Source organism: Drosophila santomea, chromosome 3R, assembly GCF_016746245.2.
Source record: "Drosophila santomea strain STO CAGO 1482 chromosome 3R, Prin_Dsan_1.1, whole genome shotgun sequence".
Classification (NCBI taxonomy): domain Eukaryota; kingdom Metazoa; phylum Arthropoda; class Insecta; order Diptera; family Drosophilidae; genus Drosophila; species Drosophila santomea.
The window spans coordinates 1459577-1513066 of record NC_053019.2 but is presented as its reverse complement, the minus strand read 5'-3'; the positions used below and the strand labels follow the sequence as shown (position 1 = coordinate 1513066).

Genomic DNA, 53490 nt, shown 5'->3' with positions numbered 1-53490 from the left:
ACACGTCAAGCGAGCCGCTTCCTTTTATTCCAAAAACCTTGGGATAAATCGAATTCGAGTCTTCTTAAAACCGTAACGAGGCGAGCTGGGCAAGTAGTGATCGTTACTTGTTTTCGTAAAAATGTCTCCGCCTCTAATTATAAATGTGTGTGGCGCGTTAATTGTCCATTCGAGTGAGATAATAGCTGTGTGCTTATACGGTGAGAACAGAAATCAGATAGCCCAGACTTTTGAAATACCCTGTTCCGTGTAATACCCCAATCTTTAATCTATATTAGGGGAATAGTTTGAGAATTCATGTCGCGTAAAAATAATGTAAGACTTAATAATAATGGGCTTATTTCAGCCAGAGTTAGCCGATGGTTGCCAATTTAACTCACAAGCAAAGTGATTGGTCGTTTACGTTTACCTGTCAGCCAACAACCCACTGACTCACAGAAGAACTGATTACCTGGATCTTAAACATGTTTGGAATTAAATGCATAGTTCAAATGGAGAACTACAAATAATTTTACCTGTTATTCATCGGAATACTTTCCTCGCGTTGAATGTGAATTATTAATGAACTATTCAACTAAACGGGTTCCAGCAACAACTGAGTTCTACTGAGTTCTTGATGTACCACTCTGGGTGGGGTTCTGTAACTGCCAATCAAAATTTAACCAGGAAGAGCTACCAACTTGGATCAATTAACAAGCTTACTCATCAGTACAACTTTGGTGTAGGGTGTGTGATTTCCAAACACAAACTCACAAATCCACATTTTTTTCTCTGTGTGCCAGTTACTTAGTTTTGCGGAGAACTATGGCACCATACTTTGCACTGTGATCGGAACATACTGAACTCTTAAACTGTTTACAATAGCCCTGAACACAAACAAAGAGAGTAATGGAGAAGCGGAAGTATGAGCGAACTCGATGGGAAGTCTTATTTGTCATACAAAGGCTTCTGCGCCGATTCTAAAGCCCGTTGTCACGTCTATGTAGCCCTGAATGCGGGTGGATGTGGTTATAAATACAACTCAATGTGTAAATGTGTCTTCACAAAAGACGGCGGAGAGTAATGACAATGCTTAGTGAAATGCGAAAAGGAGGAAGTCTCATTTTTCTTTTTTGTATTTTGGTATTGTTTCTCTCCACGATTCCCACGTCACTAATTATTTCGCTTGCTTATACGTTTGCCGTAATTATCCAAGTGACTTAACCTACCTATGTACATATATGGCAAAGTGCAAGAGTGAGCACAGAAGGTGTCACCAAAATCTATGGCAAAATATACAATCAAGATCATCTTTAAAAAAATCTATACTCTTTTCGGGAATTTAAGTCGACGCAATCCATTAGCAAACCAGTTATCCCAGACACTTTCAGACTCGACTCAAAACCGCTTTCAATTCGCACTTGATTAAATGCGCCTGGGCTTCATCTTCCTTGTGGCCCAGAAACGTGTCATTCAACCGACCAGAGCAGAAGGACGACTCTTGCGACGGTATTCACAGTCCAGTGATTTCAGCTTGACGTTGACCCAGTCACCACTCCACCTTGACCTTGAGGGCGAGTCTCCACACGCAAACCAGTGGAGCTGGGCAAAGTGGTGGGGTCCGCTGTTCTGGATCTACTCTGCTTTCTTGAGCACTTTTGGCCATTTTTATAAACTGATTAGCTATTATATTTTTATGTTTTACTAAAACTGCAGCAGAAATGCGCAATGTTGTTGACAATTTTAGTAACAAGATTCGTATGACACATTCTATCACTTTGCGCTAATATAAATGCTATTTTACCTTTTAAATAAATAAGGAACGAGACCAGTTTTGTTTTAACGGTGAGGCGTCTATATTGGACAGTAATCTAGGATATTATTGTCTTGGTATTCAGTTAAAATTACAAAAACTTTAAAATATAAAATTTAAGCGGCCTAACTTGTCAATATACAAACCACCTAGTGTAAAATGTTAAGTGAAAGACCAATTCATATTCTTTCTTTCAAACAACTCATTTCGCACAGCATACTTTCAGGCGCCATACTCACAGTGAAGGCAAACGAAGTTGGTATATTACCACCACTGCACACTTTCACGAACATTTCTGTGTTTGACTCACATGCCTGATTATAATATCTACATTCGTAGTATTTGCTTACCGATGGCTTACCTATGTATTTACATTTAGCTATACAAATTATAACTATATTATGTTTTAGTTAATAAGAAAGTTAAAGTGCATTTAAGTCTTAACACGTCCTATTAAGACAACGTTTTATAAGTATTTTTTCTGCGTTTCATTTTCTTTGATCAAAAATAAATGTATTTAAAATTTTTTTAATATTTTACGAAAATCGTATGTTTGCCTTTGAAGGTTAAAGAAATAAAATACATTTTAAAATTAGTGTGCCAACGTAATGAATGTCAATGTTACGGCGCTGATGTTTGGCAATAAACGTTTAAATTATAATATTATTATAATAAATTATGTATATTATATATTATTATTATTATACATTACAAAAACAATACAACTGTATCGTGTCAACTACTCTTCGAGTAAAAAATTACCAACATGTAAGTTAGTAGAACGCACATTTTAGAAAGAGATTTTTTATAAAACGTTCAGCACATAAAATTAAAATCGTAATACATTTTTGAACTTAAAAATATAATTGATACTAAAAATATATAAATCGATATGAAAAAACCAAGATTATTTCGTACTATTAAACTTATTATTTTTTCTCCGCAACTTGGATCACGCGCCCTCACGCATCACGAGAAACTTCCACCTCCAGTTTACAATTTAAATGCGAAACAGACAATGGTCAGTAATCGGAATTGTCCCCAACAGTCCATTAAGATCCCCGAAAGGTTTTGAAAGACAATTGCATTTTGTTTTGACGCATGTCTCTTTTCCATCAATACCTCGACGCGCTGAGCAAAGACACGTTTCTGCATTTTTAGGGTTAACACACTCTCTGACTGGCTCAGTGCAAGTTTTGTTATCTGCAGGCTGAATGGATGGATGATGAGTGCCCATTACCGCCTTTCCACTCGACTCTTGGAAAGCTCGTGGTTCTAATCGCACGGCTTGGCCTTTTCGCCACAAGTGGAACTGCGGCCCACAAAGGGATGGAAGTCAGCAATACTGGGCTAATCCCGGCTTGGAGAATCGCTAATGATGGCAAGTCGCTCCTTTGATTCATGACAGCCTCATTACCAGGCTGCAATCGCGTCTGTGGGAGGTTGGGCTCCGAGTCAGAGACCCCTTACACTTAACCTTCGGGCCTCCGGCAAAATTCCTACCCGCAAATGTACACAGAGAAAAATGTTGTTGATCCGGAGGTAGTTTAAGTAATGGAGTATGGTATGAGCAGTGTTACCCCATTTCATTACATATTCTTCCCATTTGAAAAAATGCCAACACATCATTCTGCAACTTTGCAAGTGGTCAGTTTCAGTGATCCAGAATATTGAAGTAGACCTTATCTTTAGATACCTTACATTTGGGATATTATCTTGCAGTCTTAAGTCCAGACTCCGATGGCTTATAATTATTTTATATGAGACTTAATGTCCAAGTTCCTAAGATTTTGTAGCGTACATCGAAGATAACGCCGGCTGACTGGCGGCACCCGTCAATTTTTGGGATGTGGCAAGAAGGCCTTTTGTTCGGTTCCCCTTCGCCAGCTCTTTCGCTGCATTTTCGCCTTTCGGCGCTTTCGAGCTTCTTGCTGGTTAAAATGGCTTGGACCAACTCAGGCCGAGCTCATTCCTCAGCCGAGTCGCGTGAAAGTTGGACGCAAAGTAAGCGTTAAGGCGAAGAAAGCTGAAAACAGCAGTCGGATTCTTCTTCTTTATTCAAGAACAAACAGTGAACTGGTTGGGGACTGGCTGTTTGACCCACTTCAAGCACGAAGCCAAAGAAGAGAATTTCGGCTCCAAAGTGAAACCAATCGGAGCTTGCACTGCGACGCTTTAAATTCTATCCCGACTTTTTCACTTTCGCTCGTAAAGAGTGCGGACTACGTCATCTAGGCGAAATTAACATATGCATATCCATATTCAGCTGCAGAGAGCAGTTTGAACGTGCTAATCAATCGAAAACCTAGAAAAGTGAAACAGCGCCCATCTAGTTCCGTTTACTTGTACTTTCACGCAGGCAAACCGAAAAATGTGCGGAAAGATTGGCTTCATTGTGCTCGTCGCCGTGTTGGGCTCCACATTTGCCCAGGAGCAGCGTAAGTAGTGATCAAATAGACCGATAGATACCTAGTTGACCGCGCTTTCAAAGTTATACTCGTATGAGTCGCATCGCCGACTTTGACTTTCCAGCCGGTCCTTAGACACGTCCGCCGACCAGCTTGGCCCCAATGGCCCATGCTTTTGGCACTGGCTAATTGCCCACCCCCAAAGACGTGCTGCGGCAACAAAGAAAGTCGAATTGATGGCCACGATAACCTCGGTTAATAGTTCTGGCTTGGCAGTCACTTGCCCGGTTCCATAAAGATTCCACTTGATTGGACTCACCTTACCTAAGTACTTTGTCGGCTAGCCTCTTAAAAATGTAGGTCCGAGTCCTCCGGTTTTACCACAATTTCTAAAAAAACGTTGTGTACCAATCACAAAAGTTTTCGACCCCACTTTCAGGGTACAATTACATCAAAGTTTGGAAAACCTTCTCCGAAACCCGTAATTGTTATTAGTTTTCACACATCCCCTCCCCGACACAACTACGATAATCAACTCGGCAATAAACATATCGCCAGTTTTGTCCCACCTATCCAAGCAATTCATAGTTCAGCCCGAACATGTTCGCAACAATCGTTATGAGATCGGCGAGGTAATTGTGCACTTGAACCCACGTCAACTGATGCATTCGCCTGGGAATCGCAGTTACAAAAGAAGAGGGAATCTTCATTTTCATAGTGAGCCCTGGTGATTAATTTAGTGGCGATGGAGAGACAATGACATCCACGAACAGGCAAAACATGACATCTACAGACTGCATCTACACTGCATTCGTATTGCACTCATTGCCCTATACTCATTACCTCTCGACCTTTGACCTTTCCAGCCTACTACCTGCAACAATGCCCGCGGGACGAGGCCCAGATCAACGAATGCCTTCGGGATAGTGGCAACAAGTTGGTGAGCTACTTGCAGAAGGGAGTTCCTGAGTTGGACATCTATGAGGTGAGCTGAACACTCCACTTTGAACACTCCAATATAATATTAGGAAGAGCAAATAGAAGTAACTGCTAGAGATAGTTTGATCTTTTCCCCAAAAATCCGATAGTTCAGATCTACAAAAACACAAAAGCACATACTCGAGTTATTCGGGTATTCATGTTTATTCAAATCGCCCAGTAAATTATTTGCCCCAACAGATCGAGCCCGTGATGATTGATGAAATCGGCATTGTTTTGGGCAGTGGTCCGGATGGCTACCGCGCACTTTTCCGGAACATTCAAGCCTACGGTGTGAGCAATATTACGGTGACAAACATCCGGTAAGTTATGCACATCCTTAGAGCTAAGAGTAATGAAAGGTTTTCAAAATTGCGAAATCAATACCAGATGGTCTTTGATTGGGTGCAATATAGCGTTTTGAATAATAAGTGTGCAATGCTACTATGAAATACACTGTTTGCTTTGCTATACACATCAAATCATTTTATTTAATTTCATTAATAGTCTGCTTAATTTGTAAGCCAACCGTAACTTCGATTCCCTGTAATTATAATTTAATTTGCTGCTCATTTGCCTAACTGCCCAGTCCATCGGTCAGTGAGTCAATCAGTCAGTTGGCCAATCAAACAGCGTCCCCAGCACGCGATCCGCACTTAGCATTTTGTCAACATTGTGGGAGCTCATTTGAATGAGCGCAGTTTCCAATGATTTGACGGGGTTTGCCAAAGCCTCGTGAATACCTCGTAGCTCATGGTCTTGATTTATGGACAAAACGTTTGGCACACGATGGGAAATCGATTGAGCAATAATCGATTTGCATTTCAGTGGTTCCTTAACTTGCTGGAACGTTTTATGTTTGCCAGACAAATTTGCATTTGTGCGGGTTTTTTTTATTAAAGTATATTTTCAACGCGTAATTACTCGCGACAAGGTGTTTGCCCATTCTGGTGGCTGGTTCCACTTATTCCGGGCTTAAATGGGAAATCAGGGAACTAAGGCTCGTGGTTTATCTGGAAAAAGTGAGATGTGTTATTCGATTGAAATGGTTCGCTGGAAATTCGTTTTCAATGGTAATTGACTACTTATACAGTTTAATGGGAGTTTTATGGAGTCGGGAAATTAATACAGAACACATTATCTTCGCTACCGACAAGATAAGGTAAATCGCGTATTATACGTTTTGTGTCAGAAAATTTGATTCGTGCCGACTAATACAAGTGCATCTCTGATATTTTAAGCATATTACCTATGCAAATACTCTTTGATCCACCATAAGTTTCTCGGTTTCAAAGAACCACAATTAAATAAATGCCAACAGCAATTAAAAACTAAAATGTTTATTAATGATATCTTACAAACTGGTTATGTCTCTATTTAAACCTTTCAAGCGTTTTCCCATAAGAGGAGCTACTCTCTAACAAGTTGACCCACTCTCCTCAGTGGCCTCTGATTTTTAAGTGCCCCGCATTATGCAACACCCAAAGCCAAGAACACTGTTGGCTATGCTTTCCGGTATTTGGAACGCCAGCTCCGCCAACAATAGCAACTACAGCTTCAGTAGTTAAGCCGGCGACCATCAATCTGGCTATAGACACTCAATTGGCGAAAATATAAGAATCCGAGTGGCAGAGACATAAACACAGCACAGCACAGCACAGACGACTGGCCCACAGATCGTTGACCAAGAAACGAGACAGAAAAGTGTGCCAACGCTAGATTCTCTAAGTGGAGAGCATTGCTTGGCCAGTCCAGTATCAGTTTCGTTTTCTATGCTCACTTACCCTGACTTAGGGTACTCAAATAGACTCCTGAAGTCTGCTTGAGACTCCATTTAAAGTCTTCAAATATTTTGCAATTGTGTTTCGTACTGTAAGACATTTCATTATTGTGTTTTTAGGATATTTAAGTTTCTAAGCCTGGACAAATTATAGCCGAAGAGTAAAAGAAGGGTTGGTTCTCGTTTTGAATTCGATTATCGAGAAGTACCACGTAGCTCTACTGATCTAGCTAATTCACTTAGATCTCTTTGGTATCAATAGCTGCAAAGACTTAAGAGAACTTCAAGGCTGAGAGGTACGACAAAATAGTCGGCTCATCTTCGCATGAAACCAATGAAAAGGCAGTTTTTCGCTAAGCTCATTACTTCGCAGATTGTCACTGTCATTGCCATTAGAGGCGTCCATTAATATCTTATCTTGTCTTTTTGCAGCTCCGACTTGGACTCGCTGCAGTTCCAGCTGACGTGCGAGATACCCCGCATTCGCGTCAAGGCGCAGTACCGGTCCACAGGTGTTCTGATCTTGGTGAAGGCCTCTGGAGCCGGGGACTACTGGGGGGAGTACGGTGGGTACCGGGCTTCTGGGTTGGGATGACGCACTGCTAATGACTCTCGATCACGCAGAGGGAGTGAAGGCCAAGATCTACTTCAAGGCGGTGGCCAATGAGGGTCCCGACGGTCGCACCTACCTGACGACCGACTCCGTCAAGATGGACTTCAACGTGAAGGAGATCCAAATGGGAGTGGACAACATCGCCAATGGGAATTCAGTGATCCGTACGTAGTAGAAGTCGAAATATGAATTAACATTATTATCAACATAAAATACTTGCTTCCACAGAGGCTGCTCTCAACCTCTTTATCAACTCCAACTCCCAGGAGCTGCTGAAGGAAATGAAGCCGGCGCTCAGGACTAAACTCACACTGGTCATCCGCAACTTCATGGATCGCATTTTCGCCAAGATTCCCCTGGACGAGTGGATCAACCTCAATTAGAGTATAGTTTCTCTAGTATAAGTTCTAATTTATTGCACTAGATTCCGCGAAATATACAAAGTAAATCGATTATAGCTCTTACTTTGAATGGCTCATGCGCAACACAAGTCACACTTAATTGGCCTCTCTTGCTAAGTTTTGTCACGCTAATTCAAGGTCTTTAAATGAATGAATAAAAAATCTGGGTAAAGGGTTTGCAGGAAAATGTGGTAAAAGCGTGAATTTGATATGGTTTTGCTAAATCATATTTCATAAATTTCATATTTTCTTACAGTTTAAAAGGAATAATGTAACTAATTAAAGAAACTTGCCACAATCCCTTTGGCAAGAAAACCGAGCAACTGGTGGTCAAGGTAATCAAGTCAATGCAATTAGAACTGTAATCTTAATAAATACCTTTAGCCGATGGCTAATACATTTGTGCCCTCAGACTAACCACGAATGTAGTCTTAGTTCTTCCCATTAGATATAAGTGTTATGCAAACTGGTTATCCATCAATACGCCTACACGTGCTTGCTGAATACCCAAATGCGTGGCAGTACAAATCTCCATGTCCAACGCGAGGCTTTCCTCATCCGATTGAATAATAAACTATGAATGAGCAACAAACATCTCAGCACTCCCCACTTATCTAACGCATCTATCACTGGGATGAGGGATGAGGCTGGGAGATGATCTTTGAGTTGCGTGCTCCTCCACAATTTTCCACCGCAATCAGCATCCTCATCGAACCGTGTCATAGGCAACCAGCCGATGCTTTCCTTACAGAACTGAAGACAGGGAAAGCTTTTCGCCAGGGGATCGCCGTTATTCAATCCGCCAGCACAATTTTCAGAGTTAACAGGTTCTCAACACACGACTCCCCACTCCCCATCTAAGCATCTAAAATGCTCGCGTGGCGTAATTACGCCGGGCACGTTAGCGACTAGTACGATCTTCCTGGCCCCTGCCCTTGGTTTTGGTAGGGAGCTTAACAACCACACATTCTACATTCTGACCCCCGCTAACTGCCGACCCCACACTAGGAAGAAACCCCTCTAAATTATTTAGTTGGGCTCATATGCTGCGTTTAACACAAGTGTATGCTCCGCTCTGTAAGGACAATCTAGTGCAAGCCACATGTGCATTTAAGACAAACCAGGAGAAATGTGGGAATTTGGCTATTACGATATGACGATATGTCTACCCACAGTCGGTGTACTGGTATCTAATTCCGGCTTGAACTGCGGTCTGCATTTTCCCGGCCAACTGGCAATTTTCCCGATCGGCTGTCTCCGTCAGCGTTTGTGCTTGCGTTTGCGCTGGTCCGCCGAAAAGCATTAATGGATCCCACAACCTTTATTATAATTATTAAGCAGCAGCTGCTTAGCGCTTAGCGTCTTGCTCGCCCTCTCGTTCCTCTCTGTTGCTCTTTCCCGCTGCAAACATTTGGTCATCTCTTTCTAGTTGCTTGAGCTTAGCTGGCGATTTACGGGGGGGGGTCGTCGAGGGGAGTGGCAGGGGCCTGCGAGTTCTACGTCGTGTGTTTTCGAGTCCACAGCTTGCCCAAGCTCTCATGTAAATCGTAGCGTAATTATACCCGTTACTCGTAGAGTAAAAGGGTATACTAGATTCGTTGAAAAGTATGTAACAGGCAGAAGGAAGCGTTTCCGACCATATAAAGTATATATATTTTTGATCAGGATCAATAGCCGAGTCGATCTGGCCATGTCCGTCTGTCCGTCCGTCTGTCCGTCCGTCTGTCCGTCTGTCCGTCTGTCCGTCCGTATGAACGTCGAGATCTCAGGAACTACAAAAGCTAGAAAGTTGATATTAAGCATACATACTCCAGAGACATAGAAGCAGCGCAAGTTTGTCGATTCATGTTGCTACGCCCACTCTAACGCCCACAAACCGCCCAAAACTGCCACGCCCACACTTTTGAAAAATGTTTTGATATTTTTTCATTTTTATATTGGTCTTGTAATTTTCTATCGATTTACCAAAAAACTTTTTGCCACGCCCACTCTAACGCCCTCAAACCGGCCAAAGCTGCTACGCCCACACTTTTGAAAAATGTTTTGATATTTTTTCATTTTTATATTGGTCTTGTAAATTTCTATCGATTTGCCAAAAAACTTTCTGCCACGCCCACTATAACGCCTACAAACCGCCAAAAATTGTGTTTAAGACTCTCCTCCCTTCCACTAGCTGAGTAACGGGTATCAGATAGTCGGGGAACTCGACTATAGCGTTCTCTCTTGTTTTTTCTATAAAACACGCCGGTCTCAACAATTTAGCATTCAGTACGATCCGTTGACGGTTACTAAAACAACACCTGACTTCGACAGCTCGAGAACGTTAAAAAGCCTTCGACTGCTTTAAAAAAATAGCAAATCAGTGCCAAAACAAATAATTGCGAATCCAATTGAAATCTCTTTTGAATTGTGTAAGTTTAACGTTGCCTGGTTAGTTTTGATCAATCCTCTATATCTCGGAAACGCGAAATCATCCTTAAATCCAAATTGGGTAAACCAATTAGAAAATCCATTTAGGATTTAGAGAACAGTTTACAAGTATAGTGCCAGTATCCATAAATAAAAGCAATAAAATATAAGCAGTCTAATACGAATCAAATTAATTTGAATACATTTTTTTTAAGTTCTTAAGTAAACGTTTGACTTTAATTCAGAGTATTTCATGGACGAGAAAAATAATGCTAGTCTCTACGATGCACATTTTTTTTCCTTATATCCTTATATCGGTTATTATATCGTCCCCGTCTTTATTATGAATAATACTATTCATATAGGATACAATTTCTTCAAGCAAACCAGACCCAGCAATCAAAAATGTTTTTATTAGAGCAAATGGACCCACTGTATTGTATTAATGGCCTTTACCAAATGCATTCCAGTTCAATACCTAAAGTACTTCCTTGCATTATTTATAACCCTACGCTCAATCACAAAGACCATTAAGCCCCAATCAAAATCAATTACAGTCTTGACGACAAAACAGGTAGCAAATGACAGTAATTGAGCAGTCTGGAGATCCTCCCATTCATTAGACTAAGTCGCAGCTGCGTAGTGCCTACAATCAACCACTTCAGATGATAATAGATATGGGTGGTGGATCATTTTTGGGGGTGGACCTGGTGGTTAATGAACCCCTGCTGACGAACTTTGACGTCAATAAAATGTATATATCAGCTTAATAGTAAACATTTCTTACAGAAATCAATTGAAACTTAAAGAGCAAAATGCAGGTTCAACTCTTCGTAGCCCCCCTCTTGATCTGTTTTGTAGCATGCATCTCAGCTGGCAATATGCGTAAGTAACGACGGCAAATTGCTTGTACTTCCAGTAATAGTAATACTTATCAAACTTGTTCCCTAGCCGACTACATACAGGTGTGCCATCGCAACGAACCCGAACTGTCCAAGTGCCTGAAGAGCAGTGTTCACAACTTGCGACCCTATCTGGCCAAGGGCATTAAGGAATTGAACGTGCCACCGCTAGAACCCCTCTACATTGGAGATCTTAGCATTCTAGATGGCTCCGCTGGACTCACGGTGAAGGCCAAAAAGCTGAACATCCTGGGCGCCTCCAACTTTGAAATAACCAAGCTGCGGGCTTCCACCCAAAACCGCCGCTTTGATTTTGAGTTGATTCTCCCACATCTCCATGGAGATGGTCTCTACGAGATCAACGGCAACATTCTGGCACTGCCGATTAAGGGCAATGGACCATTCACTGGAAACTTCACCAACTTTGTGGCTTATGTGCGTGTCCAATACGACATTAAGAACGTTAATGATCTGGAATACCTGCATGTCAAGGAATTTGCCTTAAAAATCCGCACTGGCAAGGGAAACATAAAGCTGGAGAACCTCTTCAACGGAGATAAAGTTCTGGGCGATGTCATTAATGACACGATTAACCAAAACTTCGAGCTCTTCACCAACGACTTGATTGCACCGATTGCCCGCGCTCTGGAGGCCAAATTTCTGGTCATCACGACCAAAATCCTGGAGAACTTCACCTACAGCGAGCTTTTCCCCGTTTAATACTGTAGCCAAGAGCCAACTGTAATTATCTTAAATTTAAGCTTGTGATACACTCGTTTTGTTATAATTAGTCCTTAAATAATCAATAAACTTTAGAAATTGATGCAGACAGATTTGAAATTGAATGGATCAAAGAAAACCATCCACTAGCGAAGATACATGAGAGAGTGTCTCGAGTATCAGATACCCGTTTCTCGACAAAAAGGAACGCAGCAAAACGGTTGTGGCGGTTTTCTTTTCTCCACAGCGATTTTTAAAAGTCCCGTGCACAAGCCGCCCAAATTATGACGATTTTGAAGAACTTTTTAATTATTTATTTGTATCCGTAAGCCGCGCACTCAATCGCCCAAAACTCACAGAGCCCGAGAAATTTTATCTAGGTAGTATGTATTTGTTCGGCCAACATCTCCATTGCTTTAAAATAGTTTAGATAATTAAGATTTTGGGCCTTTACATGATTGGTCAAGGCGTTCATTTGAATTGTTGGGAAATAATATTTAATTGGTTTTACTTATGTTAAAACTAATCTCATGAAATGCACCTAATTTTATTTTTGCCAAGTCACTCAATTTTATTTGCAAAGTAACCACGCTTGTCTTCAGTTTGAATTCAAATTGGTTTACTTCGATCCGTTTTTGCTATTTACCGTCGCAATGGTCTGGCAACCCCTGACTCTTATTTTCGCTCGAGTGCTCGCTAGATGGCAGCTCTAGGCGATGTTATCGAGCAGGCATCGATTTCTGGTCCACCTCTACACGATAGTATCGGAAAACATCGATTTTTGTTCCAGCTCTATACCACTGCTGCCCGAGTTTGTCCTCAATTAAAAATAAATTACAAAATTTCATCGTTTCCGTTTGCTAAACGCAGCGCATCTCCAAGGCTTCCGAGTTCCCATCCAACACAACACGAGTGGTAGTATCGTTGTGAAACATGTCAACACCCGCACGCAGACGTCTTATGAGAGATTTTAAAAGGTGAGAAGAAACTAAGGAGTGGAAGTGATTCGAAAATAAGCAAAGCGGAGCTGGGCAAAAGCAAAGGAAATCAGGAAAACGAGAAGCGAAGCGCAAAGTACACACAATAGTCGCATTTTGCAGATTTGTGTTTTGATGTGCTAAAAAATGTTGGAGAAAAGAAACCTAGGGGCTGCCCAATACATATAAGCAAACACTCGGGCATACATTTGAGCTCCACGTCTGTATGTAGTGGAAAAGTTTGCGCAGCCAAAATATGTACGTGTGCACGTTCCCGTGCTCTTGTGTGTGTGTGTGTGAGTGGTTGATTATTTTTGCTGCTTTGCTCTTGCGAAAAAAACAATTCGCTTGTCTTTGACACTTGACTTTGATCTGTGTGTGTGCGGTACGAAGAAAAGAAACGAAAGAAAGGGGAAAATGGGAAAACCAAACAAAATTCTTCTTCCGCCGCTTGCCGAAATTGCGTCGCAACGAAGCATTAAAACAACAATGGTCGTTTTTGTATCCGCCTGAATAGGCAGCTGCATCCAACGCGCTAGCCCCCTTTCGCCCGCACTTAACCTTGTTGACTCACGCGAAAGAGACGAAGCACTCCTATTGGAATTTCATTCGACTTCGAAATTTTCATCATCTCCGAAATGTTGGCACGACAGTGCAGATTGCAGTTGGGGAACACGAAACCAAATGTCAAGGCTGTTTGCGTGGGCGCGGGGTCCTGCCCTACGCTGGACGGGGAAGTACGACCCCGAAAAGGCAAAAGCAACTGCACAGAAGTATATCTAACATACACAGGGAAAAACAAGAAAGAACGCTCTAGCCGTTAATCAGCTGGTGGAAGTGCGAAGTAGAAATTTCACAATTTTTTGACACATATATAACTTAGATATAACTTGGCAATCAAAATAAAAAAAGTAACATTAAAAAATGGGGTAGAGACAGCTCCTGATCAAGAAAATAGACATATATAGGGTTGGAACCAGAGAACTGCAAGAGTGGCATTTTTTGCCACCCTGATCACACTCAACAATTTTGAGTGCGGGTGCCACTCACACCGGTCACCGCGGGTACATACAAACACCCGCTCAAAATATTCGGGTGTCTGCAAGCACCCTGGTGCCTGCGCACCCTACGTCGCGGGTACCGATCACACTCGCCACTCATAACGAAGGGTAGAGAGTGCCTGTGGTAGGTACCATACGAAAAAGAAAAGTACAGTAAGTACTGAAAAACGAAATATATTATGCCCAAAATCTGTAGATCTATGCATTCTTTTTACAGAAATTTAACCAACACGAAATAGACATTTCTTTATTATATCTTATATTATTTGCTTTGTTAAAATTTTTAATATGTAATTACCATATTTAACTTTGTAAATGTATAAGTTTTCTTTTTACAATTATAAAAATAAAAACAAGCAAAAAAACAATAGAAATAGAATTGTGGTAAATAAGTAAAAATACTATTTATATAATATATTATTTAATAATACATAATTTAATAAGACATAGATGCATCAAAACGCAAAAACATGTGCACGACCTTTTTCTTCGGTGTTTCCATTCACCCTACATTTTTTGGACCGTGTCTCGCTTCCACCCATACAATTTTTATGCATACAGAAAAGTACCTGCGGTCGATCGTTGCTTGCGCGTCACTCACCCTAAACTTCTTTGCACAGCAGACACCCGGGTGTTTTGGTGCAAGTACAAAAAAACACCCTGGTGGCAAAACACCCGGGTGTTTGTCATTGCTAAAAATAGGGTGTCTCCAAACACCCGGGTGCGGAGACTCCCGGTGTTTAACGGGTTGACTTTGGGTGCCGGTGGCTTGCTGCAGTTCTCTGGTTGGAACCTTTCCTTTTACCCTTTTATACACTTTTCAACTTAATGCAAATCGAAACTGACACAATTTTAAGTTTAGTTTTTGAAAGAAGTTAGGCACAGTTAGTTTTTGAAGAGATTTAATTCTTTAATTTAATTTCTTCTTTAATTTAATTTCTAAAGAAATTTATCATTTGTAATTTATTTTTATTATTTTATCATGTTATTGCTTAAAATTTACCTTTTAATTTCATGCATATCTCATTTCCATGTGCACTTTCGCCTTTCTTTGCTTGTTTAATCGATGATTTTCTTTTCCCCGAGTATCGATTTAAGCCGATTTAAAGGGAGCGGTTAGACGGGTTACTCCGCCCGCTTGTTGACCTAAATCGCAGACAATTCCGTTAAGTCAAGTCTTAGATTTGTTTTTTTTTAAGCAAATATCTTGTCGTTGTCTCTGTTGCGCAATATGTAAACAAATAGGTGTTCACTGGACCTTTTTATTATCAAACTAGAACGACTTACGAGCTGCGATAAAAGTGACGATAGTCTTAACTATTGTGCCGACTAAAGATTTACGTTTTAAATTACATTCACGAGATCCCTCACTAAAGACCATTACCATACAATCAGAAAAAAATGAATATTATAATTACATTGCTGCAAAGAATATTATTATTTCATTTGAGGTAGAAATTTTTATTTTCGCCTCAAGTGGAATTTATATTATAATTAGTGTATCTGGCAAAACAAATTTAGCTTTTCTTACAATTGCAAACTCTTATTTATTTACAAAAGCATACCAAAAATATTCCCCTTTTAAATGTATTACTTATCTGCAGACTTCAGGAAGATCCACCCACGGGTGTCTCGGGCGCGCCAACAGATAATAATATTATGATATGGAATGCTGTGATTTTTGGTCCACACGATACACCATTCGAGGACGGAACCTTTAAGTTAACCATAGAATTTACGGAAGAGTATCCAAACAAACCGCCAACGGTTCGATTTGTATCGAAAGTATTTCATCCCAATGTGTACGCAGATGGTGGAATATGCTTGGACATATTGCAGAACCGCTGGAGTCCCACATACGATGTGTCAGCCATACTGACATCCATACAGGTTAGTTGCACTTCACTTCTGGAGCCAGTAGTCAAATCTTAATCTTGGTTTGTTTGTCATTCCTAGTCACTGCTGAGCGATCCCAATCCCAACTCACCGGCTAACTCCACCGCCGCCCAGCTTTATAAAGAAAATCGGCGCGAGTACGAAAAGCGTGTGAAAGCCTGCGTGGAGCAGAGTTTTATCGATTAGCCATGCGCCCACTCTTGGAACAGCAGCAGCATCAGAAGCAGGAACCACAACACGAGCAGCAGCAAATTTAAAAGCGGCCGCAGCTTAAAGCATCAGCAAACTACAGTAACAGAAATATGCAATACCATAAAGAAGTTTAAATTAAATAATAACAGAAATATTTATGATAATTGTAATGCTATGAAATTGTAACACCGCCAACGGCACGGCACTGCAGCATATATACGCCCTGCGCACATCATTCGCAAGCCAGAAATACTGGGAAGTTTTGAGTTAAATTTGTTTGGCCAATAGTTCTACCTTGTCCCTAGCTTGATAACCCGATTCCGAGATTCGACGCAGTTCACTTAAGAAATCAGCAAGTCCTTTATGGCTGCATCCGATAGTACTGCCTGCAGCCAGAAATAAGACTCTCATAAGCTAACAACTCAAATGTTATAATTTAAATAGCAGCGGCAATAATGATTAATAATAAAAAGATTATAAAAACCATTTCAAGCAATTTCAAAGTCAAATAGTTTCATTTTAGATACGCTCAAGTCCTGTCCTATAAGCCTAAACAGAAATTAAAATATGTAGTAGTTCGTGTCTCAGCAAACAACAACAGGAAATTTAAATTTAGACTTTGCTTGATACCTAGTAGACAATGTCCAGTGGCTACAAATTGTGAAATCACTATAAATTGAGAATTAAATGTTAGTTGTAAGCAATGTAAAGCAAACCTCACCGGGTTGGGAACGGAAATATCTATGTATGTATGCCTATCTAGCATCCAGAGACCTATGCGCTATGTGTTTTGCACTATTGTTTCGGTGGCGTACCCACGCATTACATTTACCCTGATTTGGCCTGTTATGATGGCCCAAGAAGAGATGAGCGGAATCTTTTTTCAGTGTATAGTTGGATGAAAACACCTCACAACTGCCATTTGCCACGCTATGTACTCTTTAGGTTCCACTGTGTCTTGGCTGCGGCAATTGATTTAGTTAGTTCTTAAGCGTTTACAATCCACTCTTAATCTTGTTTTCTGTTGAATGCGAATTGCTGTTCCGTTTGCTGTGAACCCTCCACTTTTTGGCACTTTGTGTTGGATGGATTGCGGAGATGATGATGCTCTGAGCATCATGTTAATCTTATTGATGATAAACGTACCATATATACATATATATACCGTATCATATGGTTTTATTAACTATGAACCAACTAAAGCAGAGGAAGTCAGTAAACCCAATATAACTCACAGTAATAGTAAATCAAAGGATGAGGACTAGCATCCATTCAGACAATGTGGAATTTCAAATTACCTTACTGTAATTAACATTATTTATAAAGATTAAGATTTCAAATATCAATAAATGAAAGTAACACGAATACACCTTGTTTAACTAAATTGTAAGGCTATTCTATTATACTCCTTACCACATCTGGAGTTAGAGCGGGCATGGTTGCTCCAAATGTTAATTCAATTGTAATCGAGTTCGTCGAATATCCGGGAACCGTCACTCAGCTAGTATAATTGCAAGACGATTGATTAAATCAAAAACAATCAAAACATTTCTTAAAAGTAAAGGCGTAAAAGTTGGGTGCGTATTGTGCGTATTAGTTGTGTAACTAAAAATTTCAAAATTGGCATGGAAGTTTTGTGAGCGTCGATAAGTTCTACAACAAACTTGCGCTGCGTAGGTGTCACTAAAATCTGTGTGGTGAGATTGTTATTAACACCTTACATTTTTTTATTTTCCTCCGACTTCTGCATAAGGAATTGGAACCATGACTAAACATCTTCTCAAAGTATAAACTTTTTATAATAAAAAAAAACGTATTCCAACGAATACTCTGTAAAAATTAATGTTTATAACCACATTAAACATAATAAAAAAAGTGATAACCTATTATTATTTTTGGTAAAAAAAAACATACATAGTTTAAAAATCAAAAAACAGGTTCAAATTAAAAGAAGTGAGAACGCTATAGTCGATATAGCTCTACTACCTTTTACTCTACGAGTAACGGGTATAAATACAGTTAAGAAAAGTACAGGAATCGCTTTTCCGACTCCAGTGTAATTCAGTCCAGGGGTGAGTTTTTGCTTATATACAGCAAAATAATTCCCAACTAGTTTCAGGTTCGTCCTCATGGAAAGTCCCTTGCCCAGTTGAGAAAGGCATACTTACCTGGCGTAGAGGTTAACCGTGATCACGAAGGCGGTTCCTCCGGAGTGAGGCTTGGCCATTGCACCTCGGCTGAGTTGACCTCTGCCAGAGAGCGGAGAGCTCTAGAGCCACCAGCTCTCTTGTACGCATACAGCGACAGCTGACCACTGTATTGGTGCACACGTATGCACATGCATTGTAAAAATGACAAAATATGCCCTTCATTTTAAAAGTTCTTAGACTTTAAATCTATATTATTTTTTATAAATTGCCACCACTTAAAAACTCTAGTTTTGCATTGCATTGTCTTTGATTAAACCATCTAAAGGTTTTGAAATTGTGGTATGGATTATTTATGATAATTTGTATTTATACCCGTTACAAGTAGAAGCAACTATAAAAGCTAGAAAGTTGAGATTAAGAGCATGCAGTTTTAAAATACATAGACGCAGACCATGTTACCACGCCCACTCTAACGCCTACAAACCACCCAAAACTGCCACGCCCACATTTTTGAAAAATGTGTTAATTTTTTGTCATTTTCTTATTTGGTTTTTATATTTCTATATTTTATAGAAATATTTATATTTTTATATTTCACGCCCGCTATAAAGCCCAAAACTGCTACGCCACAGTTTTATAATTTTTTCATTTTATTATTTGTCTTTCCAATTTCTATCGATATTATTTTTTCTTTTAACGCGCGAGTCTTACTAAGTATCGTACGCTCGATTCGCGAGAGTATAGTACTAAAAGAGTACTGAAACGAGGAAAAGTTTAAATATTAGTAAGAATTGATTGCTTTAAGTGCGGCAGAGAGTCGAGTTTAGAAAATGAATAAAGTCTATTTTAGTAAGAACAAAATACTTTGTAGGGGTCATGCAACTCAAAGTTAGATCTACAATAAATTAAATAAGTTAGTTTCTAAGTACAGTAGATTCCGGTTATAACGACTCCGCTTATAGCGTCAGTCCGATTATTGCGAAGGAAACTCGATGGCTTGGTCGGTTCCCATACAAAATTTTATGAAAGAAACTCCGGTTTGTACGTCTCCGCTTAAGCGAACCGGATATTGCGACGTTCCATATAAAAACAAGAGAAAACGCTTTAGTCGAGTTCCCCGACTAATACAAAAATGGAAAAATATCAAAACATTTCTTAAAAGTGTGGGCGTGGCAGCTCTGGGCGGTTTGTGGACGTTAGAGTGGGCGTGGAAAAAACTTTTTGGGAAATCGATAGAAATTTATAAGACGAAAAAAAATGTGAAATGTTTTTGCCACGCCCCCTCTAACGCCCACAAACCTCCCAAAGCTGCCACGAACACGCCTTTGAAAAAGGTTTCATATTTTCTCATATCTTTATTAGTTTTGTAAATTTGTATAGATTTGTCAAGAAGCGCCAAAAACTATCAGTGTGGAAATTCCTCTTTTGCACTTCCACTAGCTGAGTAACGGGTATCAGATAGCCGGGGAACTCAACTATAGCGTTCTCTCTTGTTATACCCGTTACTCGTAGAGTAAAAGGGTATACTAGATTCGTTGAAAAGTATGTAACAGGCAGAAGGAAGCGTTTCCGACCATATAAAGTATATATGTATATTCTTGATCAGAATCAATAGCCGAGTCGATCTGGCCATGTCCGACTGTCCGTATGAACGTCGAGATCTCAGGAACTACAAAAGCTAGAAAGTTGAGCAGCGCAAGTTTGTCGATTCATGTTGCCACGCCCACAAACCGCCCAAAACTGCCACGCCCACACTTTTAAAAAATGTTTTGATATTTTTTCATTTTTGTATTAGACTTCTAAATTTCTATCGATTTGCCAAAAAACTTTCTGCCACGCCCACTATAACGCCCACAAACCGCCCAAAGCTGCTACGCCCACACTTTTGAAAAATGTTTTGATATTTTTTCATTCTTGTATTAGTCTTGTTAATTTCTACCGATTTGCCAAAAAACTTTCTGCCACGCCCACTATAACGCCTACAAACCGCCAAAAACTGTGTTTAAGACTCTCCTTCTCCCTTCCACTAGCTGAGTAACGGGTATCAGATAGTCGGGGAACTCGACTATAGCGTTCTCTCTTGTTTTTTATATTAATAGCTGTGCAGCCTTTAATGTTGACTATAAATATGTTTAAAACAAAAGTTACTCTACCGGCACGTTAAAATAAATGATCGCGTAAACAAACAAATGTTTAAAAATTAGTGCCCAGTAACAATTATTTATAAAGTCAACTTATAAAGAACATTTAAATGTTAACTATGTAATCGTATACATATGTAATTTGATGTTTATCTCTTCAAGAGGCTTTTATTTATTTATTTATTTGTTTAATGCTAACAAGTAATTAAAAATTGCAGGTTATTTTTTTTTTTTATATATGATACATTCAATTCTTATTTGAAGCAGTGTTCAAGTACGTTATAAAAATAATATATACTTTATATGGCCGGAAACGGTTCCTTCTGCCTGTTACATACTTTTCAACGAATCTTGTATACCCTTTTACTCTACAAGTAACGGCTATAAATACAGCAAAATAATGCCAACAAATTTAAGCATCAAACGACTCTGTTAGAAATTAATGTAAATATGTTTGACCGACGTCACAAAAATGTTTACAGCGTGCGTGTGCAGACCTCATGCTATATTCAATGAGATGTCCCGTTATATTTCTAGTTTTTTTCTCCTTTTTTTTTTATGAAAAACCATGTTATTTAAATAAATTTATTAAATTTTTTTTTGATTAAAAAACATATGTTAAAACATATTCCGAACATGGCAACATGTTCACAAAACAATTTTTGTTTTCCACCGTAAAATCGTCGGTCCCTTGAAAGTCGATTTAACCGGATTCTACTGTAGTTTCTAGTGAAGTGTTTGGAACAAAGAAATTTACCAAGCGAGTCAGGACTATCTACTTCACCACAAATAAGCTTACAAATAAAGACTGTTCCAAGCATCGTTTTACGGTTAGGTAGGGAACGTAATTTAATTAACATTAGTCAACTGGAATAAGGAAAGGTAGACAATAAAACAAAATGTTTGAACCCAGTGAACTACGTATGGTGGACTCCAAGCAGGTGATCCATACTCAAGATCTCCATTGTCCACCTTTTTATAAAACTAAGCACACCCCTGGCCGTATAGACCATATACGAAATATGGTCTACAAATTTTTGTTTAGGATCTAGAACGCCAAGATCATTAACACGTACTATTCTGTCCAAAGAGCACCCATTTAGAGCGCAAGTCGCGGGTCTTACTAGCGAAGTTAGCTCCAAAAGGTTAGTGGTTGTTGGTCTGCGTTTCAAGAAACCATGCTGGCATGCTGATATAATTGACCTATAAAGGTGCTGCAAATGAGGAGTGATAACATTTTCAAAAAGCTTAGGGATAGACGACAATTTAGAGATTTCTCTGTAATTGCATGCATCCAATTTCCCTTTTTAATGGAGAGGGATCACAAAGGACTCCTTCCATATATTGGGAAACTGCGAAGATTTCGGAGATAAGGTAAAACTATTTCAGTAGAGGCTTGCACAGGGCTTCCACATAGAATCTAGGCACACAGCCAGAAATTCCGTCGGGGCCTGGGACAAAACAGTGAAATCGACTTTAATACAGTGAAGGAGTAAGGGTGTCCGAAATGAGGTAACTTAAAATAAGTGTTAATGAAATTATAAAACTGTTTCGGATCCTGCGCGGACTGAAACTTACAACGGTCTAAATAGTTCGTAGGTAAATGAGAAATGTTAAAAAAATTATTTCCAAAGAATAGCAATATCATGTAAAGAAAATCCACACCATACTATCAATACATTGATATTTTAAAATATTTTGCAAATGGTTTAGTTACTGCGTTCTAAAACAAATATGTACTGCGTAGGCGTCAATAGGATCTTATTTCCACATCACTATAAATTAGCAGTTGTAATAGTCCCCAACAGCTCAACGTTCTTACAAACAGACGGAAACATTTTTTTTTGCATTTATATTTAAACCAATCTAATTATTGAATATAAATCGTTGCTTGATAATGTATATTTCTCGGAAAATTACGATTTAGTGAACATTTGCCATTTATTACCAATGTCGGGACGGCGCGAACGCCATTCCCGGCTACCAAAAATTACACGCACGAGTTATTCACATTAGGAATAATCGCAGAGGTCAACTCAGCCGAGGTGCAATGGCCAAGCCTCACTCCGGAGGAACCGCCTTCGTGATCACGGTTAACCTCTACGCCAGGTAAGTATGCCTTGCTCAACTAGGCAAGGGAGTATCCATGAGGATGCGCCTAGAACTAATTGGGAATTATAATGTGACTACGCCTGTGAGAAATCAGGATGCGCTGTAGGATCACAAGAAGTGTGATAGCGGGCAGCAATGCTTTATTTCGCGCTGTGCAAAGTAATTACCTTTTTAAATATATTATTTTTATAACGTACTTGAACACGGCTTCAAATTAGAATTGGATGAATTTGTAATTACTTCCCCTTAATTACTCCCCTTAAACAAATAAATAAATAAATAAAAACCTCTTGAAGAGATAAACATCAAATTACATATGTATACGATTAGATAGTTAACATTTAAATGTTTTTTATAAGTTGACTTTATATTTTAGATTCGTTGAAAAGTATGTAACAGGCAGAAGGAAGCGTTTCCAACCATACAAAGCATATATATTCTTGATCAGGATCAACAGCCGAGTCGATATGGCCATGTCCGTCCGTATGAACGCTGAGATCTCAGGAACTACAAAAGCTAGAAAGTTGAGATTAAGCATGCAGACTCCAGAGACATAGACGCATATTGTTGACCCATGTTGCCACGCACACTCTAACGCCCAAAAACCGCCTAATACTGCCAAGGCAGTATTTTGATATTTTTTCATATCTTTATTCGTATTTTAAATTTCTATCGTTCTGCAGAAAAACTTTTTGCCACGCCCACAAGCCGCAAAAACTTTCAGTGTTAAAATTTCTCCTTCGCACTTCCCCAAGCTGAGTAGCGGGTATTAGATAGTCGGGGAACTCCAATGTAGCAATTTCTACCGATATTTCAGAAAATGTTAAAATGTACCGATTGCGCTTCCACTACCTGAGTAACGGGAATCTGATAGTCGGGAAACTCGACTACAGCTCGACTATCTTGGTTTGTTACATTTATATTAAATTAACTGATCATACAACCCATTACGAATAAAAAAGACATTATTATATTGTTGATTATAATGCACAAAAAGTCTGTTGTTTCGTGTGTATTAATTTTGATTTTTATTATAAGTAATGACTTAAGCTTATGATTATAAATTGTATAAGTTACTTTAGAAAATACTATTTTTTTTAAGGCCTTTTTAATTTTTTTTTTGATTTTGGAATAAATTTTCTATTATACATTTCTTTCACAAAATAACTTACTTGAAAAATGTATACGACTGGTAACATAGTTTGGAAATCTAAAACACTTAAATCCAGCTATGAGCACAAATTGGTACAATTGCAGGAAAATATAAAATATTTGCTCAAAGAAACAAAAAACAAAACACACCGACAAAGACATTATATACACATTTACTATAAACCGGTCATAATAAAGTAGACATACAGAAAATGGAAATATGGGCTGTGGTGTATACGGTGTTTAAAATAGAATACTTGAAGGCGTGTCTATGCGTCTGATTTTTTGAGTGTCTCCTTTATGGAATTGCACAATTATGTGCGCGCCTATCCTGGAACACTGAGTTCGGTTAGTTGCCTAACACAGCATGGCTGTGTACGTTCTTGAAGTCCTGGGTTTGAGTCGTGCTGCGCAGTACCTCCAGCCACCTATGAAAACAAAATTATTAAGTAATTAATAAAAAGTTATTATTACATGCATTTAATAGCGAAAATGCGGAATAAGTACGTTTCATGAAGTTTCAAAAGTTTTAATTCCTTAAACATTTTGCGTACCTTCATGTAATTGTTTAAATTTGCGTTTGTTTTGATTTGAACGAAAAATATTTTTTAGGAACTATAAATATGAATTAAAACAATTTTAAAAACAAAATGTGGGGGAATGAACAACGCGAATGCTTCGTCGGAAAGCCTTCATTAAAACAACTCGTCGGACTATCATTAATTATTAACTATTAATACTATATGTATGTATAAAAAAAAGGTATTCGTATTTCGTATATTTAAAATGGTTTCGGAATTTTAATATCTGCCCTTTCCTAGCATCTCAGCCGTCCTAGCCTTACCTGTTGTACGTGTGAGCACTCTCCGCGCGGAAGAAGTACACGTGGTTCTTAAAAGAAAGCTTGAAGACGAACTCCCTCTGAACGGCATCTTGGTGGCCAGGAGGACCCACCGTGTAACCCAATAATGGCAGACTAGCCAGGGCGAACTCGTCCTGGTAGCTCTTGTAAAAGTACAGACAAAAGGACGTAAACACCACCCAGAGCTTCTGCCAGCCGGAGCTATTCTTGAACTTGCGCAGCAGATAGCCGGACAACTGGTGCTCGGCGGCTATCAGGTGATCGCCCAGTCCTACGGTGGCGCCACGATGCCAACATACGTGCAGAGCGGTATTGCTTCGAGATGGTTGCGTCCGGTTTTGCTGCTGTTGCTGCAGCTGCAACTTTTGCTGCTGCGGAGTCAGCGGGCCGCCGCCGTTCACACTGCTGTTGAGGCTGCTGTTGTTGCCGTTGCTTAGACCGAACAGGTCCAGACCCTCCTCCGAGGAGCCTAAAAATAAATTGGAAAATACATTACTGGGTGCTTTGTAGGCGAAGGACTTTGGGGTTGGGGTGTATCTTCTTGCTTACGAAGCCATGCAGCGTGCTTTTCTTGCCAGACAAAAAAACAGGAGGAAAAAAAGGGAAAAGATTAAAAAAGCGTAATGTTAAAGATAGCTTTGGAAACACTACCTCTGAAACCACTTTTAAATTACCGTAATTAAGAAAAAATTATTTTGTAGGCTTTACTACAATCTACATGCTTCAGCTTCACTTTCATGCTTTCAAAATCCCCGAGATCTCGATATTCATGCGGACAGACAGAAGTAAGTACAGGGATACATAGCGAGATCGAGATCGGTAACGCGTCCTTTTACCTGTTACCTTTTACTTATCAATGAATCTCGTCTACCCTTTTATATTGCAAGTAAAGCGGTATTAAGGAACGCAAATATCATTTTAAAACAAGAGAGAACGCTATCTGATACCCGTTACTCAGTTAGTGGAAGTGCGGAGAGTCTTCAACACTGACAGTTTTTGGCGGTTTGCGGGCGTTAGAGTGGGCGTGGCAAAAAGTTTTTTGGCAAATCGATAGAAATTTACAAGACTATTACAAAAATGAAAAAACATCAAAACATTTTTTAAAAGTGTGGGCGTGGCAGCTTTGGGCGGTTTTTGGGCGTGGCAACATGAATCGACAAACTTGCGCTGCTCAACTTTCTAGCTTTTGTAGTTCCTGAGATCTCGACGTTCATACGGACAGTCGGACATGGCCAGATCGACTCGGCTATTGATTCTGATCAAGAATATATATACTTTATATGGTCGGAAACGCTTCCTCCTGCCTGTTACATACTTTTCAACGAATCTAGTATACCCTTTTACTCTACGAGTAACGGGTATAATAATAAAGTGACACCAATTATCCAAATTGAAAACTATGCAATAATTGGGAATTTATGTAGAAAACTATTTTTATATAAACATACGTATATGCAAATCTCCATTATAAACCAAACCCGCCCAATTACATTTCTACATATGTATATGTATACTTACTGCAGTTCTTAAGCGTCGTTAGCTGGAGTTGCATGTTGGGCGGTCTGTTTTTAATATCCGCTGCCGCTTTGGAGAGCTCGGCCAGCCAGAGGGTCTTTTCTGCGGTGGTGCCCGCACTTACTGTGATGGCACACTGTCCGCCGAAGATGGAGAAGGTGTTGTGCTCGGCGTTCTCGGTGAGTAGTGATCGCACAGGAACGTGGCCTAAAATGCGAAAGCTTTGGTCCAGCGGGGACTTAGAACCGTAGAGCAGCAGGTCCGAGAACAGGAAGAACATTCTCTGCTGCAGACCGCGTTTTGAGTGCTTTAGAAGGCATCCCTGGCGGATGAGCCGGCGATGTGGCTGAACCAGCTGCTCGAAGTTGATGTCGCGTTGTAGCTCACACAGCTCCACAAAGTTCGCAGAGTCGGGAAGCTGGGACCTAATCCCCTTGGTGCTGCGAACAAGCAAGTGGTGCACCGCCATAGTATCGGCATAGTCGATATGCTCTTCCCCATAGTAATCGCATAGACGCTCTAAGATCAGTTGGTAGTGCAACAGGCGATTGAGAGGCTTCAGTAGAAGCTCACCGATAGGTAAATAGCACACCTTTTGCTGCTCAAGCTCCTTGTACACGTGACGGAAGCGTTCATCGCCTTCGTACATGTCGTTCATACAGTGCAGGATGTCTAGGTGCGTCTGCACGTACTCATCGTAGATGGGCAGAGCCGCCATGTGCTTCATCATTACGTCTCCGATACGGTGGGCTTCGTGACCTCCTCGTCCCTCCCACTGCACCATGCGATGTTCAATGTCGCGCAGGAAGAGATTGTGGTGCTGCGCCAGGGAGTCGAGCAGCTCGAACAGCGGCTGCAGTTGCTCCACATCCCCGAGACTGAGGACCTGTCGGAAGGTTGTGTTCAGCACATCCAGATCCTTTTTGTACGTACGTTCTGTCATCAACAGCTCCTTGGCCAAAAAGTAGCTGGGCTCGGTGGGCCATTTCCGCTTTTTCACTTCTGCCTCAATATCGTGTTGTGTGCTCAGGGGATGCACATTTCCGTTTCCGTTCCCATTCTGGTGCGAAGCGGTGGCAACGCCAGTGGCTAACTCCTGTCGCTTGGCGTGCTGGATTTCTGCCTGGATTACGTCATATGTTCCAGCCTCGGATCGGGATAGTGACGAGGACTTATCCGATCCTAAGGTGAGGTCGTACCGCGTTGGTGGAGTGGTAATTTCACCACGCCTGTCCAACGACATATTTCCATTTATGCCATAGTACCCATCTAATAATGAAACAAAAAAGAAATATCAAAATAATTTAATCATAAAAATTCAATGATTTTAGGCTTAAATTTTTTTTCCTATAGCACGAAGATATTCCAAATTTTTACAGTTTACAGACTGTTTTATCTTTAACTCATTACTTAATAAGGTAAGTATTTAAGAAATTAAGTGGCTAAGTATATAAGAAATTATCATTACATAAATAATAAAAAAAATGAAATAAAAAATATGTATTTATTAATGTTACGATTAAAAAAAAACTTGTTAGGAATTATTTAAATTAATATATATATAATCGTATTGAAAGTCTTTGATAATTTTTATTGATTAATGAAATTTTATTTATTACGTTTGTTTCTATATAATTTTAATTTAATGCTTGGTAAATAGATTGCTCGTGTACGTTTCATTGGCTTTCATTACTATAATACTTTTAACATTTTTTCTGTTTGTTTTTGTGATCTTCTTTTATGTGAGAAAACGATTTAAATTTAACTTCATTTAAATCGCAATCAGTTTTTACTTTGGGTTAAGTTTTTTTTCTCATTTCTTAAAATTAAGCAATGATTTTTTGTAGGTTTCATTTTCCTAGACATTTACCATTAAAGTTTTGATTGAAAACTAGAAAGGAAGCTAGCTGGCATGCCGAAGTTTATATACCCTTGCAGTAAGACTATTATAAAAAAAACAAGAGAGAACACTATAGTCGAGTTCCCCGACTATCTGATACCCGTTAAGGAGCTAGTGGAAGTACGGCGAGACTTAAATACTGACAGTTTTACAAGATATACTGATAGAAATTTACAAGATAAGCATAAATAATATACTCGTCTAAATTTTGCTAAAATTAAAGTCGAAATTATTATTTTTATTTTTATTTGTCAAATAATTGTTGAATACCGACGTTACGATCAAAAACAAAGAAAGAAATGTATTTTTATGTTTTTAAATGATATAGAGGTCCTGTCCGGCCCGTTGCATACCTGCATAGGATGAATATTTCATGCAGGTAAGTTTAAGCCGAGAGACTGGTTTTCGTAACAACGGTCGGACGGACATATGCACGTGGCTATATCGACTGGGCATTTGGTATTGATCTAGAATACATATATACTATATATGGTCGCAAATGTTTTTTTTACAGCGTTGCTATTCCCTGGATGAAATTAATATACCCTTTGCAAGGGCATAAAAATAAAAATGAACGCTGGATAAAACTAAATTGTTTCCTAACTAAAGATCATTTGATTGTATGTTATATAAGACTTATTCATCTAACGAAGATGCTAACTTTTTCGAAATAACCAATTTTAGAGCACGTTCCATTTTACGTTAATTCTAAACGCAAATAGATATTTTGATTTAAATACTTTTGATCTGGGTTAAATTAGTAAAATTATTGTATGTCCCTTACATTATCTAGTACCAATCAAGGTACAATCATTTTAACAACTATAAAATATCTTTTTCCATATTTTGTAAACATAAAGAGAAAACATACATTAGTTACTTATACTTATGGGTATATGAGTTTCAAATGGGTATTAAACTTAACAGGGTCTCAACGTATTCTGCGGTCTTTTATACGGATCTCTACTCTTGGGTTTTCTGGTTTGGCACATTTATGTACTAAGCAGAACTAATTTCTAAAACAACGTTATTTCACTTATGACAGTTTTAGGTAATAGTCTAAAAACGTTAGCAGTAAAATTAAAATCGTATATATAATAATAGCTATATAAAATATATGTGACTACAAAACCGCATAATAGCGCGAAGTAAATGCTCTTATTATACCGTGTGTTCAGACAAAAGAAACGTTTGATCATTAATTATATTAACTCTGTTGAGAATTGTTAAAATCTTTCTCAATAATTTCCCTAGGATAAGTAATTCAAAGCAGTTGGTTGATTTGTCACTTCATCATGTGAGATTACTAAATTAGATTATAGTGTACGTAACTAGCATAAAAGTTTGATTCCGGATATTCCGATTTATGTATGCCGGGCTTTGGCACTTGGATTGGAAGTCACGCTACCATTACTGACAAAATACCGTAACTGCACATAGTTTGTGGCAACTTTTTTAATCGTTTAATTCAATATGCATTATAACTTTAACCTTAAGTATGTGTCTTTTTTTTGGATTTTTCTAAGTAACAATAAAACATTTGTATTTTTGTATTCCATTATACGATGATTAAACAGTGCTTTAAAATTTTTTCAACTGGTTTAACGTTTTCGCTCAATATACCCATATCTATTGTAATGTTAAATTGATCTATAATATTATTATATTTAGATACCGCTCAAAGGCAACTCATTCTACACCGACCTACGGGCATTTGCCATCATCTCTTTTTGTTTGATTTTTTACGTTTGGTAATGTTTGATAAAAATGGTTTTTACTTGAAATTGATTTGTATTTCTAATGCTTCAAGAAGAGTTATAATTGTTTTAAGTCGTTAAGCAGCTTGGGTTTTCTTTGGTTTTCATTTCTTCTTTTGTTTGTTAGTCGTAAATCAGTCTCAGTTACAAATAAGTTGGTTATATGTAAGTATTTGGATCGTGTGTGTCAAAAAGCGTTCTAAAAGTTTAAAGGCAACGAAACAAATGAAAAGGCTGCATTCGTTAAGCACACGCAATAGATTCGTGTTTCTTTGCTTCTCGTTCCTTGATTTCTTTGGTGAACTTAATTCACTGGTCACTTAGATCATCAGAATCATGAAATTTGGGTGGGGGATCCACACGTATGTCCAGACCGCATGCATATCGCTCATATTCAATGGGTTCGGACTCGTAGTCAGACAAAAAATCGGGATACGGCACATGTCGAACCTGGGCTCCAGTACCTTGCTGCTGAGCCTGTCCAGCTCCTTTGGTCGGACCCCTCCTTATAGTACCCGATCCTGATGCTCCCGCGTCACCCCCGAATCCACTACAGCTATCTTCGCTAGAGTTAGCCAATTCATCGGACAATCCGCCACCTCTGGTTTCGTACTCGCTTTCCTCTGGGTTGCAGTAACTGCGCCCATGATAGGATCGAGCCTGAGGTGCTACTGTCGAATGTCCTGATGTTCCTGCCGCAGTGGAATCCTCCCGCTTATACTGCCTTTTCTTGGTTCGTGCTGGTTTCACCGGCTGTCCCGAGGTCGGTGGCATTGGATGGTTAGCGGGGGCTGGAAGCTGCACCGGATTAGGGCGTTCCAATACAAGGGCCTGGTGATACATGGGCTTGGTGATGTGGCCCAAGCGATCATAGCGGGGAAAACCCATCTCGTCCACATTGTCGCTCATATCCAGACTTTCAAATTTGCCACTATATTGGGGAAAGTCCTCATAGTCGTCTGTTTGCTCTTGATCCCGCTCCAGTTCCTCGTCGAACTCAAGGTATTGGTCATCCCGCTGGCAGGACGAATACTCAGAGCTCCCTGAATCAACTTCCGGTACGTAACCCTCGGAGCACTCTGAACTCTCCGCCTGCTCTAACAGAGCTGCAGCTGCTAAATTGGCTCTTATTCTTTTTGCGGGTAACTGACGTTTCTTGCGGTATCCTCTGCTTCTCATTTTTGCCTCCTGACCTCGTACGTCCAGTGAGCTGTCCGTATCGTTGCCACTGGGGGGACTTTTCAAGGAAGCCGCTACGACTCCAGCGCTCAGCTGGTTGGTCACTTTCCTAGGGGGCTTCTGCAGCAACTGATTTGGCGGTGATTCCGAGCTTAAGCTGCTGGAATAGTACGGTGAACAGCGGACCAACTTGTCTGCTCGCTGAGGCATTTGTGGAGAATTCGGTTCTGTACTCTCGCTGTTCAGAGTGTTGGTGGTGGTGGTTGTATTGGTGGCTGAAGACGTGGAGTGCGGATCCCTCTCTTCGTCGATTCTTATGGGCAGCTCTTGGGACGACTGCTGTGATTTGCTGAGCATGTGCTCATGGAAGGAGCTTGACTGACGCAACTGCTTGCTAGTGGTCTTGAACTCACGGATTTGGGTCTTAGACAGGGTTCTGTCATCATAGCTGTGGTGCTTCGCCAGCGGTTTGGGTGGGGGAGCCACAGCGTCGCCAGGTAAATCGCTGGGCGTCACAATGGGTGGCACAGTGGGTACTGGCGGTGGTGGGGGCTTCGCCGCTACACCAGAAACAGAAATCATTGCTTTATTTTCCTCTACCCTAGCAGCTTCGGCTGCTTGCTCCGCCAGCCCAGGTTGCTTCATTTTGTTAAGCAAAGCCTGCATAATAGGGCGAGTGACTGCAGGTTTTGGTTTCGTAGGTGGTTGAGGAGCCCTTGGTTTTTGGCGGACCTGTTGGGGTTGCTGGGTTTGAATCTGACTAGTGGTCGATGAAGGGACGTGGGATGCTGGAGATCCACCATGGAGCGGCACAAATTCCTGGCTCTGATAGCGCTCTGTTAACTTCTCGCTGTGCGCATACAAACGCTCGACAAACGGTGACTCTGACTCAGAGCATATTTCCTGGCTCTGATACAATTTGGACATCATTTCCAGCGACCGGCGTTTCCGGGCAGCTGCACTTGTCTCCGGACCAGTTGGAGTATCAGCATGCTCCTGGGGAACTCTCACCTGATTGCCATTGCTACCACTTCTTCGATGAACTTGCGGGAGCGCGCAGCGCTTTTCTTCACTGGGAGAGCTTAAACTAGTTTTATTTCCCGACAGTACCTGTTTGAGAGGAAGATACTCTCCAGATGCCACGCCAACAAGTGTGCGGCTACTAGAAGTTGACCACTCACTGATAGTGTGAGCCATTTCGGTAAGAGTCAATGTAGTGTCATCACTCCGAGTGGCTGAGGTGGCCTCACTTAGCTTATCAGTCTCGGAATTGGAGAGCATATCATATCGCAGGCCTTCGGATGAACCATTATCCCCGCTAAACTTGTGCGAGAAGCTACTTCCACCACTCTGCTCATTTAGGCTTTCCGCTGATTTATTAATCGAACTTATACTCGATTTAGTCTGATTAGATTTCTCGCTCTTAGCACAAGAGTGTGTGGACACGGCGGAAAGGCTGTCCGATCCGGATAGATTGGCATACTGGCGTACTGTGTTGGTTCCCGTGGACCATTCCGAGATGCTTAGTCCAATTGAGGTGTCCTCCGAGTGAGAGCTGTGTGTGCACTTCTTCTGCTGCCATCCACCCATTCTGACCGTCCCATCAAGATCTGTACCAAGGGAACTTGTTTCCTCCTCAGAGTGGCTGGAATGACTGCATTTATTGCAGCTTGTTCCCCCTCCACCGCTGCTCAAGCGAGGCTCGTAGTTTTTCCGCACTGTGGTCTGATCCTCTAGATATGTGGTACTGCCAGATAGAATGTCGTCAATAGAAGTGTCTGAGTTGTTTGAGCCTTTGGAAAGCTTCCTTAATTGGGCATCTGGTGAAAGCTGCACTTTAATAGTGCCCGGCATGAACACATCATCACTGGAAAACAGCTCTTCCTCTGAGAGAGGGCTTCGAGGAGCTGGTGATCTTGTCGGTTGAGCGACAATTACCTCAGGGCTGGAGTTTTTCAGCTGAACTCTTGCTGTAGCTTGGGTGGAGGAAGTAGTACAGCTCACATTTAGCGAGGACGAAAGGCAAGAGGCTGCACTTAGCGTAGAGCTAAGACAGCTTACCGTATCTGGTTGTAATTGCTCATTGCCAAAATCATTATCATCAAAGGCTGCCGACATAAGATAGGCGGTGTCCTCGTATGGTAGTACTTTAGCTACATCGGGAGGTCCGACTGCCATTTCCTCGTCCAAAATCACTTCATCAGCACATTGGGCTTCGCTTGCATAGTATGTTTCAATGTTTTCGACAATTATGGGAGCCCCGATGGCACTTGATGGAGGCGACGGCCAGTCAAGCGAATCCTGAGAATGCTGGAACGACAAGCTTGCCTTCCAGCAGAAAGACTTAGGCACCGGTTTGTCCAAATCCGGCATGGCATACAGCGAGTCAGCCGGCTTTACCGGCACATGATCAAAGGGAATCTCCGGAAGAGGCCAGTCCTCCGAGTCCTGACTGCCCGCATTGGAAAGGCACATAAGTGTGTGCCGCTCTACGTCGTCTCCTTGTAGTTCGTCTACATGGGTCACAGAAAAACGTCCCGTGACCAGGGTTGGCGATTTGGGTTCATTAAGACTACCCAAACTGGACAGGCGATCCCCAGTAGCAGAGTCGCAGGGAATTTCTGGCATCTCTGCCGAAGTTCGTCGGTCAGCATCTGAGATATAAGCAAGATTTGTATTGCTCCTCGAATCGGAGCTTAGACTGGGCTGGTGATCTGTTGACCCCACTGATTCATCCCGCATGCTAACGGAATGCGTCGAGGCTTTGCTAACATCATCCTCCATACTTGACTTTTCCGAAGCAGTGCTACGTTCCGAGATTCTTGAGAGAGTCCTTCCCAAGGTGAACCCAGTACTGTATCCAATGATATCAGTGGGGTTGACACCGATTCCACCTAAATTACTGGTCATGGCTGGATAGCCGAACGTAGCCGGAAAGTCGTTCAGCTCGTCTTGATAGCTAACATCGCTTGCGTCCTTCTGATCATCTGGCGATACCTCCTTTACGTCGCTGTCAGAGGAGTCGCGCAATGGATTGTGTGCATCATACCGTTCATAACCACCGTCGGTTTCTACATGATGCCAAGGATCATCTGTACTAGAGCTATTTGAGCTCTCGATGGGAAATGGGCGCCAGGTGCTTTGCTGCTCTTTTAGGGCCAGTTCCCCTCGCCTTTGCGCGGCCCCCAGCGAACCAGAACTGCTTTCAGTTTCAAAGGAACCGCGCGACTCTACGCTTAGAGAACCTTTGGAGTCGAAGCTTGATTTTGACTCCTGGGAACTGCGATCGCTACCCGATTTTCCCGCATCCGCACGAGTTACCGATAATTTCTTTCCCGCGTTAGCCCTCGCCGGCTTCTCAATCCGTGGCGGTTTGCGAGATCCACCTGAACTGGATTCACTGTCCTCAGTGCGCGCACCTCCCCTATCTAATATCTTAGCAATGCGCTCCTCAATGGGTTCCAGATAGGACTCTGTGCTAGTGCCCAAGTCTATCGGGCTCTGCTTTTCTAGGGTCGGTGTGCTCGGTTTTTTGCTCACCAAGACTTTCGGCTCGTTGGTAGGCGTCTGTTCGTTGGATCGTGTAGGTGTGATCTCATCCTTACGGACTTCCAGTTGGAGCATGCGCTGCTTAAGTTCTTGGCACTTGCGCGTTTCTTCCTTTCCAAAATCCTGTGATATTCCAAGAGGGCGGGCAATGGAGCAGCTGACACTGGACTCCTCTTCAACTGAACCTTTTTCCTTATCCACTGACAGACTCCCATCTTGTTGTCTCTGCGGACTTGTGTCCTTTTCTCCGCTTGTCCACGAGTCTGAGCTCTTGGAACGTTCGCTTTGCTTCTCCAGGATGTTTTTTTTCTTGCTGGTTTCCGAAGAGCAGGTGTACTTCTCAAAGGTCTCTAGTACTGACTTCTCGATTTGGGGACTTGCGTTGGGTGGCGTTAAAAGAATATTTAAATCTGATGTAGGAGTGGCGCAGTTCGAGTATTCAAGCGGATTAGCATCTTCTAATGTTGCTTGCGTTTCAAGAACATTACGATCTGGTTCCAAGGTGCGTGGTTCATTATCAGAAGTATCCGATCCTATGAACTCATCACATTCAACTGTCATCCAGGAACCAGTTTCGTCGCTTCGACTGCGATCCAGACTCAGCCTATTTGTATCTTGCCTACCAACTTTTAGATGTCTTTCAGAAGAATTGTCATCCTCTTCGATGGACGGTTCTTCGCATTCTATTGTGGGCACTCGGTGTGGGTACATCTCGGTTCCGCCCTTTGCCCCTGGAATTGGAGACTTGCTTGCGGGTGAGTGGCTGTCGTCAGCGGAGACAAATGAGTCAAGGCTTTCAGCTGTGGATGGCTTACGACTAATGACGCCCTCACTGTCGCGGGCATCTTCCGAAGGTAAAGAACGTTTGAGGATCTCCAAAGACCTACGCTCTGATATCACCGCTTGCATGTCGATATCTTCCTGATGGGGCTGAAACAATAATATTTTATTATTAAACTAATTCTGTCACTTAGCGGATACCCATATTCAATTTTTGATGTTAAATCGTTGCCCTAGTAATAATTCAAATTCAATTTTAGTTTTACTTTAATTTTCCCTTATTGAGTCAAGGCAACGCTAATCAAAAATCAAATAAAAAAAAATGTTGCTTACTTCTTGAACTTGATATTGGTGGGCAAACATTCGACGATCCCCGATTGCACTCCTAACCACTGGCGCCGGCTTCTCCTCATTCTTTTTTGCTGCCTCGGTGGCCTGTCTTTTGTCATCGAGACTACGGGCCTTGACATCGAGACCTAGGTGATGATGTTCAGCTGGTCTCTCCAGGCTACTCGACTTTCCATCTATCTTTTTGTGTACGACACTGCCCTCTATCTTCTGCTTCAGTTCCTGTGCCTTGGCAATTTTCTTTGGCGATTTTATGAGCATGTCTTCCGGAGCGTCTGACTTCTCGGAGTCCTCAAAAGACTTATTGCGATCCTCAAAGCTGCGATTTGCTTTATCCAACTTGTCGGGGCTGCGTCCTTCGTCAAAGCTGCGGCTAAATTTCACGAGCGAATTGTCAAGTTTTCTGGGACTCTTGGCTATCAGAACGTGATCCTCCGCTTTAGATTTAAACTCTGTTTCAATGATTATCTTATCCCCATCAGTCTTTACGAGAATTTTATCTCCGGGAGCGGGGAAAGCCGGCAACGTGTCCTTCACTGGACTCAGCATAGTTATGGTTTGTTTCATGGCTGATTCGTAAAGCTTTTGTTGGCGCTCCTTGCGCTTGGCAATATCTGCCTCTGTTTCTTCTTGGGATTTGCTCTTGTCCTTACTCAGGCGACGCATCTCGATGGCGCGTGGGCGCTCTTTCGGACTGGATTTTTTACTACCCCTCCCATCTCGTGCTTTTATATCATCGGCACTGGTCCGCCGAGATTCAGGTCGGCTTCTGGACACTGGCTTACCCTTATATGGTTCAGTAGTTTTTAGTTTACCTTTTCCAGTACTTTCAATGCTACTGGCTCTGGAGACCCCAGGTGAGGTCTTTCGGGAACTATTAGCTGAACTGTAGGGTGACCAGTCAGTGAATCGGTATTTTGGTATATTTAGGATGAGATGATCACCGCTTCTAAGCTTCATCTTTGACTTCTTCTTATCCTTGATTTTGACTCCCTGTAAGGCAATTTTTTCTATGTACCGCAGTTGGTTAAGCAGTTCGGCCTCCTCGCTGTCGATTGATACTGCACTTAGCAGGGAGTCTTTACCATTTGTTTGATAACTACTTTGCGTAGGTATGGAACCTGCACAAGAGTGAACGCTGTCGGCGGTATCTTCATCCTGCGCGGCCGTTTGATTCTCTCGTTCCAATGACTTCTCTTCGAGAATCTCCGCCTCTTCCTCAAAGCCCACGGTATCGTCTTTTGAAGAAAACGCGTTCATGGGAGGGAGGCGATGAAGCGAAATAACTGGAGTGTCTAGACTCTTGGTTCGTCTCTCTGTTGTTGGAGATTGCTGCTGTGTGGCCTTCTGGCGCTGCAGGGACACTGATCCCTCAGAGAGATTCAGACGTGCATGAGCGAACAAAATGGGAGCATGGCCTTTGGAACGCATTACAATCGAAGAATCTATAATCTCCTCGATTAACTTAACTTTGGACTTGGCCCCGCTGGCTGTCTGTTTTTTTAATGTATAATCAATGTCGGAGGCAGTAATTCGTTCTTCGTGGCAAGTTTCATATATATCGTCGTTACTGCGGAAAAACTCGGCATGTTCCAATATAGGCGAAGGAATGTTTTCGTTCCTCTGATAGTCATTCGTGCACTCGTCAATACGTCCACGCATTGGCATATGAGGTTCATCCTCTGACGAAGGTATAGAAATAGATCGCTCTGAGATTCGCCGTAATTCAGAAGCATTGGCATACTGAGGGTCAAGTTTTTGGGTTTGGTACCGACTCTCCAGGTCAGCAAGGCGCCTACACTGAGGAGGAGACCCCTCAATCTCTGTGGAGCTCATTGTTTGTCCACGACCCCACGCCGCCGATATAAGCCTGCTTTGTTCGATGCGGAGAATAGACTCGATTTCCTTGCGGGACTGCGGCGGCGAGAACTCCAAGCGATCGGGAATGGCCTCCGCTGAACCAAATACGTCATCCGAGTCCAAGCTTTCGTCATCAGAGGAAAAGGAGGTAATACGAGTCTTACCTTTCTTTGATTTCCCAGCTGACTTGGTCTTCGGAATAACCCTTGGCTTATTAGCTTTTCGAGCGTTGGCCTGCAGCTCTTTTCGAAGACTCTGAATGAGCTCCATCTGCTTTTGCTCCAACTTCTGCTGTTGCATGCTCTCCGTTCGCGAACTGGTGGCTGAATCGCTTTCAATCTGACTGAGTTTTTTATTCAGTTTCTCCAGCGTTGAGGCGTCCATCTGTTTTGTGATGTCCCGTTTCGGTGAGGACAAATGAATTGTTGGCATGGTCTTATCGATCTCCAAAGTGATTGGGTCCACCTTCGAAAGGTCAATGTTTTGGGTGAAAAGAAATTCTTTGGTTTCTGGAGGCAAGAGACTGTCGAGAATATCAGGCAGAAAATCTGTAGATTTTCCAGGAACTCCGGAACTAGCCTTTGGTGATTTGGGCGATTTGGGAGACTTAGGCGACTTCGGGGACTTTGGGGATTTTGGCGACTTGGGCTTAATGTGTTTCTTTTCGCTGGGCGAGGGAGCTGTTCCATTCATGATGTGGCGCTTGTGGAGCACATAAGGAATATCCTCTTTGAGAACTTTTGTAAAACGCCTCTCGTAATCTCTGAAAAAACTCTTTGGAAGTTCAAAGCCTGTATTTGGCAGTTCTTGAGGCATTTGCGCTGCAGCACTTCCATCATAGCACTTGGGAATTTCGAAATTGCCGTGTGTTTTACAAAGGGGTGGAGCGCTCGGTATCTGCTTGTAGATGTAATCTTCATCGCTGGAGTTCGAGTCCGCTGGGGTAAGATCAATAGACTTTTGATGCATAAGCACATGTCGGCGCGAATTACTTCCTAAACGAGCACGATTGGCCAGCGAGTTAGGATCGCTTTTGGTGCGCTCCACAGTAGCATGAGAGGAGTAATTTAGTGGCACCATAATGGGGTTATACTCCTCAAAGTGTGTTTTGGCAATAAGCTCCTCCTTACGAGTTATCTTTTGGTGAGCCATTATGCGAGCCTGCTGCTTCTCAAACTCCGACACAAGTTCGGGAGTGAGTGGATACTCCGGACTCTGCTTGCTCTTTTGGTCCTTGGGCTGCTGACCCTCCCATTGCTTGGTGTACTTCTGAAGGCACTCTATGCGATCCTGGTCGAAACTGAAGATATTTTCACTATCAGATCGTCTACGGAAAGCAGAAATCTTACACGATTGTGAGTTACCCCTTTTGATAGGAGCCATTTGGTCAAGAGAGTCTCCTGTCTGTATATCTTTTTCTCGACATCGTTTTCCCGAGGCCGGAGTCGATACGGATTCCGGTGACTTGCTACCAAAGGACTTGGCGTTACGTTCGATCTCCACATTTTGCAGACTTATAGAGTGCACCTTAGAGGTCTTGTGTGTTTTATTGCTGGGAAACGTAGAATAAGTGTCACGACTGTCATAGAACGAACTGTTTGCAGTGGAGCTATGCGTGTCAGAAAGCAAGCAATCGTGACTTTTAACTTTTGGCCTGGAGTATAGCCCCTCGGGTGCTTGCTCTAAGCTGGCTTCAACGGCATCATAATAATCACTTTTAGACTCCTGGCTGGATTGGGCAAATTTGTCGTAGATCTCTTTCTTGGTAAACTGCTTCACTTTCTTCCCGGTGGTGGTTGGCATCTCGTAGTTCCGACCAAAGCAGTCACCAACCAAGGATTCTTTTGAGTCCTGACTAGAAGCCACAGACGTTTTGCTTTTGGTTGTCTCCCGCGACTTTTTACTGTCCGTATGGTAGAGACTATCTCTCGACTTTTTGCTGGAGTCTGAACTGCGTGAAATCTTCGTTTCGAACATTTCGCTCTGGCTCTCCAGGCTTGATGTCCGGATCAGAGCCTCCTGAATCATCTTGTAGAAGTTCCCATCTGACTTAACAGATAGCTTCTCGCGCGGCAGATAGCGCGGATCCTCAGCATCCCAAATTTCATTCATAATATCCGCTGCGGACTTTGATTTGACGTCTATTTCCGAGCGGTATTTGTGCTGCTGATGCCCCTCGGATAACGACTCGTCGTCGCTTGGTATGTAGTTGCCCGAATCAAGCGAACAGGAGCGCATGTGGTCCTCGGAGCGGCCACGCCCTCCAAAGAAGTCAATATCGTACTTCTCCAGAAGTTCGTAGCTGTCCTGCGAGATATCGTCTTGTGAACCTGAATAGTCCATATGCTGTCCATGCTGGCGCTTGTGCTCCTGGGTATTGTAAGTACTGCCTGGATAACTGGAGGAGTACACCTTGCTCTGCGGCAATGGAGAGAAATCTTGATGTGCATCGATCGAGTGGTTCTTGGTCACATACAAGGAGTGACGGGAGTCGTCGTATCGTGTCACTGGTGAGTCAATACGATTGGAGGAAAGAAACTCCTTGTCAAATGCAGTCATTGGCTTAGAAATCTCCCGATCATAGTAGGTGCTATTGTAGCGCTCGAAGAGATCTTTGCAGGAGCTACTCTTCAGCCACGAATCGCGCTCCACCTGGTCGTAAATATTTCCGCCCTCGTCTTCCCCTTCTTCCTCTTCATCTTCTATGTAGTGGGCGGAAGCATCTTCGGGTTTCACAAACTGAACCGTTGAGTAAAGATTGCCAGAAGGCAACTTGTAATCAAGTTTCTCTGACGAAGAGGAAAGGCGACCAGAGGGAAGAATTCCTACTGAATGATGGGTGATGTAGTGGCTGTCGTACGAATCTACTGAATCCACTCCAGACAGCTCCGAGTTCCGGGGAAGTGAATGGGTGTGCCGGGAACTTTGCGAGTCCAGAGAAGGCGTCAGGTAATTTTCAGATTGAGCAAGCTTAGTTCGCCCGCTCTGAGCATACCGCTTAGTACCGAATCCAGTCCCAAAGTAGGAGGAGGATGAGGACTCTGAGGGGTGGTTAAGATCGTTATGATACTGGTAACTTTCGCTGTTGTAATTTCTTTCTTGTAGGGCAAGCGCATATGCAGAGGTGCTTGGCTGTTGCAGGAGAACAGGAACTTGACTTACTCCCATTTGCTTGGCCCTCGTGTACTGAAGTATAGACTGATCGATAAACTCATCACTAAAATGCTTTTCTCGAATCTTTGACTTGGCTTTGCGATTTACAGTGGCATATATGTCGTTGCGTTCATTAAGATTAAGGTGCTCGCTATTCGAGATCTTGTGCTCCTGGTGTGCAGAGCTGTGAAAGTCCGGATACTTGAAGTGGCCCATGTCGTTGATATCAGTGTAGATTATGTTGTCCGTTTCAGTTTCGGTCGAGTTGGCATTGGCGTTGTTGAGCATGCACTGCTTAGACATCGAATAATTCGTACTGCTATAATGGACTGGCGTGGCAGTTAGCGACTGGGACTCCTGTGACTGAAGCTGCGGATGATGGGCATCTCGGGCCGATCCCGAGGCCGATGCTGCCGCCGCTGAGGCTGCCCCCATAGTCTCCCGATTGATGGTAGATGCCGTCAAGTCCGAGTCCGCTTCCTCCTCGACTGATTCCTCCTCCCCCATAGGCTCCCCCTCCTCCTCCGTGTCCGCAGTTCCCGGATCCTCCGCCTCCTCCTCCAACTCCATAGAGCTGTTGAGATCCACCGAACGAACTACCGTGCGGTTGTTGTGCATAGTGTTGTGCTTGGTGCTGCTGCTGTGCGTGTTGATGCGGATGAGCTGCGGCGACGCAGGGACAAACGCTTGGGATCCCACTGAGACTCGACGAGGGGTGCTGCTGCTGTACAAGTGGGACAAGTGGCTCAGACCTTAACGCGCCGGATGAAACAACAATTCCAATAATTAGGAAATGAACGCGAATCAGGTATGGAAACAAAACTATACCAAAACAAAATCCAGCTCAATTGATCAAACTGCAAAACAAACTCTGAACACTGGAAAAGAAATCATTAAGGTTACAAAACCCCACGAGTAGTGGGAGAAAACAATACGCTATTGCTAAAGGGTAAGAGTAACTAAAATATTGAGAGGGAGATAATCATAGGCACCCTTGATTCGAAATATTTAAAATATAAAAATATATTAAATATATATCATTTAAAATATAAGTCACTTAAATTAACATATTTTATTAAATTATATTTGATATAAAACTTAAATCAAGGGGAACACTACCTTCAATTACAGATTTTTATAAACGAATTGAACTTAAATAATATGTTAAAAACTAACGCAATATTCATAGGATTCTTAAACTGGACGGGCACTCACCTGTATTGTGATCGCCTAGATGCACACGAGCCTGATCGGGACCGCGATGTTGGAGGTGGCTGCTGTGACTGGGCGAAGTCCACGACTGCGGTCCCTGGGGCGAAAGTGAGCGGTTCGAATTCAGTTGGTCCATATCCACTGCCGAGTGGTGTTGCCGTTCCGCCACCGCCGCCGAGCATTCCGCTTCCTCCAGGGAGGTTGGCGAGTCCGCTGCAAAGTTCGTCGTCTGATAGATCTCCACCTGGGCTGCTGTGACCTGTGACGGTAGCTTGGACGGTTATTGGCTGAGATGCAGAATGGCCAGCCTAAGGAACTTACTTGAGAACGCATGTGGTCGATAGGATTGTCGCGTCGGCGATCCAAGGTATCCGCTGCCTTCTTCGTCAGAGAAGGGGTCATCGAGTCGCTGCATTGATTGCGATAGTCCCATGCCGCTGCAGCGTGCAATTAAAAGGCAATGAAGAATTAAAACCAAAAACATTAAAATCATAGAGCATACACTATCAAAACACAATAACTCGACTCGACTATACATTATTTATTCATCATCAGCTAGCAACTTAAGCCCGAACTCAAAAGTGAAATCAAGGCGAATAAAATGAAATCAAATCGAATACAGATATTCATCAGAACTAGTAACGAAATAAATACAAACCAGTGTCAATTGGGAGAAGGGGATTGGCTGAAATGCTGGTATTCACATACGTATGCGATTGACTTCGGCTACTAGCATTCAGTGGCCCTTGCCGGAATGACTGAGACCTGCAGCAAAAGAAAAGACAAGAGGATACCACGTTTTATATTTTCACATGCTCAGGAAATTCGGTTTCGTAATTAGTTATTCGTTTTAGGTTTAACATTTTCTCTAATGTTTTAGTTGAGCGTTTTCGCAAGGAAATATGTAATTTAGATTTTTTTTTGTTTTTACGACCAATTGATTAGAAGTCTTTAGATTTGTTTAGAATTAAGCTTTGCTTAAATAAACCAAGTCATTTCAGTAAAAATTATAAATAATGAAAATGGTAACGGAGAAGTTAAAATAGCTAGTTAGTATGCAACTATAAAGAAGAGAATGTAACGCAATACATATTCAATATCCTTCTTTTCTAAATATGTACAAACAAATTAGTTAAATCGGCATTACGTGTTTACCACGAAAGTGTTTATTTCATTTATTGTTTTAGGTTTTGGGGATATTTATAGTAGAAGCAACCGACTAACTTACTGCACACTTAGGGGGAGCAATGGAAATGGGTAATTAACGTGTTTAACTGGCTTACCATCAACGTTATGCTTGTGGTACAGTCTAAACAACACACAGAAACGTACGACAATAGGAGATTTTGGGGAGTTCATAATAATGATAATTTTAGTTGAAAGGCAAGCTATGAGGCAAGTATGAGGTTTTTCTACAATCGGTAATTTGCAGTGGATTAAATATTATTTAGGCTTTAAACGGGAAAGAAGCTGGATAGGGTGGATGAAAAAAAAACTGAATGCTTTGCAGTATCATTAATGAGTTCCAATTTGGTTGCACGTTTGGTTCACAAAATCTACATCTACATTGGAAAGTGAAGTAAATCAAAAATGAATACTTAAATGTTTATAAGGAAAATAAATGTCAAATCAATAACGATAGTAATTTAAATGCTTGTCGTTGTTTCTTGTACATTTAACTGGATTTGGAGTTTTGTTTTGGGGGTTTTCTTAAATTATTAATTGAACTATTTTAAGTTTAAGTGCTATTTTTATTAGTTTCAGTTACTGTTTTTGTACCAATTGGTTCTTAAAATCCTCTTTTCTTTTCTAAGGCGCAATTATGACCTTGATAGTTTTCTTTTTTTCATGTTGTTTTTATTGGAATTTTTTGTATTAGTTGAATGGGTGGGAGGAAATTTGCTTGAAAATAATAAACAAAAACCACATATAAGGAGTGTAATAAAGAGTGTAAGAAATAACGAACATACGAGTCGAGTTAAATGAGAACAAAGTCAAGATGATTAGGCTATAGTATGTAGGCTGATGGCTATACTATTTGGATATGCTTAAAAATATAATTGTATATGAATATGGAGATTATTTATATTAAATGTTCGTTCAAAACTGGTTAAGAATTTTGCTGCCAAGTTGGTTTTGCTCTGAAAATATAAGCTGCATAGGCAAAGCCTAATATATTTATTATTTAACAATAAATGTAAGAATAAATAAATATCTTTCGCAACCCAATTTGTCAGCATTATTTTAAGTCGGTTACACTTAAAATCATTATGAGTTTTGCTTAAAGCCTTTAAAGGTCTAATCTGAAATTAGAAAGTAATGCTTAGCGTAAATTTTTTTTGTATACCTTTGGAAGTTTTGGCGCTTCACATAATTTTCTCGAACAAATTCGATAATCTGTTTCTGGGTTTTTCCGCTATAGCTGCAATGCAATGTTAATAAAACAGTCACATTCAATACCTTTATTTCAATGCTAAGAAAGACATACCGGAATGAGCTACCCCGTGAGAGAACGCGAGTTTTCCGCCTGGGCGTATTTTGAACGGCAGTGCATCGGAAGAATCCGTGATTCTCGACGCATTTTTTCCAGAAGTTTTTGCACTCGTTGCGACCCTCGAAGAAGAACTCCACGGTGTCCTTGTAATATCCCTAAAGTAGTACACCAATTAATATTTTGGACTAAAAACTCATTAAAGCAACTGCTTACATATCCCTCGGGGTGAAGTTTGACCAGAAATCGCTTGCGCTTGAAAGAAATCTTGCGTATTTTAGCCCACGAAAAGGTGTTGATTCTCGTGATGTTCTGGAAGACTGTGATGCCCATGTGGGCCACAGCTAAATTAAGTGGCACTCCTTCCACATCCTTAGCCGGATGCATTTTCATGCCATACAGTTCACACCTTCGAGCCGTCTCCAAGAGGTTAAGATCCGCCTCCGCCGGGGATTGACCGCTGATTAAAAAACCAAACAATTAAACTCTGAACTGTTTGGCATAATAATAATTGACATACACATGCTTTTTGTGGTTCTCCATAATCTTTCGCTGCATGGTGGCATCCTGGTGGGGCACAAAGCGGTAGGAGGACAGATAGGTATGGTCGGGATAGTCCTCAGGAACGAAGTCGCCGCATGACGCCTGAACAATGTAGCTGGCCATCAAGGACGCCGTGTTGTCGTTGCACTGCAGACTGCCTGTGGCCAAGTCGCGTTTGATTTGCAAGCAGAACAAGTACCTGAAGAATTACAAGAGACCCTTTAGGTATTCACTTTTGAAGTATTTGGGTAGTATTTTTAAGAAAAAAGAAAAAGTTAGCTATTAAAACCAAGTCTCTGCATACGTTTTGCATTGAGACTACCACAATATAGGGTTGGTTCTCGAGCCTTGGTTAGACCTTTCTTCTTATCTTACCTGGTATACTCTTCTTCCAATTGCGCTGGATCAGGTGTATAGAACTTTATGCAGAAGCGCAGCACTGGATCGATAAGTGAGAGGCCCACCTGGCGATTCATTGCCTTCTCCAGATCCAGCCAGTATTTGGTATGTGTGGAAACTTCCTGGTATTCCAAGCCAAAGTAGTCGGCCTCAAGTAAGTTCAGCTGACGGCATACTTGTTCAAATAGAACGCGCCCCAGAGCTTTAGCCTTTAAAAAGTAGAGAAATGGCACTGCGTTAAATCAAACTTCGATTATACCTAAAAACATAAGTTGATTCGATGAAGGTCGCATGAAGAAATCTTTAAAGGGAGATATGTGGTTGACAACAAAGCTGGTAGGTTCTATAAGAAAGCTTCGGGCGTGGACCAAATGTCCGAATTCGTTGAGCTCGTGAATATCTACACGCCAAATGCTTTGTGGGCGTTGCGCCTGTTTGCATTGAAATAAATATCAATTGGGTCGACGGCAGCAATTAAGTTAAATACAGCATCAGTGGCGACGGCAATATGAGCAGACCTCGTTGCGGTAACTTAGAGCGAAATTAGGCCTAGCCTTTATATACATATGAGTGCTTTCAACTAAAATTGTATTTTGCAAAAAAGAAGCAATCCTTTAGTATTCTTCGAATGGGAAGTCCACCTCTATAATGAAATCATTTGCATTCAAAAGCACTCCCAATTCGCACTGGAATGTTTTAATGTCCTATGAGCTTATAACTAATTGCCTTCAACAATAAACAAATTAGCTTCGAATAATAACGGGCTACAGTCGAAACACCAATTCGCTTCCGCACACATATTCTTTGCATAGCACCTAACAGAAACCCCGATCCAATTTACAGCTTCGACAGAAGGAATACATTTATTCGGCATCAGGAAACAAAACTTGGCAACTGTAGCGGCCTTTGGCCCCTTTGCAACCAATCAGGCAGAGTGCTGTGTTAGTGCCTAAAAGAGGGCAACAATTTATCAGAGTGTAAAATGTTTAGAAAGTCGTGCCAATATGGTATTAAGACTGCCCCTGTCCAAAATATATGTAAGCCCTGATATGGGGCTCGTAAAATTCGTTGGCTGACATCAAAATAGCTGTTGTTTTTCAACGCATAGGTTGAAAGAAGTTGGTAGCAACTGGTCATCGTATTATATAAAAAGAAGAAAAAACGTTATAGCCGAATTATACAACTAACCGCACCCTAAAAGCAAGGCTACGAACCATAAATGCCACACAATACGCCATAAAATTGTTGTATATCTTAATTTTAGAATCAAGGACGAATTGCCATGTATTTGATCCTAACACTTTTCTAAATCGACGGATACGACTGTTTTGTGTTTGTGCATTAATTGTTGTGACGACATGGATAACATATTTTTTGGTAAGTACATGTACGCTTTAAATTTGGTGTATATCAATACGTAAATAATTAAACAATAATAAGGTAATTTATGTGAGAATAATAGTATGTTACACACAATAACTTATACCCGTTACAAAATTCGTAGAAAGGCATGTAAGAGGCAGATGGACCGACCATTTAAAGAATATATATACTCCTGATCAGTATCAATAGCAGAGTCGAACTGGCCATTTCCGTCTGTCCGTATGAACGTCTCGATCTCAGGAACTATAAAAGCTAGAATGTTGACATGTAGCTTCCAGAAACATAGACGCAGCGAAAGTTTGTTTTCAAATGTTGCCATGCCCACTTTAACGCCCACAGACCGCCCAATACGGTCACGCTCACATTTTAGAAAAATGTTTTGTTTTTTTTTTTAATTTTTTTGGTAGTTTTGTAAGTTTGTATCGATTTTCAAAAAACTATCTGCCACGTCCACCATAACGCCCAGAAACATCCTAAGACCGCCACGCCCACACTTTTGAAAATGTTTTAATATTTTGTCATTTTATAATGTAAATTTCTGCATGTCTGATCTCAACTCAAAAGCTTTTATGGTTCCTGAGATCTTATCGTTCATACGGACGGACTGACATACGGACATGGCCACATTGACTCGGCTTATGATCCCGATCAAGAGTACCGACCTTCTACTTGTTACTTAATTTTCAACGAGTCTAGTATATCAATTTACTAGACGAGTGACGGAACTGAACATTAATCAGTATTTTAATTTAATTTGAGCCCTTGTGCCAGGTATATTATAATTTACAAATGATTATAAGAGCTTCCCTCTATGGTGAAATTAGGGAGGCCGATAAGTAGTTTTCAAAAACGAGTCTAGTTATTAACTTAAATTTTATTGGCATAATTTTAAAAGCCGCTACCTTTCCAGTATCGGGAAGTTTAAATTAAGTTGGCACACAACAGTGGGGTGAGTGTGTGCCAAAAGTCCTCCAAAGGTCACCACCAAACTCCTGCCACGCCCAAGCTCTGACATTTTTCTGGACCAGGTATACGGGCATATATCTGGGCGCCATTCATTGGGAACGGCTCGGTGCCGCAAAGCCTTTTCTGTTTTTATGATATTTTCCAAATACGCAACAAACCAATTAATTTTGGAGACTTCTGAAGGCACTGCAAACGGAAATGGCAAAACGACAGGAAGCTTTTCAATGCAACCAACCTTTTCACCGGCTCCAATACATCCCCCTGCGTATATACTCCATGCAGATGCGATAAGTTGGTTCTCTTTAATAGGTTGTTCCATTTGTAGGCATCGAAAAACAGATACATATATTTTGTCAGTGCACGTGAGACTATGGGAATCAAAAAAAGAGAGGCCGGGAAGGACGTAACCTCTCATCTCGTTCCACTTGTATTGTCCGTGCCTATCGAATGTCCTCCGCTTGCCCCATTGAGCTGGGAATGTCAACTAACTAATGGCAAGCTTCTCACAGAAAAGTTGACAATTCCCGTAAGGAAAATTTGATAGCTAAATTTCTAAAAACACCTTTTCGAGACAAAGCTTAATAGAAGGAGAATGCATCTAAAGAAGAATTTGTTGAGAGCACAGGATAAAATAAGTAAAAGTAAATGCTCAACCTAAATGCTCAACCTTCGGAAACAATAGTTTGCGAAGATAGCTCAAGATTGATAGTTTGCGAAGATAGCTATAGATAGCTGTATAAATTTTGAAATGGATTTACATTACAAACGCTCGTTGGGATAAGTTTTTTAAAAATGTTTGCAGGCAAAACACACAATTTGGCAGCAGAAACACTTTTGGTAGCAAAATAAACAGAAATCGTAGGAAGACCAAGTCGAAAAAAAATAATACAAATGCATTTAATTAAATCATGGTAAAATAAAACATCCACAAACTGCATTTCTTTACAATTCGAATAAGAATAAGTGGAACTGCGAGAATTGAGTTGGTCTGCAGGAATTTTGATACTTTGACTTGAAAATGTATTCAGTGGGTCAAGGGTAGCCACTATTTGACCAAATCCTCATCGCCGGCGGACTGTATCACTACTTCATTCGTATTCAAAAACATATAACCATTTACAAGCCACAAAATCCATTAGAAGCCTTTATTAATAATGCAACCGACTGACCAGGTAACAATATGCATTTCTAGTTAAGGGACGAAACACAAGCTTAAACTGACAAAAAGCAGTTTGTATAACAAACACCAAGCACTAAAAGGGCTTGGTGACACCGGCCCACTAGAGCCTTGGGTTTTAAAAAATTGGAACCATGTCAATAATACGGTATGTTACATTTACGAGATGTTTACAAGGATTTTTGTGGACTGTAAAATTGCAACATGATTGAATTCTTAATGGGACAAGAAATAGGATTTCAGCTGATGTAGTCATTTAATCTAGCGTGGAAAAAGTTAAAAGGATTTGTAAATTGAAATTTGATAGTGTTTTAGTTTGCCTTCTTATATATTATGTTGAAGGAACAATAATATATACAAAATCGATTAATACCTAAAGTATTGTGAGTGTTAAAGTAATGTTATACGCGTTACTCGTAAAATAAGAGAAACATTAGACAAGTTTTAGATGTTTTGATTTGTTAATTTTAATCTTTTTCTTGTCAATTAAAAAAAAAGTGAAATGAAAGATCTATAATCCTTGACCTTAAACGGCAAGAAAACCGTCGACTCTACAATTTTCTCTTTTGTATAAATTGTATGCACAGGCAAATAGAAAAATGTCAGCAGAAGAATGCAGATAGAGCTTGTGTGATACTCGCGCAGCGTTTACAGAGCTGGGGCATCGCCTCGAGTGCCACTGTTTCAAGAAAAGGTTAGGCCAGAAGCCCAACGAGGACGACGGGGTAGTCAATCCCCAGTCAAAAAGCACAGCCCCTGCCACTTCACTGGCCTCAGCGAAAACTACCCAAGCATTGGCAACCAGTGAGATGTTGGCATGAAACATGAAAACCACTTCTCGCTGGCGGTCCGACTCGTCTGTTGAACCTTTAGGAATTGCTGAGACAGCAATTTTATGAATTTTAAAAAAGTAAAAATTAATATAATCGTTCTTTTTTATAATTTGCACAACTATTAGATAACTGTTTTTTACAATGAGTAAAAACTACGTTTTCATTTGAGTGTACACACACATTTGGGCGAGGCCTCTTGAACTGCGAAACAAAAAGTTCTAAGCCTTTTACTAAGCCGGGCTTATAAGGACAGGAAGTGGCGGAAAAAACACCGACAGAATGAGCAAGCACCGCCAAGTACGGCAGAATCCATTAACCAGCCAGAAGTGCCTGACAACAGGCCAAAGACGCATGTGAGTTCTTATGCTCTTGCTTGGCCTAGGAGAGGAAAAAATAGGCACCATGAAAGTATTTCTGGGGAGATTGAGTTGCATAAAGCCGATTTGTGGCCGACACTTAAACAGTGCACCACCAGCTTTCCGCAATATGTGGCAAGAAAAGGAGCCCTAACAGATAATATTTGATACCTATACTATTACCGGGATTTTATTCTAGCCTAGAGCACTGTTTTGGTGAAACAATTATCATCTGATCGTTACAGATTCTGCATCTACAGCAGCCCCACCTACTTTTCCGGTTGACCTCAGCCTGTTCGCCAATAAAACACAGCGAAAAGAATTTTCCATTATCTGGCTCTGTGCCAACTGAACTGGGTGCCACGCCCACAGAAACCTGAGGGTCTTTGTCGCAAAGATACCAGCCTCTCCCTTCCTTACTTTTTCGAGTTCACATTTAATTACAAGTAGCTTCTCTGATATTGTACCCACTTCCACGTCTAGTCTTTTGTTTTGGGGAGTGATTTACATTCCAGAAAAGTTGTGCACAACTAGAGATGCACTTATACAATTTTCACTTGATGGATTACTTTCGTTCCAACAGGTGCATCCTGAGTAGGAGGTATTTGGCAACTATGTAAGTGAAGATTGCTTAATGACCAAATTGGAATTTCGAAAGTGTAGCCTAAACTTACCTGTACTTGGAACATAGTGATCGAGTCGTCCAGCATCTGGATGCGAACAGTCAACTTTTTTCCGCCACGATGTCGGGGAGTGGAGGGCGTGCCATCCACTCCAGAAGGAGTGCTGAGGGAGTGCGTCATGCGGCCTCCGGGTAGCCCACCGCTCACCGGATGAGCTCCACCTCCGCCAGTGGCTAGATCATAGTGTCGACCGCCTCCTCCGCCACCGGCGGATCGAGAGGTTGTGCCCATGTCGGCCAGGGACATTTTGTAGACGAGAATCTTGCTTACCGCTGGCGAGACTACTACTGAAGATTTGGCATAGAACGAGCAGGATTAGTTTCCAGTTCCCGTCTTGTGGGTCCTTTGTCTTCGAGGAGGCTTGGACTAAATGCTTGAACGTGGAATGGTACAGGATTCGTTTCGTTTGTCTTCTAAATTGTATGGCTCAGCTGGCATAGATTGTTCCTCGTATTGCCTCTGCGAGTTGGTAATTCAATTTTAGTTCGAGGCCAGAAGAGAACAGTAACCAAAAATGTAATGCTGCAACTTCACTCACGCACGCTCGCACATATGTTTCACTTTTGCATCAATTTCTTGGGTCCGATCAAAAACGCTTCTGGCATATTCTATCATGGGTAAGTGGGACTGGGTCGTATTTCTTAAGTTTTGTTAGGCGAATTAACATTTACAACACGCATGTGTGGCACTGGATTTCCTCATTGTAGTTCCTCAGACTTGGCATCGGGTTCCTACAAAGTTCGAAAATATAACATTGTGTTAGACATTATCTTAAGAAATTGCTATTATATTGAGCAAAAACAAAAGGGCGTTTAAATATACAAGCAACAAACCTATCTACCATGCAGGTTATTTACATGAATAAAAAAGAAACGAAATAAACATTACAACGTTTTATAGGTTTTAAAACAAGCATTGCTTATATCTGAATATAAATATTTTATTGGCAATCTGTGTAATCGACTACGAAATTCACATACAGGATTGTGGAACCCATTTTGAAATTTGACGACAAACTCATTGAAAAATTAAAAGCAGAAGAGCCTACCATAAACCACATAAATGACTAATCACAATCTACGACCAAAAGGAGTCTAAATTTTGAAATGGTAGTAGGAAATTATTGGGCCACCTGTGAATATAAATAAGCTTATCACCCACTGGCAAAATAAAATGGAACTTCGTTTTCTCCACCTGCTTTTTACTTTTTCCGCCTGTCTAGACCAGCCGAGTTTGACGGGCCCCGAAAAGCCTACCCACGTGGACAACCAACGTTCCAAAAAGAAAAAGCACAAGGGGAGTACAAAGCTCGAAGCCATCGCCAGCCTACATAGAAATTTATTGTTGGACCAGAAAAAAAAGTTTATGGTGTGGGCAGGTCATAGTCACAAAAAAATAATAACTGGAAAAATTATAAGGAACCGCCGTTCTCCAAGAAGCATTTATTTATGCCTTAACTCATATATCGTAAATTTGAATGCGAACGTGGCCGGCTGGCTGTCAATTTGCTAGATACAGGATGCCAGCCCCATGCACAAGGTTAAATAGGGCGTGAAATGTGTGAATTTACGATTCGATTCGAATCCCTTGTACATTTAAGCAGAGTCAGGTTGAAGGAGCCACTACGAGTATAAAGCATGTGTTGGCATGCTAACCAAACCCCATGGCGTTCAATGAACCGCACGCTTTTCGGACAACCATTCATGGGAAGTAGTTGCTGCGATAACGAAGCACTATCTGAAGGGAGGGAGTCAAGGAACTCTTTCTCATATATAAAGTAGCAGATATGCTCCTTAGTTTGAAGTCTCAGTTCGCATAAGTCACGTTTTGCCATAAATATTGCAAATGATTGGCATGTGCTCATAAAGAACTTGTGCTTAGAAAATAATAATTCTCTCCTATGTGACTCCTAATACAAAAAAATAGTTCATCACTTACACAATTGCACGACACTAATGATCTGCGAATTTCAAAAAATTAAGGAGTTGTCCTGGGTGACCACTACAAAGTAAGTAAACTTGGCTCTGACCAAATCCGCTTCTCTAAGTAACCGCCTATTTATTCCTCAAATGCTAGGCCTTATTGGCTGCATACCGCTCCGCATTCCTGACCCGGATTGGCGAATGATGTGCCACAATGCTGCAAAACTGTCCGATTTAATCACTGGTTTGTCAAGTAAAGTTTAACAAGTTTCTAAGTATAGCAGATGGAAGAGTCTGCCACCAGTCCATGCATCTTTCCCGCTTCTTCGTATCTATACCTTTATGAAGCATTGTGCGAAAGTGTGTGACCCACAAAAGTTAGGCGAGCTGGCAACCCATTCAACTTTTATGACCTTTATATGCTGTCGAGTGACATAAATTAATAGTTTTTTAAAGAAGTTTTGTTCGCCATTCTAGGTGGGTGGGAGATCGGTTATGGGGCGTTGTTTCTTATTTAATATTTCAGGGAAAAGTTTACGTCACAAATTTATAGCAGAGTACCGTTGTTCTTTGAGTTGCACTCTAAACTAACTAACAACATAAGAATCGCCACAAGCTACTTTTATTATACGTTTGTGCTGCATCTATTGACAGTTTCACTTAGCGACTTAAAAACAAGAGAGAACGCTATAGTCGAGTTCCCCGACTATCTGATACCCGTTACTCAGCTAGTAGAAGTGCAGGTTTGTGGGCGTTAGAGTGGGCGTGGCAAAAAGTTTTTTGGCAAATCGATAGAAATTTAGACGACTAATACAAAAATGAAAAAATATCTAAACATTTTTCAAAAGTGTGGGCGTGGCAGCTTTGGGCGGTTTGTGGGCGTTAGAGTGGGCGTGGCAAAAAGTTCTTTGGCAAATCGATAGAAATTTGGAAGACTA

General features: G+C 41.3%; 4 protein-coding genes and 2 non-coding genes across 12 annotated transcripts; 4 read left to right on the top strand and 2 right to left on the bottom strand.

Moving 5' to 3' along the window:
* The first annotated feature begins 3763 nt into the window (after window positions 1–3763).
* On the top strand, window positions 3764–8581 carry LOC120453857 (protein takeout). Its single transcript, XM_039638762.1, has 6 exons — window positions 3764–4230; window positions 5067–5185; window positions 5380–5501; window positions 7391–7524; window positions 7583–7735; window positions 7800–8581. Exons 1-6 carry the CDS (start codon window positions 4164–4166, stop codon window positions 7952–7954), a joined length of 750 nt encoding a protein of 249 aa, XP_039494696.1. The 5' UTR covers window positions 3764–4163; the 3' UTR covers window positions 7955–8581.
* A 1664-nt stretch (window positions 8582–10245) lies between these two features.
* Window positions 10246–12112, top strand: LOC120453518 (protein takeout). Its single transcript, XM_039638266.2, has 3 exons — window positions 10246–10383; window positions 11171–11266; window positions 11333–12112. Exons 2-3 carry the CDS (start codon window positions 11197–11199, stop codon window positions 12001–12003), a joined length of 741 nt encoding a protein of 246 aa, XP_039494200.1. The 5' UTR covers window positions 10246–10383; window positions 11171–11196; the 3' UTR covers window positions 12004–12112.
* Window positions 12113–12772: 660 nt separating this feature from the next.
* On the top strand, window positions 12773–16615 carry LOC120452416 (ubiquitin-conjugating enzyme E2-17 kDa). Its single transcript, XM_039636635.2, has 3 exons — window positions 12773–12980; window positions 15646–15931; window positions 15998–16615. Exons 1-3 carry the CDS (start codon window positions 12937–12939, stop codon window positions 16121–16123), a joined length of 456 nt encoding a protein of 151 aa, XP_039492569.1. The 5' UTR covers window positions 12773–12936; the 3' UTR covers window positions 16124–16615.
* Window positions 16616–18289: 1674 nt separating this feature from the next.
* LOC120454713 lies at window positions 18290–18431 on the top strand. Its single transcript, XR_005616646.1, has one exon. It is a non-coding gene; the product is annotated as a U1 spliceosomal RNA (small nuclear RNA).
* A 3941-nt stretch (window positions 18432–22372) lies between these two features.
* Window positions 22373–22537, bottom strand: LOC120454712. Its single transcript, XR_005616645.1, has one exon. It is a non-coding gene; the product is annotated as a U1 spliceosomal RNA (small nuclear RNA).
* Window positions 22538–23656: 1119 nt separating this feature from the next.
* Window positions 23657–51919, bottom strand: LOC120451688 (FERM, ARHGEF and pleckstrin domain-containing protein 2). Of its 7 annotated transcripts, none has more exons than XM_039635578.2 (13): window positions 51763–51900; window positions 50622–51361; window positions 45209–45441; window positions 44811–45032; window positions 44507–44750; window positions 44288–44448; window positions 44147–44221; window positions 42458–42564; window positions 42121–42236; window positions 41803–42058; window positions 26065–27330; window positions 24529–25015; window positions 23657–24112 (listed from the first exon to the last, which is right to left on the bottom strand). In XM_039635578.2, exons 2-13 carry the CDS (start codon window positions 50874–50876, stop codon window positions 24034–24036), a joined length of 3501 nt encoding a protein of 1166 aa, XP_039491512.1. In that variant the 5' UTR covers window positions 50877–51361; window positions 51763–51900; the 3' UTR covers window positions 23657–24033. The 7 variants fall into 7 exon arrangements, with proteins under 7 accessions (XP_039491512.1, XP_039491515.1, XP_039491510.1 ...); XM_039635576.1 differs by lacking the exons at window positions 23657–24112; window positions 24529–25015; window positions 26065–27330 and adding exons at window positions 27687–35376; window positions 35560–41339 and having other exon boundaries at window positions 50622–51089; window positions 51169–51361; window positions 51763–51919; XM_039635575.2 differs by lacking the exons at window positions 23657–24112; window positions 24529–25015; window positions 26065–27330; window positions 51763–51900 and adding exons at window positions 27687–35376; window positions 35560–41339; window positions 51611–51741.
* Window positions 51920–53490: the final 1571 nt, after the last annotated feature.

Bases quoted from the DNA above. Each gene is read 5' to 3' on its own strand.
- LOC120453857 (XM_039638762.1), top strand. From the start codon at position 4,164: ATGTGCGGAAAGATTGGCTTCATTGTGCTCGTCGCCGTGTTGGGCTCC. The intron at 4,231-5,066 runs GTAAGTAGTGAT...TGACCTTTCCAG, and splicing joins CACATTTGCCCAGGAGCAGC to CCTACTACCTGCAACAATGC. The intron at 7,525-7,582 runs GTGGGTACCGGG...TCGATCACGCAG, and splicing joins GGACTACTGGGGGGAGTACG to AGGGAGTGAAGGCCAAGATC.
- LOC120453518 (XM_039638266.2), top strand. From the start codon at position 11,197: ATGCAGGTTCAACTCTTCGTAGCCCCCCTCTTGATCTGTTTTGTAGCA. The intron at 11,267-11,332 runs GTAAGTAACGAC...CTTGTTCCCTAG, and splicing joins CATCTCAGCTGGCAATATGC to CCGACTACATACAGGTGTGC.
- LOC120452416 (XM_039636635.2), top strand. From the start codon at position 12,937: ATGTCAACACCCGCACGCAGACGTCTTATGAGAGATTTTAAAAG. The intron at 12,981-15,645 runs GTGAGAAGAAAC...ACTTATCTGCAG, and splicing joins CTTATGAGAGATTTTAAAAG to ACTTCAGGAAGATCCACCCA. The intron at 15,932-15,997 runs GTTAGTTGCACT...TGTCATTCCTAG, and splicing joins CCATACTGACATCCATACAG to TCACTGCTGAGCGATCCCAA.
- LOC120451688 (XM_039635576.1), bottom strand. From the start codon at position 50,876: ATGTCCCTGGCCGACATGGGCACAACCTCTCGATCCGCCGGTGGCGGA. The intron at 42,565-44,146 runs GTATACAAAAAA...CTTTTGCTGCAG, and splicing joins AAGCGCCAAAACTTCCAAAG to GTCTCAGTCATTCCGGCAAG. The intron at 42,237-42,457 runs GTTTGTATTTAT...TGCACGCTGCAG, and splicing joins CCTTCTCCCAATTGACACTG to CGGCATGGGACTATCGCAAT.